This window comes from Spinacia oleracea, chromosome 1, assembly GCF_020520425.1.
Source record: "Spinacia oleracea cultivar Varoflay chromosome 1, BTI_SOV_V1, whole genome shotgun sequence".
NCBI lineage: Eukaryota > Viridiplantae > Streptophyta > Magnoliopsida > Caryophyllales > Amaranthaceae > Spinacia > Spinacia oleracea.
In genome coordinates, this window is record NC_079487.1 from 134,851,999 (window position 1) to 134,908,856 (window position 56,858).

General features: G+C 36.5%; 5 protein-coding genes across 9 annotated transcripts; 3 read left to right on the forward strand and 2 right to left on the reverse strand.

Annotated features, from left to right (window-relative positions):
- Nucleotides 1-329: 329 nt before the first annotated feature.
- On the forward strand, nucleotides 330-7,221 carry LOC110794192 (proteasome subunit beta type-5-like). The gene is made up of 8 exons (NM_001426434.1): nucleotides 330-448; nucleotides 1,363-1,485; nucleotides 1,594-1,723; nucleotides 2,833-2,939; nucleotides 3,973-4,107; nucleotides 4,189-4,292; nucleotides 6,273-6,373; nucleotides 6,843-7,221. Exons 2-8 carry the CDS (start codon nucleotides 1,372-1,374, stop codon nucleotides 6,968-6,970), a joined length of 819 nt encoding a protein of 272 aa, NP_001413363.1. The 5' UTR covers nucleotides 330-448; nucleotides 1,363-1,371; the 3' UTR covers nucleotides 6,971-7,221.
- Nucleotides 7,222-10,566: 3,345 nt separating this feature from the next.
- LOC110794182 (receptor protein kinase-like protein ZAR1) lies at nucleotides 10,567-17,703 on the forward strand. The gene is made up of 2 exons (XM_021999130.2): nucleotides 10,567-12,234; nucleotides 16,611-17,703. Exons 1-2 carry the CDS (start codon nucleotides 10,698-10,700, stop codon nucleotides 17,249-17,251), a joined length of 2,178 nt encoding a protein of 725 aa, XP_021854822.1. The 5' UTR covers nucleotides 10,567-10,697; the 3' UTR covers nucleotides 17,252-17,703.
- Nucleotides 17,704-18,670: 967 nt separating this feature from the next.
- Nucleotides 18,671-30,749, forward strand: LOC110794201 (pre-mRNA-splicing factor ATP-dependent RNA helicase DEAH7). Of its 2 annotated transcripts, none has more exons than XM_021999148.2 (19): nucleotides 18,671-18,888; nucleotides 19,289-19,474; nucleotides 19,596-19,632; nucleotides 20,076-20,193; nucleotides 21,766-21,984; nucleotides 22,329-22,643; nucleotides 23,044-23,205; nucleotides 23,323-23,465; nucleotides 23,624-23,721; nucleotides 23,937-24,045; nucleotides 24,491-24,668; nucleotides 24,787-25,016; nucleotides 25,104-25,280; nucleotides 25,768-25,839; nucleotides 26,137-26,313; nucleotides 26,565-26,626; nucleotides 26,753-26,905; nucleotides 28,834-29,857; nucleotides 29,951-30,749. In XM_021999148.2, exons 3-19 carry the CDS (start codon nucleotides 19,627-19,629, stop codon nucleotides 30,518-30,520), a joined length of 3,813 nt encoding a protein of 1,270 aa, XP_021854840.1. In that variant the 5' UTR covers nucleotides 18,671-18,888; nucleotides 19,289-19,474; nucleotides 19,596-19,626; the 3' UTR covers nucleotides 30,521-30,749. The 2 variants fall into 2 exon arrangements, with proteins under 2 accessions (XP_021854840.1, XP_021854844.1); XM_021999152.2 differs by having other exon boundaries at nucleotides 19,311-19,474.
- A 1,432-nt stretch (nucleotides 30,750-32,181) lies between these two features.
- LOC110794213 (uncharacterized) lies at nucleotides 32,182-37,471 on the reverse strand. Of its 4 annotated transcripts, XM_021999173.2 has the most exons (8): nucleotides 37,049-37,471; nucleotides 35,892-36,022; nucleotides 35,349-35,796; nucleotides 34,527-35,260; nucleotides 33,922-34,098; nucleotides 33,440-33,507; nucleotides 32,797-33,334; nucleotides 32,182-32,716 (listed from the first exon to the last, which is right to left on the reverse strand). In XM_021999173.2, the coding sequence occupies exons 5-8, from the start codon at nucleotides 34,055-34,057 to the stop codon at nucleotides 32,382-32,384; spliced, it is 1,077 nt and encodes a 358-aa protein (XP_021854865.1). In that variant the 5' UTR covers nucleotides 34,058-34,098; nucleotides 34,527-35,260; nucleotides 35,349-35,796; nucleotides 35,892-36,022; nucleotides 37,049-37,471; the 3' UTR covers nucleotides 32,182-32,381. The 4 variants fall into 4 exon arrangements, with proteins under 4 accessions (XP_021854865.1, XP_021854854.1, XP_056686452.1 ...); XM_021999162.2 differs by having other exon boundaries at nucleotides 34,527-35,796; XM_056830474.1 differs by having other exon boundaries at nucleotides 34,527-36,022; nucleotides 36,102-37,471.
- A 1,863-nt stretch (nucleotides 37,472-39,334) lies between these two features.
- On the reverse strand, nucleotides 39,335-55,966 carry LOC110794228 (mannosyl-oligosaccharide glucosidase GCS1). Its single transcript, XM_021999186.2, has 22 exons — nucleotides 55,544-55,966; nucleotides 55,386-55,459; nucleotides 54,347-54,598; nucleotides 53,448-53,622; nucleotides 52,737-52,823; nucleotides 52,235-52,303; nucleotides 52,005-52,101; nucleotides 49,564-49,646; nucleotides 48,679-48,786; nucleotides 46,880-46,998; nucleotides 46,651-46,758; nucleotides 46,494-46,567; nucleotides 44,663-44,788; nucleotides 43,586-43,653; nucleotides 42,404-42,553; nucleotides 42,268-42,318; nucleotides 42,061-42,117; nucleotides 40,601-40,747; nucleotides 40,218-40,309; nucleotides 39,953-40,062; nucleotides 39,770-39,833; nucleotides 39,335-39,643 (listed from the first exon to the last, which is right to left on the reverse strand). The coding sequence occupies exons 1-22, from the start codon at nucleotides 55,835-55,837 to the stop codon at nucleotides 39,481-39,483; spliced, it is 2,568 nt and encodes an 855-aa protein (XP_021854878.1). The 5' UTR covers nucleotides 55,838-55,966; the 3' UTR covers nucleotides 39,335-39,480.
- Between the last annotated feature and the right edge of the window lie 892 nt (nucleotides 55,967-56,858).

The window sequence follows — 56,858 nt, forward strand, 5'->3', positions numbered from 1 at the left end:
AGATATATCTTCAAAAAAGTGGGTCCGAATCTTACTAGACACGATTAAAGTCCGAAAAAGTGAATCCGAATCTTACTAGACACAATTAAAATCGACCGAATATCATCCCTACTCTCAATTTTTAAATCACAAGCTCAACATCACAACATCAAGCATTCAAGATAATTTTACCTTACCACAAAAATAAAATCAAGATAAATTTCAAAAATAATCACAACCAAAGTAGTACCAAACAAGATCAAGATACAGATCAGAAGCAGAAGGCCCAAAGTGAGTTAACCCATATCTTAATGAAGAAGAAAGCCCAAAAAAAGCCCAACTTCAAAAGGTAGTCTCTCGCGCAAGAAACCTTCGTTAACAAGAAATATTTCTTCACCTTTTCGAAAAACCTCCCCAATTTCTTTCACTTTCTCTCTCCTCACACTATCTCGCGGATCTGCTACTGAAGGTATGTTCACTCGATTTTATTCAATCCGTCACAAAGTTTCTCAATCTTATTGATTTAAACTGAAGTTATCTTCTTCATCAATCATCAATCATTCAACATTGTTTGATTTGCGAAAAATTTCTAGGTTTTTCATTTTAGGATCTTATTTCATTTTCGTAATTTTTGATTGTAATTTGAGTGTTAGGTTTTGTTGCTGACGATGCTTAGTTTCCGATTAATTTCAATTTTCAGTCTGAAATGTGTAATCACTGTTTGAGTTGCTATTCACTTGATTAATTTGTTGATGGAGTAATTTTTAGTTCTTTTGGTTTTATTTTGATCTTTATGCCATGGATGAGCACATTTCTTGCTGTTTTTGTATTTTTTGTGTTGTATTATCAGTGTTAATAAATTTGTACACTCGTGAAAGCTCGGGATGATTGATCAATTCACCAGCTATAGGTTGAGAGTCTAAGGGTATTAAGGCTTTAGATTAGCACATTTCTTGCTGTTTTGTGTGTTAATAAATTTGTACACTGGCGAAAGCTCGGGATGATTGATCACTTTACAAGCTATAGGTTGAGAGTGTGAGGGTATTGAGGCTTTAGATGTGCACATTTCTTGCTGTTTTTGTATTTTGTATGTTGTATTATCAGTGTTAATAAATTTGTATACTGGTGAAAGCTCGTGATGATTAATCAACTTACCAGCTATAGTTTGAGAGTGTGAGGATATTAAGGCTTCAGATTTATCGTAAATTGCTAAAAAATGTACTGAATTTGATTCTAGTTTATTGAGGAGTTAGAATGGCTTGGATTTAATGAGCAGTTATCTGCCTGTATAATTCTTGGTGGGTGACTGAGTTTAATGCCGTTATTCGCTAGTATGGACTTTATGGATTCACTTACTTTCCCGTTGTTTACCTGGAATTGCAGGATAACAAAATGAAGCTTGACACAAGTGGTCTTGAATCAACTGCTCCGATTTTCCGGAGAAGTGATTTTGTATTTGATGGCTTGCAAATGACACCTTCCTTCGACCTCCCTAATCCTACTGACGTAAGTTACTGTTGTGGTTTAGTAGTTGTTACATATTGTTTGTTTGTGTTACACCAAACATAATTGCAATTTTTGCTGTTTGACGAAGTTATTTCATTTTTCTTGCAGTTTGATGGATTTCAGAAAGAGGCTGTACAGATGGTGAAGCCTGCAAAGGGGACTACAACTCTTGCTTTTATTTTCAAACATGGTGTCATGGTTGCTGCTGATTCCCGAGCTAGCATGGGAGGATATATATGTATGTTTTACTTGACCTTTTCTAATTGCCTCCCTACCTTTACACTAAGTAGGATTACTCTTTAAGGTTGTTCAAAATGGCTTCATTCTTTATGTTATTCAATAGTGAAGGTAAGGTGAAAAAGACAGACACCGTTACGTTCTATTCAATCCAATTGTCTAAAAGCTTCTTTGAACTTTGCTGTTCTTGTGTTCAGAACTTGCATCTTATTGAATCCAGAGCTTATAAAAATTTGATGAATTGAGGCCCTTACCTGTTTTACAACCTTTGGTTTCTTTGTTTACATTTTATTATACTTCGAGAACCATGTGCATTAAATGAAATCTTTCTTTCTTGGCCTTGTCGTTGTGGACATGTTAGTTATCACTTTGTCAGCGTGAATTCACTGTTTATTTAGAGAGCTTTAATTCCCCCTGTTTTGCTGGGGTTTTCATATTTCTTAAATATGTACTGTAGTGGATGTCTGAGGTTCTAACAGCATGAACTACTAGTACATCAAACTGCGAAGAGGCACGTCTAGCGCTCACTCTAAAGCTAGTTAAGAATCCACTCTCTGTTCTGCTAGTATGATTTTAGAGGCTTCAGTGTACACATTCTATCCATCACTACTATAAGTTTGTGCAGTGGCTTTCCCATAGAGACCTATAGAAGAAATGCTTGCGAAAATTGAATGGTTTAGCGAACGTCTTCACAGAAACAATGATCAAGATGAAGGGGTATGATGGGGTTGTGTGGGATGGGGAGGGGTTGGAAGAAGATAAGGAAGGTAAAACTATACTAGTAATGACAACAGAGATCCCCGGAGAGCTCATAAGTAGACTTGTGTAATTATGGTATCTGGGGCGGGGATGGGGCTGTGGGGGGGGGGGGGGGGGGGGGGAGGCTGGGGCTGGGGCTGGGGCTGGGTGAAGATAAGATAGGTCAAAACTATACTAGAACTGATATCTCACCCTTTCTATAGCAGGCGCTGATAAGTAGACTTGTCCAGTTATGATATTAGGATTGTGCTGTTCTCTACAGAGCTCATAAGTATTTGTGCTTTGATTAGATCTTCCTACACAATTCTCTGTTACTGCCTGCTTTACTAATGATGTTTTTAACTTTTGCAGCGTCTCAATCTGTGAAGAAAATTATTGAAATCAATCCTTATATGCTTGGTACCATGGCTGGTGGGGCTGCTGACTGTCAGTTTTGGCATCGAAACTTGGGCATCAAGGTAATAATTGGTCGATTCCACTCTGAAATCGTGCTCTGAGGAAATAACATGCCTGGATAGTTAATCTGATATCGAGGACATGATTGCTTTTCTTTCAAATCAAATATTTTCCGCTTCAACTTTGCTTTGCCTACGGGTAATGAAGATAAATGCACTGCAACTGTATTAAAGGAATACTATTTACAACTATTTTGTCTTATGTGAACAACGTTTAGTTTTCTACTTTACTTTATCAACATTTCTTTACTAGAAAGAAACTCTTTTGATGGTGGTACTTTTCATTTTACAAGAGTTCCTTCTCAATATACAAGGGAAATTAACCGTTGATTTTCTTGTGGCGGAGAACATAATTGGTTGCTTGTTTAATTTGTGTTTGTGAGGGGTGGGGGTGGGATTCACATAGCCCTTCTTTACGCAGATGATTGAAACAAGCTGTCCAAGACCAGTCATAACCGATGTCTTTGCATCTCGAACTTCATGTTGTGGGCAGTTGTGGGGGGGGATACTGCTAGATATCCCACTATTTGGAGTTTTTACCTTACTATTGTCAATCACAGTAAAGAGAGCCTAATGATTTAGCTGCTTTAGCCACACAGCATACAAATGAGAAGGGGAAGTGAGTTCTTGTGGGTCCGTGGTGAGGGATAACAGGCTATACCAGCCGATTATGTGCAGCATTGCGTTGCGTCTGGCCATGCTCCTAGGTGGATGGTTCAATGATGATGATATTGTTATTGGGGTCAATCATGAGAAAGTAAATAGAATCGGATTATTTAGCTGCTTTTGACAGTTTGCCAGAATTGCCACACAGCATACAATGAGAAGGGGCAGTGAGCTCTTGTTAGAGTTGTGGGTCCTGGTGACGGGATTATTACCAGGCTATACCAGCTAATTACTTGAGCATTGCGTTGATTATGTCTATGCTCCTAGGTGGACACTTAAATTGTGATTCTATTGTTACTAGGATGCCATTTTAGTGATTAGGAACCATGTGTACCCATGAAATAATGACGGGGTCTGAATGATTTTGCAGTGCCGGTTGCATGAACTTGCAAACAAGCGAAGAATTTCTGTCACAGGAGCTTCAAAATTGCTAGCAAACATTTTGTATAACTACCGGGGTATGGGCCTCTCTGTTGGTACGATGATTGCTGGGTGGGATGAAACGGTAAAAGCACGATTCTTTTTTTCTTTTGCCTGTTATCTGTGTTAGTTTACCGTTATAAGTGTGTTTCTGTGTGGTTTATAGGGGCCTGGACTATATTATGTGGACAGTGAAGGAGGAAGGCTCAAAGGAATGCGGTTCTCAGTTGGATCTGGTTCACCATATGCTTATGGTGTGCTTGACAATGGGTTGGTCCTTTTATCTTTGACTTTAGGGCTACTATAACATTATTCTTTCTTTGTAAATTCTACTTGGTATCCCTATACTATCGCAATTTCTACTTGGTGACCAATTTTGTATTTTGAATTTCGCGATATGACCTTGAAATTTTGTTTTAAGATTTCTGTAGCCTCAGTGTTATAAAGTCACAGTTACTCTTAAGTTGTTTTTCTCCAGAGAAAAGCTTGTTTGTTTTTATAATAATTTTTTCAACCCCTTCTCCTTTAACCACCCCCGGCAACCATGGCACCACCCCAATTTTTTTCTGACCACCAGCCACCTCTCTCACCTCCACCACTGCTACCCCTTCTTCTGACTCCCTGACTTTTAGCCACACCCTGCCATTATAGACATCAGAGAACAACAAAGTTCACATTCAAGTAAAGAATTAGGGATTGAGCTGAGAAATCAATGAACTCTGGCAACATTTTTTATGAAGAAAAAATGCTTTTCTATATTTCCAATCTCTTCAACAATTTTTAACTTATTTTACATTGCAAGGCTACGAAATGTTAAATGAATAGTTTTAAGGTTGTCTTGTGATTTTTTTCGCACGTAACAGAAATTCTAAAAGTATCGGATTGCCATTCAGAAGATCCCATCTTTCTTTGATTGCTTAGTTATAAAGTTGAGTTAAATCTTTGCTCATTTTTAATTGGGACTTTGCATCCATATGTTTCCTGTGATTTCCTGCTGACTACGTTACAAAGTCAGCAAAAGGCCCATTTCATGTGGAGGATTAAGATAGTAGCGAGCGGTTGAAAATCATAGTAGAGGCCCTGTGACCTTCCCTCCATCAATAATTCAATAATATGGTATAATATTAGAATTTGGGAGGTTGCTTCCTTTGGTCACATTCCTTTTCGTCCCCAATCCTTCTTTTGTATAAACTATTTCTGAGAACTTGATTGGTGTATTACATCATGTAAATATGTCGTCAGATACTCTGACTACACTTGTCAGTTACTCAGTTCTACAAGTGTGATCAAAGCCCTCATAAGTCATAACTGGAGAGCCTGCTTAGACTCTGCCGCCTGTTGTGGTTATTCAATTTGCTTACTTACTGGAGAACTTAACCGCTCTTAGAATTCCCGTTCAGTTTATTTCTTTGATGGGCTATCTGAGTATCAAGGACTCTAGGTTTCTTACATATTTCTTGTTGCTGCAATTAGAAGATTTCTGGCCGAGGAATTGTTCAGCTGGTTTGCAGCTGCAGTTTATATACAATTTAGAGAACCTCCTGCATGATAATGCGCAGATTAGTGATTAAAAAATGGAAAAAAGGTTTTTAATTCCCACCAGTGCTACTGCCTACGCTGACTATTTTTAGGGTTCAACTTCATGATCCCTTCTTTCTTTCTATCTTTTTCATGCTTTTTTGGTGTTTTGTTTTTGGATTGATCTGTTGCGTTTTGGATCAGTTTTTTTAGGGGTTCTTCTTTAGTCTGATGACTTGCGTATATGGTTTTGCATGTGGAGTGTTTTCTTTTGTCTTTTAATGTGATATTTCTGGTGGAGATGTATGACTACATTTAGGACCTTATATAAGTGACCTTTATTTATTTGGGAAGACTGTTCTATCTTTCTTGTTAACCCAAAAAAGTCTGAACTCAGAAATGCTGTATGGTCTTTTTCTCTTTTCTGCTTTACTATAAATTGCTCTTTGAAATAAAACATTGGGCTTTAAAGTAGTTCTATCCTAAAAAATTGTGAATGCATCAGGAAGTATCCACATTTTTTTTTCTATCCGAGACCTGAATTTGTGGCTGTATTGCATACATATACAACTTTTTGTTTGGATATTCTACAGTCTACATTCTCGTATAAGACTTGTTTCCATGTCTTAAACTCTGACACATGTTTGTTATATTAACATTCAAGAGTTTCAGTTAACTAGCACAAGTGACATTAGTCTCTGACATTATGAATTTTTTGCAATTTGTTTCCAGGTACAAATATGATATGACTGTTGAAGAAGCATCAGAGCTAGCTAGAAGAGCTATTTACCATGCTACATACCGTGACGGAGCTAGTGGTGGTGTTGTCAGTGGTATGTACTCTTAACACTGATATGCATCTGGGCTAGGCCTGGTTATTGTGCGGGTCGGGTCAGGGTTGGTGCGGGTCAGAAGCGGAATGGGTAATGAAAGGGTCAATTTTAGTGGGTCACGGGTCAATAGCGGGCCAGTAGTGGGCTGGTCAATAAACGAACAAGGAAAAATGAAAAAAAAAGAGTCGCATGCGAATACAAGTGAATACGAAGCTATCCCTATAATTTTTTACATCATAACTTTTTTAGTTTTCAAAATAATGGGTTATAAGTTTGGCCCTGTCCAGTAAAGGCCCTGTCCAATAAGAGTCCATCAAGTAACAGCCCCTATTAACGTGACCCAAACGCTGTACCCATTGGACTACTCTGTCCAATAACCAGGTCTAATCTGCGCATTTTATGAAAGAACTGTTGTATTCTGTTTTCTTAATTTTATTCCCACTTCAATCCCTGTCTTCGCTCTCTGCAGTTTATCACGTCGGACCTGATGGATGGAAGAAGGTAACTGGAGATGATGTTGGGGACCTCCATTTCCAATATTACCCAGTTGTGCCTGCCACAGTAGAGCAGGAAATGGTTGAAGTAGTTGGAGCTTAAGACTTAGGACCGAAGAATTCATATTTTCAAGTTACAACTGAAGTGCAGAATGTTATAATGCTGGTTAGTTGGCTGAATTGTCCCTAATGTTTCCTGTGTTCATATGAACAGAACCCGTTGTATGTTATTGTACTACTAAACTAATGATTTCAAGCCCCTTTGTAGCCTTAGATTCAATGAATTGCTCTTTTGTGGTTCTGCAGATAATTCTTAGTGAAAGTTGGTGTTACTTCCAACACCAGTGTTCTTTCTTTTCTGTTTTGTTCTGTTTTGTTTCGAGTTCGTAAGTTTCTAGTTTCTTTGAAGTTGCTGCATATGCTAAATATTAGAGGCAGTTTTGTCTACCTAGTTGGCCTTGGATTAGGACTTTGGGGTTGGGTGTTTTGTCTACCTAGTTGGCCTTGGATTAGTTACTTCCTCTGTTCTTTTTTACTTGACTTGTATTTGAGTTCGGGATGTTTTTTGTTACTTGACTTAACTTATTAGGCTAATTTTATTTTTACACTTCTCCATAATCCATATCTAACCTTACTTTTTTCGACAAACGAAAATAACCCTCACCACAAGTTCCACAACCTTCCCCTTTCCATGGACAACGAAAATAAAGTTTCACCACAACAACCCAAAATTGAGGCCGTGATGGTCGGATTTGGCCGGAGATTCCTGAATTAGAACCACCATAGCCAAATCCGATCTCCATAACCTCGTAAAATATGCTCGTGTTCAACGAACGGTCGATAGTGGGACTTTCCCTTCTAATTCGATCTTCTTGCCCTCTGTTTCCTTTGTTGCTGAATATATTACCACCGTGGTAGGATTACTATACCCTCATTTGTTAGCCTTAGTTGTGTATTATCATTGTTTTTTTGGTGGATTAAGAGTACAATACTTGGTGCCCATCAAATCATTGGTTGTTTTGATTGCCATTTACAATTGGATGATATTCCTTAAGTAGTAAGTTAGGAAGTAAGGAAGGGAAAATTTAAAAAGTGACTTTCACAATGCTATTTGTTTCTTGTTCTATGGAGGCATATGTTCTTCACTCCTTGTCATATTCAATTGGTAGATGATATTGCATTTATTACATCTTCCTCTCCAATCTTCACATACTCATTAGGGGTTGCATAAACTTGACCTATGTAACCAGACTTTTATTTTTCCCGAACATACTTTATACTCCGTAAGATTTTTTATGTAACCAAACTTTTATTTTTCCTGAACATACTTCATAAGATTTTTTATATAATAGTTACACCATGTCAACAACGGAACTTATATAATTCTCTTGCAGCATGATGTCACACAACATGCAATGCTATATACATATTCAATTGGTAGATGATATTGCATTTATTACATCTTCCTCTCCAATCTTCACATACTCATTAGGGGTTGCATAAACTTGACCTATGTAACCAGACTTTTATTTATCCCGAACATACTTTATACTCCGTAAGATTTTTTAAGTAACCAAACTTTTATTTTTCCTGAACATACTTCATAAGATTTTTTATATAATAGTTACACCATGTCAACAACGAAACTTATACGAAGTATAATTCTCTTGCAGCATGATGTCACACAACATGCAATGCTATATACGAAGTAATACGGAGTACGGAGTATCATGTTTAATTCCTTGTTTTCCAACAACTATTAATCTATAATGTATAACTTGAAACATTGTCCCCCATCTTTTTTAAAAAATTAGCTTCTAAGCATGATTTCATGATTGAGAATGAAAATATAATCATACTACTATAATCTAGCTACGTAATGAGTACTCCTTATTGACAAATTAATAATACGTACTAGTTGTCTTATAATAAATATAAAATTAATCATTATTTGAACGTAACAATATCTTTGCTCTTATAGGCTCAAAATGATACGGGTAATAGAAATCAAGCTCTTTTTTTGCTAAAAGTGTAGATTGGTAGCTACACGAAAGCGATTGGACTAATTACTTGTAATTTTGTTCAAACTTCTTCTATATCCTATTGTATATACGTAATATACCTAGTTCGTCGACAAGAACTATACGTAACAACTAACAAGTACGGAGTATAAGAGCATCTATAATCAGCCAATTAGGGGCCGATGCAATGTAGAAATAGAGGGGTCAATTGACCACACTTAAATTGTGAAACTTTGATAATTTTGTTTATATTTTTAGGATTTTTTTTCAAATTTTGTTATAAAAACTTGACCCCAATAAAATCTATACTTTTTTATTTTGCACTCACTAAACATTTTTCCTATATCCGCTACTGTCTACAATGAAGGATAAGCAAGGTGATTGAGGGGAGAGAAAGTCTGAAATTTGATATTCATACTAGAGTCTCACCATCGGACATTTTAATTTTAAAATCTTTATGAAAAATATGTTTCAAGTCTCACTTGTAGATCTTAGAAACTAGTTACAATATCAAATTGCACTTACTACGTCCATTTGCAAAAAATTATGATTAGATTTAATTGTCAAAGTTGATATGTTGTGTAATTTGATTACAAAAATTGAAAGTGGCCAATTTTCTTTTAGGTGCAATGAGCCACATACCACATGTGTAACACAAATTACAAATAAGGGATGTGTAATTATATAAAGCTCCCAATTTGAATTATTAGGCCGAAACTTCATTGGTAAATTGACTAATTCGTTCGTCACCGTGATATATATTCAATTTATGCAAAATATTAGAAGATAATTTGTACTATATATGTTCATTTTCTACTCCATTGATTATTTGATCGAGCTATATTTGCCTATATTTGAGAAAGATAACCACTTCGTGGTCCTTAGAACCACATTAAATAGATTGTATAGACTCTCGTATCAACATCGCAATTAGTCGATTTTTGCTAAGGCCAACATTTGCGGTCCTTCTTGTGAAACATTTAAACACATAAAAGTTTCTCATTATCAATTTTATGTTGATAGTTGATTGCTAAAAGTTTCAGTACAATAAAACCTTCATTTAGTTAAGTACGTCTTCAATTAGAATAACATATATCGAGACTGTAAGAACAAATATATATAGGAACGAAAGTAGTATTAACACAAGTTGGTAAGTAAGCCCTATTATTTTTGTTGATTTTACTCTTTTACGTGTTCTTTTCATTTGATGTGATCAAATCTTCCATAAGAGCGAGATTACAACCTTCATCAAACACAACATCATCTACTACTCCGTATTCGACGGTCTCTAAACACACAAAACTTATCACAAATCAAATTAAGATAACGTTTATACATACGCGTGTATCAAAAAAATTTATCAATTTTATTATCATTATACATCCAACAAACCCATATGATTACAAAAAATACCAATAATCAACCAAAACATACATAATCAAACTTTTTACTATATTCAACTCATCAAATGCACTAAAATTCTACCATATCATTCTCCGTTTAAATGAAACACAACCTACCTAGCTTTCCATTGCTTTCCTTCTACTCTCTTCTTCCTTCCCATTTACTTATGAATTATGATTATTAACACTAATCATTTTTAACTCCATTTTCATTTCTTGGCCCCACTTTTGCATCTTATCAAATCCTCACATTAATACCCCTAACCACCTATTGTCAACCGTCTCCCTCCTTCACATTATTTTCTCTCTCCTCCAACAAAACTCAACACCAATTTTTTTTAACTCCATACACTTCCATAACCATTTATGTAACAACCTCAAAAAATTTCACAAAAAATTAACAAAAATGAAGCTTCTTCTCTTCTTTATGGTGACTATGATCACCTCTAGAGTACATTCGCTCTCGCCCGACGGCCTTGCTCTTCTTTCACTGAAGTCGGCCGTCGATAATTCATCTTCGTCCGCAGTCTTTTCCGACTGGGACGAAGATGACCCCGATCCATGTGGATGGACCGGGGTTTCCTGCGACGGAAATTCCACCTCTAGTCCAAACCCCCGGGTTGTTGGAATTTCCGTAGCAGGAAAGAATCTCCGAGGGTACATTCCCTCGGAGCTCGGCTCCCTTACCTACCTCCGACGTCTGAATTTACATGGCAACAGATTCTACGGCTCGATTCCTGACCAAATATTCAATGCCACGTCACTCCACAGCATTTTCCTGTATTCGAATAATCTCACTGGTCCACTGCCTTCCTCCATGTGCTCACTTCCAAGGATTCAAAATGTAGACGTTTCAGGAAATTCCCTCTCCGGCGAGATTCCGACGGGGTTGAAGGAATGTAAGCAGCTTCAGAGACTGATTCTGGCGAGAAATAACTTTTCCGGCGAGATTCCGGGAGGAATTTGGCATGAATTGGTTAATCTAGTCCAACTTGATCTGTCTTCCAACCAGTTAACGGGAAAGATACCGGAGGAGCTCGGCGAGTTAAAGTCACTTTCCGGGACGTTAAACTTCTCTTTCAACCATCTCTCCGGGAAGATCCCAAAGTCTCTCGGGGATCTTCCCATGACAGTAAGTTTCGACCTAAAGGCGAATAACCTGTCCGGGGAAATTCCCCAGACAGGCTCATTCGCCAACCAGGGTCCCACCGCCTTTTTAGGTAACCCGCTTTTATGCGGGTTCCCGTTACAAAAGGACTGTACTAAAAAACTTACTAACCAAAACTCAACCCCACACGGGGGCACTAGGGGGACCAGCCCCGATCGGAAGGGGCTAAGTCCGGGGCTGATCCTCCTAATATCTGCAGCCGATGCTGCATTCGTTGCCCTGGTGGGGCTAGTCCTAATCTACTTCTACTGGAAGAAAAAAGATCACTCAACGGGTTGTAGCTGCACGGGTACAATCAAACTAGGAAGACATATGAACAATAAAGATAAAAAGTCCCGACTCTGCGGGTGCTTTCAAGGGTCCCCGAACAATGACATTGAGAGCGAGTCCGATAAGGGTAGTTCCGAAGGCGGCGATGGTGGTGGAGGAGGCGGCGGAGGAGGAGGAGACGGGGAGGGAGAGTTGGTTGCAATAGACAAAGGGTTTACATTTGAGTTAGATGAGTTGTTAAGGGCTTCAGCTTATGTGTTAGGGAAAAGTGGGTTAGGGATAGTTTATAAAGTTGTGCTTGGAAATGGTGTGCCTGTTGCTGTAAGAAGATTAGGAGAAGGTGGTGATCAACAAAGGTATAAAGAGTTTGTTGCTGAAATTCAAGCAATTGGGAAAATTAAACATCCAAATGTGGTTAAATTGAGGGCTTATTATTGGGCTCCTGATGAGAAATTGCTCATTTCTGACTTCATTTCTAATGGCAATCTTGGTAATGCACTTCGAGGTTAGTCCACATTTCTTTCTGTTTTTCTTGTCAACGTTTTGATTTTTACACTAATCTTATATTATGGTAAATGGTAATCTTGGTAATGCACTTTCGTGATCAGGTCCGTTTCTTTTTAGTCGCAATATCATTCCCATAGTATTGTTGCTTCGTAACGATTAAATTAAATTATAAAGAATGTTAATAGGGTTGAGATGGGTTATAGTCTTATAGAGTTGATTTTCGTACAAGTATATGCTTCACCCTGACTCAAAATACGTACTAGTTTCAGAATTTCTGATAGTAAGAAGTATGACATTGCATTAAAGTACAAAATCTAATTTGACAAAAAAAAATTGTTGGGATGCATGAAGAGCAATTATTAATTTTTAGACTATTTTATATCTTTATTTTTGTTCTTGAATAGTACTTCCTCCGTCTTTTAATACTCGCAACGTTTGGACTTTTGCCACTACTCATATAATCTACTTTGACTATTCTTAGTGCTTTTTATATAAGATAAAACATAGTCATGTGAAATCTTGTTAGATTCGTCTCAATGTGTATTTTCAAAATATCAACTTTTTATAATTTTTGCATAAAGAGAATTTAAGATATAAATTATCAAAGTTGTGCATTGGCATGCGTGAAACTAACAAACATTGCGAGTATTAAAAGACGGAGGAAGTATGAGACTATTTTATAATCTAGTACGGCGGATATAATGACACAATCATATACTACTCGTACATGAACTATGAAGCATATATCTATCTATCTATCTATCTATCTATTCGATCGTGATTAATTAGAGTAGTACGTACGTTTAACTCGTTACTAATGTAACAACTAGTTTCAAACAGAGGTTTGAGTATATATAATTTACATTGCATGAAATTAAGTTGAGTAAAGTAAAGGGTAAATTTTTAGACTTGAGAGTTTTTCAGCCTTATGTTTGTCAAAAAAAATAAAAATCAACATGAAGATTATAAAATGAGCCTTAAGTTTGGCGTCTAGTAATCTAACTTCAAGTGTTGCCAAATTAAAGGTCGTGATTACATGAATTGTAGTACTGTACTATAGTATAGTTGCACTTTATTGGTAATTAAAATGGTCCACACTTTTTCTTTACAAATCTTTCATTTTACTGAGTTATTCAGTACTGATTGGTCTAAGTTCATGCTGAGATTGAGTGGGCAAAACTTGTTTGGCAAATATTAGATATTTAGATGAATCTCATCTTAGATGAGGTATTACCCTAATGACAGATCTTAAACAATTTAACTGGGCTAGTTAATATAGTAAAGACTAAAAGAGTTTGACATAATCGTGTATGATTTGTACAATTGCACTCAAATTTTATGTTTAGAGGTCTGGCCCCTTTAAGCCACACTTTGATCCGATGATACGAATGATGTGTTAAATTATTGTTTAACATTAAAAAAAAGTCAATATCGCTGTTAACCAACTCTGTAACTAGTAATTGAGGGAGTTATAACTCATAAAAGTAGAAATTATATACGGAGTATGATAACTTCTCTCAATATAGGATAACTAGTTACTATTTATTTCGTGACAAAAAAGAAAACCTAACATGTTATCGTGGCTCGAATGACTTGAGTCGCGACACGCTTTTTAAGAGGAAAATAGTTAAGTAGTATGAACACATCTTAGCTTACTACACATTTACAAGTTTCTCACATACTACGTACAAAAAATGGAATATGTTGCACATTTTATTTGGAATAGAGTTGAAGAGTATGATACAAATTACAGTCCCTAGACTTGACCTAGCGACGGGGACAATACCTTTGACTTATCATGTGCACGACAGCATGAGGTTGAGAGGAGTGTGATTCGTGTACTGTATGCTTGTGCATCTTGGTGAATAGAACTCTCCACTATAACTAGGAGTTAACTTCCTAAAATGATTTTGGTACACTAAATGTTGATTTTGGCACACCTCTATGTAAGTAGAGCATCGAAACATCTTGGTGAATAGAACTCCCCACTTTAACTAGTTACCTTCCGAAAAAGATTTTGGCACACATATTATATATGCTCAGATTACAGTTTTTCGTGCTCTACTGTTCTATTTATATATAGGTGTGCCAAAATCGGCTAAGTGATGTGTCAAATCAGTTTCCGTTACCTCAATATGCAAGAATTTTCAACTCTGTTTGTTTCGACAAAAATATTTTCAAGGAAAAATGATTTTCATGTCTTCTCTTGTTGAACCATTTCTTCAAAGCCGAAGAATAATTATTTAAGGGTGAAAAATACACTAGCTTTTTCTCGATCTCCTACCATCTATCATCTCCTTTTCACTTCCGTTTTTCTTTTTCATTGTAACATCTTTTTACAAAGATAATATTTATAATTGTGTTTTCTCTTGAAATTTGGTAACTATCCCGTTAAACTATACGTAGCTTAAATGACCATGAATATGTTTCGAGAATCTAAAATAATTATAACACCAATATATGGACCCATAACATAATAATAACATGGTATGTAGTTATGTACCTACAGTTAATGTTGGTCCTCATCTTTTGATCCCCTTTTTTTCTTCTTGTCCTTGAATTAGAGAGTTTAATTTTGTGGGGGTGGTGATATTTATGACCAACTAATACAATGCTACCATAAAATTACATTTCTACCCTCTTTTCTCTATCTTTTTCGAAACTTAAGGACCAACATTGTTTGTATAAATAGTAATTTTGCAAGTACAGTTGAGACTTGGAAGGTTACATAAATAAATATGCAAATTGCAATGAGTAGTTTTTCTTGGTGGGTTTGAGTAATAAGTGAAGTATCCAATGATGAAAATGTTTGAGTGGTGCCTTTGAAGCCATTTTCGTGCTACCATACTACATTGTGGAAGTTTCTGAGTTAAGGCTGTCCCCTAACAACATGGAAACTCTTTTTACTCCGTTTATCGCGAAAATTAGTACTCCCTCCGTCTCTTTTTGTTTTTTACGTATTTTATTTTGGGTGTCTCATTTTGTTCTTTACATTTCTTTTTATATTATCACATAATGCATTAATATTCTATCAGAATTTGTGCCCAAATATTATTTTAACCAATTAAATCAATTGGACATTAAATATTTCTCATTTTCCCAATGTCAGATTTTTGATAAAAGTGAAAACATTATAAATTAACGTAATTTTTCTTGTTTAAATAAAAAAACTAGAGTAATTTCAATGCAAATTAATTAGTCATTAAAACGCGTGTGAAAAAATAAACGTAAAAAAAAAAAAAGAGACGGAGGGAGTATAAGACAACCTCATCGCTATGTCTCTTGATCATATATGTATATTCAGTGACAAAAATTATCATCTGTAGTGAACAGGATAAGTCGTAAATGAAATATACACTTTATGTTATGTAAGAGAAATGAGTTATGGCTTATAAAATAACTTTGTTCTTCTAATCTTTTACCCCCGTAACAAAAACATTAAGATGACAGCAAATCTTTTATATATAAGACCATCATAAAATTCCGAGTATAATTATATAAATCTCATACTATATTAGTAGATATTTCCACAGGCTCCACTAGTTAAATTATATATCTATGATCTATCCATGTTTAGTTGAAATACTTTTGTGTTATTAACATGTCAACCTATATTGACCATTTAACTCATGCCACTAATATTGGTGGTTGACCTAAAATGGTATTTTGTCAAACCACCTAGAAATAATGTTTAGTTGGTTACACATTTAGCAGCCGTACTACTTTTTTACATTGGATACTTTTCACTACATTTTGCTTGAAATTTCTACTAATAATAGATAATTAGTCAAACACAAAAAATTAAACAATGTAGCACAAGTAGCACTCTCAGATGTAGATCTATCCGCAATTATCACCATATTTTAAATTGTTTGTGTAGGTAAGAAATTCAAAGCTGCGTTTTCTTTGTCTTTGTATGCTTTGTACGCCTAAGATTCCTCTTCCTAGTTCCTAGTATTACGGAGTACTCCGTATTCAACTAGTGTTTTTGTACGTGTTGTGTGCGTGACATTTTATGTGAAAAACTGGAAAGATGAGTGATTGCATATATAAATTAAACATTTTTTTTTGTTTGCTTTTTTTTTTTTGTAATTTTAAAAACAAACTGATACATTAGAAAGGGTATAATAGGAATTTCAGAAGGGGACACCTAATCCTCAAGTATTAGCTTATACTAGTAGAGATTCTTTTACTCGTGTAACGCTCCAAGGACCATACTAGGAGGTTGGGGGTTCGACTCTTATTTGATATTTGCACTTCCTTTTAAACCAACAAAGATTATTGTAGTGTGGATATTGATAATGTAGAAGAATGTGGCTAATTAAAATTAAGATGTTTTTATATGTGACAAGTTTATTGTTGTTGTTGTAACAGGAAGAACTGGGCAACCATCAACAAGTCTAACATGGTCAACAAGGTTAAAAATTGCCAAAGGAACGGCTAAGGGTTTAGCTTACCTCCATGAATGTAGCCCTAGGAAATTTGTACATGGAGATATTAAGCCATCAAACATCCTCCTCGACAACGAGTTCCAGCCACACGTGTCCGATTTTGGCCTAAACCGGTTGATTAGCATCGCCGGTAATAACCCTTCCACCTCTGGTGGTTTCATGGGAGGGGCACTCCCTTACATAAAGCCCACTAACCAAGAAAAAACAAACAACTATCGCGCCCCAGAGGCACGGATTCCTGGGGGTCGACCAACCCAAAAATGGGACGTGTACTCGTATGGAGTGGTTTTGCTAGAATTGCTAACGGGGAAATCTCCGGAACACTCTTCCCCGACAACGTCAACTTCCACGGAAATTCACGACTTGGTGAAGTGGGTAAAGAAGGGTTTCGAAGAGGAAAGTCCTCTTTCGGAAATGGTAGACCCTATGTTGTTACAAGAGGTCCATGCCAAAAAGGAAGTGTTGGCTGCTTTTCACGTGGCTCTTTCTTGCACTGAAGGTGATCTTGAGATTCGGCCTAGGATGAAAAATGTGTCTGAAAATCTCGATAAGATTGGGAGTTGAAAAACATAAAATGTTGGTCATTATTTGTGGTGATTATTTAGGTTAAAATTTTACAATCAAACAAAAATATTTTTGTTGGTGCGAGTAATGCAAATAATCAAAACAAGAATATGAGCACCCACCAACGTTTTTGCAGATTCAAGTTAAAAATGTGTGCTCCACAATTTGGTATTTCCTTACAGAACTAGTTAGACTAGATTGGGTGGAGTTTCAAGCTTTTGACATCAAACAAATTATTTTTGGATATTTTTTATTTTTAAAGTATTGACTAGATGGTAAGGCATATACATTTTACGGGTTTCAGTTGTAATTTAAATTAACGAACCAAATATATTGGACGGAGTACTACAGTATATCCAATATCAATAGAAAAAAGGTATTTGTCTTGGCATATGTAACCTTTGTAAAATAGAGGATCGCAATTGAAATAGAATATGAATATTTTTTGTGCTTGTGGTTATGGGAGATGAAATCCCATCTACGTTATTGCTCTTGTAGCTATAACGATATAGGGATCCAAGTTTGGCGCATTATGCTCTATATCTGTAAATCATGACTTTTGCATAAGTTATATATATTTTTGTTAAATAAGGCAAAATGAATATCCTAACATGCCGGAACTCCGCACGAGTCAACCCAATCCGAGTAGCGGGATAGACACTTTGAGAGTGAGGAAAATAGGGGTGTTCAATTTCGGATTTCGGATCCGATCCGAAATTTACTGGTCAAGAATATGTGATCCGAATCTGATCCGAAAGTTTCTGATATCTGAAATTTTCGAATCGGATATAAGGTCTCCAATCAATTTGTCTTTTTGGCCAAATAAACATCTTATTCACAGACTAGACCTGGTCAATTATAGCTAGACTCGCTGACCCATTTCGTAAAAGTGCAGATTTTGGCAGCCTCAGATACCCATTTTTAGACCAAAATTCAAACCTAGCCTAAAACAAAAAGTCTTGTGCGCACAAGGTGTACAATAAATTTATTGTACACCAAGATAACTTAAACCCTTTTTTTTTTTGTAACTTTAACCTAGTTTTGATTAACTTTTATATTAGTAAAAAAAAAATTAATAGATAAATATTTTAAAGGGTTAAATGATTAATTTTATACATTATTAGGTAGTTTGAAGAAATAAGTTTTACTAAAATGAAAAAAATTTATCACTTAAAAAAGTTAGATAACTTTTACATATATATGCTTAACTTTTAAGCATTTTGAGTTAACTTTTACTCCGGTATACAATATTTATTGTACACCCATTGTAAATAAGAATTTAGCCTGTACGTATCCGTTTTGACTCAAAAAGCCCGTACCAAGTTTATAGATTTAGGGCCTTTAAACGTTAGTTTTTGTATTAAAACTTGACCCGATCCGAATTTTTATCACTTCTACGAGTTCTACCTTCTACACTAGACCAAAGTCACCAAACAATATTTCGGTTTAGCTTACCGTTTAAGTACTCCATAATATTATTGGCGGTTTGGAGAACACCCAAAATGCAGAGGATTCAATTGTAGAGTGTAGACTATTTTCCCCCAATTTGAAGAACACCTAAAACAAGATTCTGAGCAAAATTATTGGGCGAATTCAGCGTTTTTCCAGTTGTCGAGCTCTGAATCTATAACGATTAGGTAATTTCTTAACACTCTTTCTTAGGGTTCATAAAATTCATAATTTTGCTCGCACATTCCAGAGTTTTGGTACCTTGTTCATAAAATTGATGGCAAATTTTACAAAAGGGAATCAAAAGTTAAAGATTAGGTGTTTTGATGAATGTTTCTGTTTAAATTTCTATTATAATTTGGACATTTTCTCGACAATTTAATTGGTTTTAGCAGGATTTTTGGTCATTATTATGGAAATTATAAAGACAAAGGTTAGAGTTATGGTATATCTAAGGTTCTAGTATGTTTAAGAAACTAAAGTTGTGTTAGTTTAGGAATTTAATAGAGTTCTAAACATAATAGAGTTATGTTATAGTTAGTTATATTATCGTCAATTAATATTATTCCCTTTAATTTGTCAACAAAGAGTTGATACAGTTGAAGTTCAGGAGAGGTGAGGATAGAACGCTTTGAAGTCTCGATCTCCCAGCCGTGAATACGCAATCCTCACCGCCCGTCGGCCAAGGCTTCTCCTCCGGCGGATTTGAGCTCCTTCTCGTCACTCGCCACCTCCATTGCCGCCACTGCTATTTCTGTTTCCGGTGTGATTTGGGTACTTTACTCACTGCTTACTTTAATATTTCATCAGCCTATGATTCATTTATTGACTGGTACTTGGTTGCTTGAGTACGATTCGAAGTGATCTGATAATTTATTTTTGCTTGTTTTTGTAGGGATAGTTCCTGGATACAAGGTTCTGCAATAATGGAGGTTAGTGTATATGCTATCCTTGCTGTTAAATATTAGTTTCTTCCCCAATTCCTGCAAACCTAAACAATTCGTGGATTGCCCCGAAGCTAGTATTGTTTTCAACTTCACAGGTTGGGTGGTTGGATGGTTGGAAGGGTTGCTTTCTTTTGTTTGTTTTGCATTCTATTCCCTTCATTTCACTGTAACTATAAATTTCCAACTAGAATTCGATTGAGAAGTCAGAAGTGATAGAGAAGGAAGCATGTAGAAGCAAAAAAAACAAACAAAAAAACTAATGATGTTGTAAGGGGTTGGGTGAGCCTGCTGGATTATCGGCATTCAACAGTGAAAAAAATTTGATTGGAAGTTTTATTTTAAATATTTTTGAAATGGTATACCGTTTACCCCTCTTCTCCCCGTCTCTAAGGCAGTGAGGATGGTTGACTGTTAATATTTTTTTGCAGAAAGCTGATATTGATAGCACACTTGTTACCATGGCTGGAGAGAAATCGGACGCTGGAGGATTGCAAGTGCGAGGGCAAGAGCGTGTTGTTTTTAAACGGCCTGAGAAGTCTCGCCTAGGTACTATTTTATTTATGTTAATGTTTCCGTGATATGCTGTTGCACTATTAGCTGTTCTGATTGTATTAGATTTTTTTTGGAAGTCTTTTCATTACATCAAAATTTGTTGTACTATTTGCATCTTTTGATTGTATTATACTTCTCCCTGAAAACGTAGTCAAATATATTATCTTGTAATGTTGTAAAAAAGTTCACTTTTTAGAATGGGTTTTACGTACATTGATTGAGTGATGGGGGAGGGTGTGTCATTGTTCCAATTATTATGAAGGATCCTTTACTAAAAGCATGTCATGTATAAACTTGTTAAATTGAGTCATTCAAAATAATCGAAACATTACTGTTGGAAACGTGTGGTGTCATGGATCACATTATTGCAGTAAGACCTACTTCCTCCGTTCATCAATGATTGCTCCGTAGAGGATCTTATTCTTCCCAACGCACGCTTTGACCATTAATATCTTTAATTCTTGATAAGTAAAAATAAACGGAGTAAAAAATTGATACCCTGAAAGTATATATCGAGACTAATCTAGCAAGATCACACATGAGTTTATTTTTCCTTACATATAAATCACAAAACATAGGTAAATGAGACCGGGTGAATAATATAAAACAAAAATGGAGCAATTGTTTGACGATGGAGGAAGTATTTGACTTGGAGCAGTTCATCATATTAGAGTTAGAGTCAGAGCAGACTGATGATTTTAATTATGGATCAACTTTCTGAAAAGGTTACTTGGATGTTTGGAATATTGGGATTAACTATTAAGGGTCTTACCGTCTTAGTACTTCCCTATGTCACGTTTGGTAGCCGGTAATTAATGGTGGGAATGAGAATAAATCTAAGTGTTATTTGGCAAAAAAATAACATCATAATGTCCATGGTAATGAAAATTTATCTCATACTTGGTGTTTTTCTTCATAAATTTGCATTCCTACCCAATACCACTCCCCAAATGGTAATGGGTGGTAATGGAAATTTATGAAGGAAAATAGATAATTTTGAGTGAACTAGCATTACCATGGGAATGGACATTGTTTTTCCTTACAAACTTGCATACAAATTCCTTCCCATTGACACCATTTATGGTCGGCTACCAAACGAGCCAATATGCTCATTTAGCTAGCTTAAGCATTGTTTGGTGTTAAGTTTGTGTTTTCCTGTCATTTGTGACACCTGTATCAATTTTTTTACTCCCTTCTTCTTTAAGTAGTTGCCACAACTTCGATTTTGGTCTGTCCTATGTAGTCCCCAGTCCAACATTTCATTATTTGGTTAGTACAGCCCATTAACAATATAAAGTCCTTAATAAATTACCTCTTGTACTTCTTCCTACCTATCTAAAAAATGGTGCCCTACTCATTTGAAATAACAATTTTGGGAGTGGGGGGTAATTTTTACAGTTAGTAAGCTGTGATGTCTCCTCTTGGCTACAGTTGTAAGAGTTGTTTAATATAGGAAATGAGGGAGAGGAGACAAGAAAAGGAACAATTTTTTTTGGTTTGGTTCGTGTAGGTAATGGAAATTCTATTCTTCTAATAGAGATGTGTGTTTCTGATTTCTGTTATCAGGGTTAGATGTCCTTGCTCTTGCAAAACGAAGTGAATCACAGGATAAGGATTTTAAGGTACCTAGAGAAAGAGTCATTTCGGTTGCAGCATCTCTTGACGAAGAGGAGAAATCGACTGTAACCAACGTTGATGGAGATGAGGTTTTAGAACATGAAGGCAACAAGCGACGTCCCAACAGGAGATATCGTGATGCTGCTTTCAGTGATGGTTTTCAATCAGGTAATTGACCATGAGATAGAGAGTAAAATTGCTATAACCCACAATTTCTTGGTGGAGCTAATTAATAACAATTAGTTGGGTTGACTATTAAGTTGGGCTGGGAACCCTTTTTAAATTGTAAAAGGGGCTTGCATTTAGAAATCCCGGAAGTTTTTGATGATTTCAAAAAATAGAAGAAATGTTTATTCTATTATGTTCTAAAATTTACCCCACTTTCAGAGACTCTTTTGTAGCGCTCAATGAGTAAAGCACATGCGGTGATGCCTCATTGTGTACTTGCGAGGCTTGCTTTTCAGTTTTCAGTCTCCTTAACGTTCTTCACTTCCTTGATATCTGTTTTGCAGAGAGTACTGTAACTCAAGATGATGAAGTCCACAACAGGTTTGACATGCATCACTCCAAAAAAAGTGTCCGCTCTGAAGTCCATTCCAGAGATAGGGATAGCTCTGAAGATATACCTAGAAGTGAAAGGAATAGAGAGACACATAGACGTGGTGCAGAGCATGAACGGGACAGAGGCTCTAGTGGTGGACGATATGACAGGGATTATAGTGGTGGACGATATGACAGGGATTCTAGTGGTAGACACACGGACAGAGATAATAGCGGTGGATATGAAAGGAAAAGGAGCAGATACGAGGGATCTAGGAGAACGCCTGGTATGTATAGACTTTTTCTATTGAATCTTTCTTGTTATACCCATATAAATGAACTACCTCATATGATTGATTCAGGAAGTGCATGTGATGGATACCTGTTTCTGCTCCTCAAGAAAGAAATGTACTAAAAAAAAATGCAAGAAACCAAATTAAATTTTTAAACTGTTATTCTTTAGTTCATTTCATTTCCATTTTGTGAATTTCCAAGTATCAAATTTTTAACTAGCATTCTGATCCCATTCAGACTTCTACTGCAACTATTTTCTTTATTTGTTTTTTAAATGTGTAGTGTATTATAGAATGCTAGAATGGTAGTAGTCATTGAACTTTCTTTTTCAATTCCCCCCCCAAAATTTCCAGATCTATTGTTCTCAGTCTTCTCCTATGCATATTTTGGCAGGCAGATCAGACTGGGATGATGGGAGATGGGAATGGGATGAGTCTCCACGTCACGAGGGTCGCTATACTCCTAGCAAGCGTTATGAGCCTTCACCATCCCCTATGTTGATTGGGGTATCCCCTGATGCAAGATTGGTTTCCCCTTGGCAAACGCCACGTTCTGGTATGTTCTCGCCTCTCATTTGTGGACAAAGGGTTGTGTATGGCTAAGGGCTATAGAATAAATTTTCTTTAACATAATTTTTTTTTTTGTAATTGACGTTGGCTTATATTGATGAAGGATCTTATTCTTCCCCTTGGGATCTGGCGGCCCCGTCGCCCGTCCCTATCCGGGCTTCTGGCTCCTCTGTGCGATCTTCCAGCTCACGGTACGAGGGGAGATATAAAGATAGACGTACTGCTGGTGATTCACATAGATCAGAGGTATGCCGTTTGGAAACATGCACCATTATGGGAGTTTGAAAGTCAGCCTGCATCCTTTGGGACTGCTTTAGATGAATTGATTTTTTTCAGTATCCTATCTTTCTTTCTTCCTCATTGCAGATTGGAATTTTATAATTATTTTTTTTCTTACAAATTAGGATGTGGATGCTGATAGAAATGCTGTTGCTATAGACCAGAATCCTGAAATCACAGAAGATATGCGGTTGCAGATGGAATACAATTCAGATCGTGCGTGGTGAGTAAAGATTATACTCCTTAGCTGTTTACTTTAGTACGCATCTGCTTTGAATGTGTATTATTTTCTTTAATATATTGTTAGGACTTGGGCTTTCTTCAGTCTATGTTCTTCTGTTTGATCTTTTCAGTGCCCTTTGCTTGTAGTTCTTTTTTCTTATTTTCATGTCTAGCGGTGATACTGTTCTGACTTTATTTTTTGTTAATCGAATACAGGTATGATAGAGAGGAAGGCAGCACTGTATATGATGTCGATAGCTCATCTTTTTATCTAGGTGATGATACCACAAACCAGAAGAAAGAAGTGGAATTAGCGAAAAGGCTGGTATGTTAGAGAGATATCTGCAAGTGTCCTATTATCTTGGTGATTGCCTTTAGAGTAACTGCACAAAATTGAATAAATTGAGTGACTGACTACAATTTTCTGTACAACATATTTGCCGAACAGGCTGACTGATGTATGTTATAAAGTGTCTTTAAGATCTATGCATGCAACTGCCTAAACAATGCATTCCCCTCTCCCCTGAAAAAAAGACAAACAAAAGCATTTATCTTCTGTTGTGATATTTTCTACTCACCGTAAGCGGAAAGTATTTTCATGGCCATTATTGTCCATAATTTCCATCTTAAAATTTGTCAACCAAGTCTTAATAAGAGACCTACCTGGGTTTCTTTTATACGAAGTATATATATTTTTTACTGTAAAGTAGTGATTTTTGGTTCAATATTGTTTTTTTTATCAATCTCTTTACTCATGGCCCTGTCTGTAGATGAGAAGCGATGGAAGTATGATGTCACGTGCTCAGAGCAAGAGACATTCACAGCTTAGTGCAGACAAGCAACAGTGGGAGGACCGGCAACTGATGAGATCAGGTGCAGTTCGAGGTACTGAGGTTCAAACTGAATTTGACAATGAAGAGGAGAACAAGGTGATGCTTTTAGTTCACGGTAAGTCAAAAGTAGGAATGACATTCCCCCTCCACCCAAATGAATGCAAAAAATAATGGATGAATAAATTTATTTGAACATTTAAGTTGCTAAAACTTCTTCCATGTGCTTAACACAGATACAAAACCTCCATTCTTGGATGGTAGAGTCGTTTTTACTAAGCAGGCAGATCCTGTAATGCCTTTGAAAGATCCAACATCAGATATGGCTATCATATCCCGTAAAGGATCTGGTTTAGTGCGGGAGATTCGTGAAAAACAAAGCATGAACAAGTCACGCCAACGGTTTTGGGAACTTGCTGGTTCTAAACTTGGTGATATCCTTGGTGTTGAGAAGACAGCAGAACAGGTAAATATCTGGAAATATTTAACAATATTTTCTCTTGTACATGTCATTTTGTCGAAATACATTATTTCATCATGCGTCCAATTTCAGGTTGATGCTGATAAAGCTGAGGTTGGTGAAGATGGGGAAATTGATTTCAAAGAAGACGCAAAATTTGCTCAGCATTTGAAAAAGGATGAAGCAGTGAGTGAGTTTGCGAAGACGAAAACCCTTTCTCAGCAGAGACAATATCTTCCAATATTCTCTATTAGGGATGATCTATTACAGGTAACTTTTTTTTGTCATACTTAGAATTTCTGTTTTGAGGCCAAGTTATGTGAAGTTCTTTCCTTTTGTCAAACAATTAATTTATGCAGTGTGGCGGTGCTCACTTCTGAATCCTGATCTCCTTAACCATCCTTCTCCACTGCTTTTATTGTACTTAACATGCCAGAGTAGTATGAAGTCCTTAACCATCCTTGTACTCAAGTCCTTTCAAACCTTCAGTCTTCCGGTCTGCTAGTGTTAGAGTAGTATTGGTTGAATGAATGAAAGTCCTAAATCTTAGATGTAGGTTCTGATCACACATTTGGTCTTCACTCTTCAGTCTTCCGGTCACATGTTCTGCTTGGAATTAGTTGTTGTTTCATGCGCTTTTATTAGTATATAAAAACCTATCTCCGTGATGGAGTTCTCAAGTACTTCCGCGGTGGTGTAACTTTTGGTTTGCCATTGGGCATATTAAACTTGGACTTAAGTCTTGAATTGGTCACAGGTTATTCGTGAGAATCAGGTTGTTATCGTTGTTGGAGAGACTGGTTCAGGAAAGACAACTCAACTAACACAGGTTTGTGTTCCTCAATCCTCACTAATTTTTATTTTCTTACCATCTTGTTTTGAGAAGGAAAATTATTTCTTGTTATCATGTCTCACTAGGACATTGAATTTGGACAACCAGCTTATGTAGATGGGTTTTTAGATATGTACAAAGTATGTATGTTGGAAGCATATTGGCTCTTGCAAATGTGAACTTAAAAACTAGTATGAGCAGGCTCTTTCGTTTTTTGGAATGGGGATAGTCAGGGACTCAGGAGGATAAGTTACCTTTGCAATGTGTATCTTATGATTTGAAATTGCTTTACAGTACTTGCATGAGGATGGTTACACTTCGAATGGCATTGTTGGATGCACTCAACCAAGGCGTGTTGCAGCAATGAGTGTTGCAAAAAGAGTCAGTGAAGAGATGGAAACGGATCTGGGAGATAAAGTTGGTTATGCTATCCGCTTTGAAGATGTTACAGGACCCAACACCGTGATTAAGGTTTGTCTCTTATTTGCTTATTTGATGTGAATAAATCTGGGAGTCACCCCTGTCTAATATCAAATTCTAGGTTTCTTTGTATGAATATGCTGAGAACCATTTTCAGACATATTTTTCCTTCATGATCTTGAATGCATTTGTGCACATGGTTATGTGTACTTCTTTCATGGCTTTAACTAAATATGCTGCTTTGATTTTTGAATTCAAGTTTTTACAATTCCTCAATAAGTCCTTCTCTCTTTAATTTGCAGTACATGACAGATGGTGTACTTTTACGTGAAACACTAAAAGATGCTGAACTTGAGAAATACCGGTAAGATATCAAAATTTTATGCCGGCATGGTAGCATATTATATATTCCGTGGTTAATACTGACTGAGAAGAAACAAATAAAGAAAAGTTAAGGTTCTAATGTTAAGGCTGTACCTTTTTTTTCCAGTGTCGTTGTGATGGATGAGGCGCACGAGAGATCCCTCAACACGGACGTGTTGTTTGGCATATTAAGGAAGGTGGTTGCTCAACGGCGAGATTTTAAGCTGATTGTAACTTCGGCGACTCTCAACGCGGAGAAGTTCTCTCAATTTTTCGGAAGGTAACGTGTGACTATTTATAGCTTGCTTTATTTTGACTTGGAGAAAAAATGAAGCATTGAGGAAAGAAGGTTGGTAGAGAAATGTAATCTCACTAGCTGTTGGTCATATCAAGCAGATTTAGAACCAAGAGAATGCTACAACTGTTTGTCATGTCACGTAATATTTTTTATATTCTGCAAGGAAAACACTCAGCCTTTAGCTTCCAGATATAGACGAGTCTCGTTATGGTATGTGGTAGAGAAATTTTTAAAAATATAACGTATTTAGTGCAAGAAAGTCTTCCAATCTGCGTGGATCAGTCTTGGAATATCTCGGGAGATCTGTGTTAAAAAGACCCCACTGGAACCATCCCAATAACTGAGAGTGCAAAGCTTCAGAAAATTTTGCTGTCCTGTGCCATTCAAATGTTCCCAAAGACCAAAATCTCATTGTGACTACAAAAAACTGTTACGAAGCATCTTTGACAAGACCTCGAAGCCTCAACTAAAGGGGTAATAAAGAGAAAAAGTGCCCATTTGTCTGGTCTCTTCACTATAAAAACTTAAAACCCAGCACTTGGACATCCTTGATAACCTTGTCGGGCCTCTATTCCTGCAATGTGGTATAGATATTAATCTTGTTTAGGGGTAGCAGGTCCAAGAGAAACCCTTAGGAGGCTGTCTGGTTCACAAAAGGGAAGGAGGGAGGATTGATAAAATAAGGGAACAAGAAAGATGCAACTTCAAATCTGGTTTAAGGAGTGAAATGCAATTCCTTTCCGATATCTGTTACGGTTATTTATTTTTTATTGGAGAGTGTTTTTCGATTAGTAAAAAAGGAGATTGTTCACATAGGTGGCCAATTCAAATCTTTGATTGCTGCATCCCGGCCACCCTCTGTGGTAGTTGTGTAAATCCTTCGTTTTTTAAAGAGTGGAATATCTAGGTCCTGCCACTGCAGCTGGCTTGGTTTGCCATCAGGTTTCCTACAAAAGCATCGGTTTGTGAAACACAATTCTTACCGGAGCCTCGTTGACCACCTTGAATGTGGCAAGAGGCCCAAAAGTGTGCATGTGGTTGGTGATTAATGGTGGCTGTAGGAAGCTCTGATTGTAAAAGTTCTTCAATCCGAGACATAATATGTTCTACCTCCATTTTCTTCAACTTTAGGGATTTTGACATTCTAAATGAACCTAGAAATTTTGGAAATTTGTAGAGTCGCTAGAGTGAGTGTGTGCTGTAAAGTAGATCGCTGAAAGGATAAAGCAGATCAAAAGCAACTCTTTTATGACCCTCACATTAATATGCCTCACAAATTAGAAATTTGAGAAGACATCAAAGGCAGGTAGAGCATTTAAGCTGGGCAATAGTAGGATTGTGGCATGTTGAAAGGTTGATAATGTGAATGAATCAGAATCGATCATCAGGTGTTCTTCCGAACATTTACTGCCACTACTACCAAGTGCCAATTTTAGGTTCCACCCATGCAAGAAAAGGGCTATTTTATTTTCTTTTCTCTCTCCTCTCCTTTCAATCTTAGATTCTCAGAAGCAACAAGTAAAGTTGTACCATGTGCATCCTCATTTGTACCATGAACATCCTCGTTGTTTCCTATTATATTACTACTTCCGCAACCAAGTGATTAGCAATTCAGCATATGTAAATTTACTCCCTTTCAACCAAAGCTCTGGTAGGAGAGTACCTTTGTCACTGTAATTCTGTAATCTTATGAACCTCAGTCGGTCAAGTATCAACTTTGATTTGCTAAGGCTATTATTCTGTTAACAGCCAAATGGCTAGATGTTGGTCCTGTCTATATTTTTATTTTCTGTGTCGATATTAAACTATAACATCTTTAACTTTGGTAAGCTTGTTACATTAGTTTTTCAATTAAATTGCTGACGTGCCTTGACATTTTAAACCTAACTCTTACTTTTCTGCCTCTTCAGTGTCCCAATATTCCATATTCCTGGGAGAACATTTCCTGTCAATACCTTGTACAGTAAAACCCCTTGTGAAGACTATGTTGAAGGTGCTGTAAAGCAAGCAATGACTATACACATAACCTCCCCACCCGGCGACATCCTGATTTTTATGACAGGACAGGATGAGATTGAGGCAGCATGCTACGCTCTTGCGGAGCGCATGGAACAGCTAATCTCCTCGACTCAGAAGGCAGTTGCGAAGCTCCTTATTCTTCCCATTTACTCGCAGCTTCCCGCTGATTTACAGGCAAAAATATTCCAAAAAGCTGAAGACGGAGCACGAAAATGCATTGTAGCAACCAACATTGCTGAGACATCTCTGACTGTAGATGGTATTTTCTATGTTATCGACACGGGTTACGGTAAAATGAAGGTCTACAATCCAAGAATGGGTATGGATGCTCTTCAAGTCTTCCCTGTGAGCCGTGCTGCTGCTGACCAGCGTGCTGGACGTGCTGGTAGAACTGGGCCCGGCACTTGCTACCGTCTATATACAGAGAGTGCATATCTGAATGAGATGCTTCATAGTCCTGTTCCTGAAATTCAGAGGACAAATCTTGGTAATGTTGTTTTGCTTCTGAAATCTCTCAAAATTGAGAACTTACTAGACTTTGATTTCATGGACCCACCTCCACAAGAAAACATCCTAAATTCCATGTACCAGTTGTGGGTACTGGGTGCCCTTAACAATGTCGGTGGCCTAACAGACCTCGGTTGGAAAATGGTGGAATTTCCGTTGGACCCGCCACTAGCAAAGATGCTACTGATGGGTGCAAAGCTGCATTGCCTCGATGAGGTGTTGACTATAGTGTCAATGCTTTCAGTTCCAACAGTATTCTTCCGTCCCAAAGACAGGGAAGAAGAGAGTGACTCTGCTAGGGAAAAGTTCTTTGTCCCTGAATCGGATCACTTAACCCTTCTCAATGTTTACCAACAATGGAAAAGCAATGACTATCGAGGAGACTGGTGCAATGATCATTTTCTACAGGTTAAACCTTTACCGAAGCAAATTACCTTTTAAAAAATGGTGGAATTTGCATATGAGGCTAACTTAAGTTTGCCATATTTTCGTTTTCTGCAGGTTAAAGCTTTACGGAAGGCTAGGGAAGTAAGATCACAGCTTATGGATATACTGAAACAACTTAAGATTACACTTACTTCATCTGCTGATTGGGATATGGTTAGACAAGCTATATGTTCTGCATATTTCCACAATTCTGCTAAACAGAAGGGGATTGGTGAGTATGTTAACACAAGGAATGGAATTCCATGCCATTTGCACCCTAGCAGTGCTCTTTATGGATTAGGGTACACACCAGAGTACGTGGTTTACCACGAATTGCTGTTAACTACAAAAGAGTATATGCAGTGTGTTACTGCTGTAGAGCCGCATTGGTTAGCCGAATTAGGGCCTATGTTTTTCTCGGTGAAAGAGTCGGATACGTCGTTGTTGGAGCATAAGAAGAAACAGAAGGAAGAGAAGACAGCTATGGAAGAAGAGATGGAGAATCTAAGGAAAGAACAAGCAGAAACTGAGATAAAAAGAAAGGAGAAAGAAAGGCAGAAACGAGCTAAAGAGAATGAAAAGATTGCGATGCCTGGGACTCGCCGTGGTTCCACATACCTTAGACCTAAAAGGTTGGGTTTGTAAATGTTGTAACTGGTTAGTTGGTTGGTTTGTAAAATCTATAGTGATTTAGCCATTTTAGGAAATGCCATTCTGTTTTGTTAGGAATGGCACTTTGAGTATTATTTTCACTGATTTCACCCCCAACCCCTCCTCTCTTTTCTTCTAGGAGTAGAAACTTAGATTAAGATTTATTAACCTAAACAAATATGGCAAGTGATATTGTACTATTTTTACTTCTATTTGTAAACAATAGTCTGTCCATTTGTACAATTGAGGATATCTTACTTATTAGAGCAAACAAATGATAATCATCCCAACTCCCATGTTAAAAACTCCCTATTCAAGGTGGAGAATAGTTGTCATTAGGTGAATTAAATCCTAATTTAAAGGATTAGTATTAATTGGGTTTGGAATTATGGTGCAAAGAAGAACAAAGAAAAGGGAGTTGTCGGCTATTCTGTTTTGGGCCCGCACGACTTTGGCGTGCACCCGCACGTCTCTGCAGCTCAATTTTAAACCTCTTGTTTGAGCGTGTGGACTTGTGCTCGTGCGCCCGCACAAGTTGGACTTGTGCTCGTGCGCCCGCACGATCGTACTTTTCCTGTACGGGTTTTCCCTTTGTTTGGGTTACATGGCCTATTTTGTTCCCTATCTTTGGCTTATTCCTTTGTACTATATAAACCCAATTATACGTAGTTTCTGTTTTTTTTGTAGTGAGAACACAAAACAAAAAAACCACAAAAGAGTTAGAGAGAGGAAGTAGATCTAAACTCATTCTCACACCATTTCTACTTGTAATACCTCCACATAGATTGAAGTGATTTATACAAGAATTTATCTCGCTTCTCAAAAGTGGATGTAGCTCATGTTGGTTGAGTGAACCACTATAAATCTCGGTGTTCTTTAATGTTCTTCATTTTTGCCCAAAAAAATCACAAATCAAAATTTTTCGACCTCAACATAAGATACACAACTTATTATCTCTTTTAAACCAGCAGTACGTTAGTGAGATTTCCGAATGTCTTTTTGAACCAGACATAATTGTTGTCAGGATAACTTAATATAAATCAAGTCTAGATGACTTAATAGACTAAAGCAGATGCAAATCAAAGGCAAAGAAGTGCAAGCTCTGAATGTTTAATATAATGTTTGTTTAGTGATCTCTCAGGTTATTTTACTGTTTCTTAACTGATGATTGATTGAGTTCTGAACCAAAAGTAGATGCCATAGTTATAAGTGAACAAGGGCAACCGAAATGCCAAACATTGCTTCAGATGGAAATGGGGGAATTATAGAGTACAAAAATAAAAAATAAAACAGGCCTCATATGCTGCTTTAAATCATACAAATATGTTCAGCATCTTTGTAGGACTACAGTTCATGCAGGTGATACCTAGACACAGGTTTGAGCAAAGGAATAACACTAGATAAAAACATAAAAACCCTTCCAAACAATGATTGATTTTAAGACTGAAACTATCCTTAATTCTGACTACAGTTTCTATAATAAATTACAAATTTGAAACTAGTTCTGGAAATTTGCTGGCTTGGTAACAGAAATTTCTTGTGCAACATAGATAATGATATTCACAGGGTTAATGAGAAAAGAATAACACAGACATACAGGCTAGTTCTGTGACATTCAGTCAGTATTATCTGTGTTTAAAGTCTGTGTGGTCTAATTTTAGGAAACAAGAAAAACTCCATTTTATTCAACAAATTGTACACATTGAATTTCATACTTGGAATTAGAAAGCATTCACATATGTATAGATTCTAATATGTCTTCCCAGACTGAAAAAACAAAAACAAAAACAAAGTATTTTATTTGCAAGTATTAGAGCTCAGTTCACAAGATTAAGTTCCTTGTTTGTAGATGTTGTCAGTTGCCATGTTGCGCGTTCTCAAACAAATGGAGGCAATTGATTACCCCTCTTACAGATTCCCATGGATTATAAGGCCAGATTAAAAACACCAATTGCCCAAATACATGAATTCCAAAGCAAGTCATACTCCCAGGCCAACATAAGTCGGGATTCATTTGTGCTATCTCTGGTTCTGGTTCATTCACATTCAGGTTCCTCTGCTTCCATATTTGAAATATATCTCGAGCTAAGTCATTCCAACTACCATATCCATTCGCAATTATTTCGCTGTTGAAGGTTTCGATATGCTCAATATTTGCATTATACCTATGTATAATAATTGGAATGTTCCCTGGACAATAAATAAAGGATTTACATTCTGTAAATTATCAACATTTACTAACCAAAAACATACATTAATTAATTACTTACCAGGTTGGTCAAGCTCAACTAGCCTGAGGTAATTGATTAGCTCTCTTACATCTCCCCATTCCTCAAGATTTAGCACATCGAAATCGACAGAATGCAGATCATCATTAGGTTGACGACGCCCAAAGACAGAAATACTCCCAGGCCAACAGAATAAAGGAAGTATCTCAGTGGGGACTGGATCGTCGTTCAACTCATGCCAAAGATGACAGATAGCTCCGGCAAATGCATTCCAACTACCATAATTATTTGCAATTATCTGCGTTTGAATGGTTTCGATATACTCATTATGAGCATTGTACCTATTTATCGTAATTGGCTCCCCACCATTGCCTTCATTACCAGCACCAGCACCGTTACCATTCCCATTCCCATTCCCTCCATGATTACCACCAATTCCATTCATAACAGGTCCCCCATTCCCATGATTGTGATGAATATTAGCACCCCTTCCATTACCTGCATCATTAGGATTCACATTGTGTACACCATTTTGATTGGGCAAATAACCATTTGGCTGTCTATCAGCTACTTTTCGACCCTGAAAGTTGAAACCCAATAACCATATCGAAAATCAATTGATAAACTACTCCAATTAAGATACTACTATATGGAAATATCAGACCGCGAATTTTAAGGAACTTACAGGAGAATCTATGATGAATCTTGAGGGACTACTTGAGGCTCCAGGAAATGAACCATCAGATATTGCACCTAACATAATCACACTTCCCCATTAATTTTTTCTTACTACTAATTTCATATTGAAATGCAGAAGATTAAGCATAGCACTCAGTATTTATATTTCCATTAGTCTTGCAAAAAGTTCAAAGAATATCTTACGTTATACAAATTCTTAAAGAAACCCAAGGACAAGCATGCAAACATTGAACTAATATTTACATAATCATATATTTTCGTTAAACTTGGAATGATATTATCTAATACTAATCACATCTTTTAAGGTTTTTAATTATCACATCAGTAAATTTGCAATTGTCTTTTAAAGAATATATATATCAGTATTGACCAAGTATCATACAAATTCATCAACTTGTAAAAATCATACAGAAACCCAAAAGGCATGCAACATACATTGAATTAAGCTAATTGAAATTGAAGACTTACAATTGTGAGATTGCTCATTCTGCCAAATCTTTCTGCTGATATTATGTGAAACAGAATTGATGATCCAAGAAACCAGAATTTGGTTGCACCTCTCAACAGCGTTGTTTGAAGCAGCAGCAGTAATTCGAGTTCCCATTAAAATGAACCCAAGTTCAGACGCATGGGTTGAATTGGTTGCTGAATGAAGAGAATCCATCAGAAATTTGGGTAGAAAAAACTGGGGTTCTTGAAATTAAGAAACTAGTATTCTGGGGAAATTGAAGATTTCAAGAGAGCTACTATTTACTACAGTAAGCTACTAGGAAGAAACTACTAGAAAGAGAGGACGGCAGGAAATTCTGTTTGGAAAGTTTGTTGAAATACTGTATTCCAGTTAGTTATACTTATAGTAGTTAGTTAGATGGATTTTTTTTTTTTTTCCTCATTTAACTGCCTTTACACACCTAATGAGAAAAAATATTATTATTATTATTATCATATATTAAAAAATTATTGGATATCATTATTATTGTGCTCGATCAAGCGTAAAAGCATTTTAAATAAGACTTAAAACGGTAAAATAAGACTTAAAACGGTAAAATAAGACTTCCCTACACTACTCTTACCTGGTTAAGTCTTGTAACGATTGATATCCTGCTTACACAGTCTCATTGCAATGGAAGAATTCATGATAGAGTATCCTTTTGGTAACAACTTGCGACCAATAAATCTCGACATTGATTTTGGTTGTCATCCTTTTGCAGTTGGAGCCTTGATAGATTATGAGGATACCTTGTAATGATGGGGATTTTCTTCTTCAGGTTATGGCAAAACTACCATACTTTTTGAAAGGAGGCTAAGATGTGAAAAATATATCACTAAGTAAACAACAGCACCAAGGATTGAGTTTCTGATGCCATACAAGGGGCACTACCAAATATCTGTTCTAATTGTCAAGTAATACAAGACTCAGAATGACTAAGCTCATTTTCTTGTCAACTGAATCATACCAGCCTGTCCAAACCCACCCATTTTACTATTTCTGCTCTGCTATAAGTTTTGAAGTTCAGTCGTAACATCCACCATTGTTGGTCGACTATCTTCTTCAATTCTTGTGTTGTACACTTTAGTGCAAGCTGTATTGAAATTCTTAATTGCTGTTGGAGATGCTCACTAGTCATCATTTTGTTTCCAATACAATCTGACTGATACACTTGTCTCTAATACCCTCTGTTACCCAGTTAACTAACAGAATTCTGGTTTGCGCTTCAACAGTTGGAGAGAATAGAGAAGGATTTCCGGTCAACACCAAAAGCATACACATCTGCACTCTATGCTACCCTGCCTTGTAGGCGATATTCTGGTGCAAGAAAAGAGAAGCAGCCTATTAGTTTATCAGGTAGCATATATTCCGATATTCTGGACAGTGGGCCTGAGAAAGGAAGAACCTTTAGCCTTGCCTTCCATTCTAGTGGTGGTCTGTTTTGACTCTTGACACCGAGTATGCGATCTGCAAGAGTTTCAGTTCCAACCCACTCATAAACCAGAACAGGAAGCTCCGTCTCAAGGCAGCATCCGAGGAGCTTCTGGACATTATTATGACTACCCATCTGCGTGGAAACGACAATTTCACGTATAATGCACTCTATGCCACAACCATAAGATTTGATACGATCCATGTGACCTAACCATTACAGATCTTCCCTCCCAAATACCTTTATACCACTTGGAGAATCCATCGACAAACACATAGCAGTCACAATCCAAAACCATGGCATTCAGTTCATCAACTGAAAAACAACGGATAGGGTTGGTTTTACCATGAAATAAAGAAATGCTTTCCTCTAGCAACAATCTCCCACTGTTGCCACCAAAACTTAAGCATTTACCCCTTTGCTGCATCAACCAACAACAACCAACAAGCACGGATTATTTGACTTGAAAAATGGAAGAAGAGAGACTTTGTATGGTATTGGATTGCCATTACATACCATTCCCTCCTCTTGTTTCACACTATTCTTTTCGTTCATCGCTGAGCTCAGAATTTTCTTTATTATGCTGTTAGACATGATTGATTATTTCATTAGTGTTCTTTTCTGGAACTTGCCTTTAGTTGAAGCACCTGCAATCACCAATTCATTGAATAAAACCTGAGACACGGTGTTTTATAGTACAATATTAAACATAAAATCAAGACATACTAGGATCATTATTGACTTTCTCTCTCCTCTACCATTTTGTTGAGGTGTACAGACAATGCTCCTCTGATGAATAATTCCCTTTGCAGCAAACATATCACTACATTCTGCTCTAATTATCTCTGTCCCATTGTCTGACCTTATGGACTTCACATTTCTTCCAAATTGATTTCCAACCAAATTTAGGAAATCAGAAAAGAATGTCCAAGTTGTCCTACTGTGATCATCTAAAACGGTCAAGAAATAAGAAGCTCCATTTGTAGCAGGAACTCTAAATGGCCCCTATAGATCTATATGGACTAAATCAAACAGTTGAACAGCTCTGCTATCACTTCTAGGAAAAGGCAATTTGTGAAATTTTGATTGTGAGGAAATATCACATCCAAAAACATCCATTCCAGTGCAATCACAGTCATCTATATGTTTCATTCTAGACAACGAGGCATGCCCTATTCTAGCATGAACAACATTCACATCAACATGTTTCTTAGCTACCACATTAGCAGATTTTTTCACCAAAACATGATCAACAATAACTATATTTGTTGACCTTGGATACTCATTTGTTTCAATATTTGCTTCAGTATTACCTGACATCTTCAAACAACACAAATGACCAACATTTTCTTAGAAGAGAGGCACCGGAAAATACACTCGTTATCACTGAAAGTAACCCGTAACTGATTATGAACAATGAACTTTCTAACTGATAGTAAGCTGTGCTTAAAATCCTCACTAAGCATGACATCTCTTAATTCTAAACCAGAATCCAGAACAATATTCCCAAGTTGTTTAACATACTTGTATGTTCCATCAGGTAAACAAACAGGTATAGGCTTTTTGAGAGTTTTTTACTGTTAAACAATGCAGAGCATTATATGTCATATGATCAGTAGCCCCTGAGTCTATAATCCAACTATCATTGTATATCAAATTGCAGAAAGAACTACCTCCATTGAAATTTGTAGGATCCGGATTCGCCCAAATATTCCCACCAGAATTTGCTGTAAACGCCATTTGAATGTTGTCAAAAATTCTCAAAACAGATCTTCAGAAATCCAAGTAATCTGAGCAACAACTTCGAAAATTGATATTTGAACCCAAAAAAAAAATTCAAAAACCCTCGAAATTGATCAAAGCATATTGATAGAGATATCGCAACCCACAAACGATTGAATATCAACAGAATTTTCCAGAAATTCGATTGAGTTTTCCAAAAAATAAAAATAAAATCCCAAGATATGAGTATGAGATTGTGTTTGAATGCAATAAGTCAGAGAAATTTGAGCGAATTGATCGATAAACACTGCTCCGATACCATGAGAACAATCAGAGAAGCAATTTCTATGAAAGAGCAATTTCTATGAGAGAAAGTCAATTTCTGTTTTATTTAGCTTTCATTTTTCTAGGATCTCCCACTGGTAGAGTTTCTAAACCTCAAGTGACTTGTTTCCACCAATATAAGTCATATGTGTTATTATTGGTATTCACATAATTTGTATTGGTATTCACATAATTTGTATTGGTACTAACATATTCTGTATTGGTACTCCAAATTCTGTATTGGTACTCACTTGTGTCCAATATGGACACGGATCTCCCACTAGTAGGGGTTTCTAAACCTCAAGTGACTTGTGTCCACCAATATAAGTCATATGTGTTATTATTGGTATTCACATAATATGGACACAAGTCACTTGTGACAAAGACTTCCTCCCCACTAGTGCATTACTGCATTTGATGTTTCTCGGATACATAATTCGATAGATGAATATAAATGGACCTATCATGATCATCACCTAATGGACTCAAATACATGGACTTAATAGGAATACATGGACTAGAACTTAATGCAATTGGGTAAGATATGCAAAGACAATGCACTTTAGTGAGACATAAGACTTATATGGACTCAAAAAATGCAATGGAGTTGGACTAAGGAAATGCAACTGGACTCTTACATGATGCAAGTGGCCTAAATACAAGTTAATTTCGACAAAATAAGCTCTATTAAATTGACTGAAACTCCTATATTTCGGACTGGATTTGGATTTGAGCCTTTTTTACAAAAAGATGAAAAATTGATTTGCAGTCGTTTTGACAAATAACAATTAGCAAATTACTTTAACAATCCTCAATTTTTTTGTAGAATTAACAATTAATTCAGCTGGTATAATCATTGCTCTTCATAAAAACACAAACAAAATCATAAAACCATAATTAAACTGAGAAAATTTGAAAAATAAAATAAAATAATATTGCCTGTTTATGAAGTAGGAGAAGCGTTAGATTCCTTTGTGAGTTATGGCAGGGATTCTCTACAATTTATACTGACGAGGAATTCTTTGAAAAGCAAAGAGATTATGGGCCGCAATTTTGCTTTTTTTTTTTTTTGGATAATGCCGCAATTTTGCTTGTGTATCCGGGTACACAAAACAACTGTGTTTTACTTATAATCTAGCTTCAGATTTATTTATTTATTTAAAAAAAACAAAATAATATGTTACGGTCCATTGTAAGGTATGGGATTTAAGTCCCACATCGGTCATATGGGTGGCTGATGTGGGGTTTATATAGGATCATGGGCTCTCCTCCCCTTGAGCTAGCTTTTGGGGATGGTTCTCCTGTGGTCCTGTATCAATGGTATCAGAGCCGACCACCGCTCCTAGCACCACATGTGACCGATGGAGGTGACGCCGGTGCTCGTCCGGGGCTAGGAACCTTCTCTCTTTGCCTAGCGCAAAGCCTGCCACATGAGGGCATGTGGCTGCGAAGAGGGGTGGTATGTTACGGTCCATTGTAAGGTATGGGACTTAAGTCCCACATCGGTCATATGGGTGGCTGATGTGGGGTTTATATAGGATCATGGGCTCTCCTCCCCTTGAACTAGCTTTTGGGGATGGTTCTCCTGTGGTCCTGTATCATAATATCAAATTCTGAATGAGAGAAAATCTATTTTTGATAGAAAGAGAAAAATCTTCATTACGAATAGTTGTTGACTTCGTAATTCTTATGAATTCACCATGGTGATTGTTTTGATGAACATAAATTTGACCTGGCCCAACAATGGGCCGAAAAGCCCGCTATTTTAGTTTGTCCAGACCCAGCCTGATATAATGGGCATAATTTTTAAGTCGTGGCCCGGCCCACCCGGCCCACAATTTGATCAGGTCTAATTTCACATGTTTCCCGGTGATCTATCACATGATCCTCAACTGCAGAGCATTTGAACATAATGATGGTGAAAGTTATGTATTGACAAACTATCTAATCAAACTATTACAACTATTTTTCAAAAATGGCTTTTTATTGTGTAGCTCGTTTGCATTTGAAAGAGACATTCCCATTCACTCCAAATTATACTGTTTTTACATAATAGCAATTAAGAATTTGATATTCCCCAATTACTGCTATAGCTTTCTGACATAATTAGCACGACGAGTGATGACCAACCAGTAAATTGTCGAACACCTTTACCCTTTCCTGTCTTCTGATCATACTGCTCCCAAATATAGCCAGTCTTGTAATAGTTCTGAATGATATTTCTGCAATGTTGAAGACAAATGATTATGATTATGATTATGATTATGATTACATACAACTGCAAATTTAGGTTATTAACCCAAAGTGAGCATGTTGGCATTATTATATGGTTAAAAAGTTGCTAGTACCTAATTAAATTGCTTCTCAACTCATCATAGATGGTTCTGGCTCTCAATTTATAGGGACCATCAACTGCGAGAAGTTAAAGCACGATTGTCAAACCCTAAAAACAATGCTTTATACAAGTACAAATTCAAGCAAGCAATTTAGGCTATCTGAAAAGTACAATTTCTATTTCTATTGATCAGTACCTTCAGAGTAGTGGTGAAGAGCAGAGAGGATCATGTAATTCATGTTTATCCAAACTGTTCCTCTCCAGTATGGCGCATCATGCTCTGTATTGTATTTCATGTATATGGAACTGGAGAAAATCAAATAAGTTGCAAAATCAGAATTTTTCTTGGTTCAAAGAAAATAACTCATAAATAGTATAAAGGAGAGGGAGCATAAATTAGACAGAAACAGATCAAAAGCAAGTCAACATGAGTTGAAAATTATATGCACAGAGAGTAGCACCTTGTTTTGGAAAGGGAGCGAATCCCATAATTGGTCCATAATACACTTCTATTTGAAATAAGATCAAGCTGTTTTCCTAAAATCCATGACTCCTGTAACATAATTGTCACTCTTGTCAATAGAATAAGAGATACTAACGTAGAAATGCAGTATGAGAAAGTAAATTATAACGGTGAATATCTCGAGCCATTAAATATTGAGGGTAACTAAGTGAGTTTCTGGAATCTTCAAATTATCACGTTCGGTATGAACTCTCATTCAACCATAAATATCATTTCAACGATGACCACTTGACCAGATGTTAATTTGTGTCACATTTTTGTCACAACAGATGAATAATTCCCATCTCAAAATGATATCAATCAAGGAAATCTGAAACTTACAGGAGGTATAAGTTTTCCCATTAACGGAAAGAGGCTGACATAGCCAAAATGAGGTACAAATTGAAGTTTTGGTTCCTCGAGGACTTCTCGGACCATCTCTTTACTGGCATGATTTCCATTCATCTTCATTTGTGAGCGTAAACGAACCTAGAAAAGAAACATATCACAGGCAGAGATCACTTGCTGTTAGAGAAGTTGCAGCTACAAGCCCATCAGAACCAAATGCAATAGATGTGACATGGTAATTGACGGATTTAGGGGGGGCTACTTGAGCTGTAGCTCTTTTTTATCTTTAAAATGCTTCAAGAAAGATAATGAAATGGTAAGGTTTAGTTGGTTGTTGAGTGCTGCTGAATGTTGAGCGGTAGGCTTGGTCACGAGTTCGATACTTGAAAGACTGTATTTAAAATTGTTTTTTGTGACAACTCAAACTTTTTCTTTTCCCACTGTTCTCCTTTCCCATATTCACTGCTTAGCTAAATGTTCTTACTGGTTTAAATCTTCTATTAGACATTCTATCACGACCCTGGCCTCCTTGCAACTCATGAGCACTCTCAGTATTTGTATTATCAAATTTTCCATGTCAACTACTCCGCATTTTATTAGATCTCTTGAATCCCAGTCACGGCCCTTTGAGTTCTCTGATTAAGGATAATTTTGGGAAGATTTCATGTCATTTAATTCTCACATAATGACATACAGATGTTCTGCCTTCTTCTCCATCCCGTTTTTAGCTTTTTACCCTCTCCCATGGTCACACGTGGGTTTAGTCCCCTTTTTGCTATTACATGTCCTGAATCTTACACAGCTATAGCCACAAACCTCCGTAAGAAAGGATCTCCAGGGAAGTTCCATTATTCTATTTACTGAGATTTTGGTTTCATGCAGCTACATTAAACACCTTTAAACTTGACTATTACTGTTGAGGTCCTTTAGGGCTCCATTTGGTATGACGAAAAAAAGTTTTCCACATTGATCAAACAACGCCCAATGCCTCGTTTTTTCTAGTAGCAGATATTGAAAACCTAGTCCTGCACTGACTTGCCAAAGCATATAAAACTTAGGACTACTATCCTCGAATCATGGAGGAATGGCTTTAAGAAAGTCATCAAAATAGCTACGGGTCTTAGTTGATCAAATACATACATTCAAATTTGCAGAGTGACACAATGGTTAGCAAGTTTAGGTCATCTACGAATGAACATCTTAACAGATCACAAGCTATTGGAGTTTGTTCTGGCATCTCCTAGTCTCTTGTAAATCAACAACACTGACGGAGAACAAAAGATGCTCCCCATCTCTCACAAGGCCACAACCAAACAAAAGAGAGTTTTTCATTACAAAAAAGTGAAAAACTTGAAGGGAATACAGAAAAATATCGTGTAGGGTTGAAATACAATAAGATAAGTTGCAAGCTGCCAAACAAACAGCTTAAAGGACAATTGAAATAGAAGGCGTACCTTTTCAGTGTGGTTACCAAAATCAAAATATGCCCCAACAGCCTCATCAAAATGCATCTGGACAGAACACGTGTAGAAAATTTAAGATGCATACAGAATAACAAAGAAATGTAATGCTAAATATTCATGGACCCACAAGAAATGACAACAGATGAATTGCTACGTTAAAATAAATAATTTCAGAATAAACTCTCAAAATTCACAAACCTTGTTGAGTATTTCAAAATTTGACAGCTGTTTGACAGTGTAGCCATACTCCTGCGATAATCCATTCATAACATCACAAGGCTTACTAATATAACAGACATATTCAATACTTCAAAAAAAATTCACCTCGTTGTACCTTCCCTAATTCATTATCAATATCAGTAACTTTGACAATGGTCTGTAAGCAATCTGCTGCCAGAAGCATCCAGCATCTGAGATCCACGTGGCGTTCGTCGCCGTTAGGATGAGAAGCACGTGGGTAGTCATCCAATCCGGATGACAGTGTCTGGAAAGTTCCCAAAAGTAATTGCATTACAACACCAAATATTCACAAACAAACTTAAAGAAAACATCAAATCTGCAAGCAGGTTTCCATCCTGCCTATGCCTATTTCATCTGTGTAAGCAGGTTGGAATTCAAATACACGAGCAAAGAAGCAACACATGAGTACTACAGAAAGCATAATATGGTCTTGTCTAACCACCGGAAATGAACACCCAACTAAAGACAGACCGTTACCCAAAATATTATTCAAACAAATACAAAATGGTATACTTGATATAAAGTAAAAAGTCATAGGTATTCACACTACAAAGGGGAAAAATATATAACATACATGATGCAACCATGATCCTATTACAAAGATTTGTTATGCTTCATGCAAATGGTAACCAATAAAAAGAGGAAGAATTCACAGGCACTGTAAAAATGAAAGACTAAAGTTAATACTAATAATTTATCCCTATCAGAACCTCAGCCAGTAGAACAGGCCCCAAAAAGGTGCAATTAGCTAAGTACTTAACCTCAGCCAGTAGAACAGATTCAAAAAAGCACTTCAATGGGCATGCAACAAAAAGAATTGATAGTAAACCCAGAGTCTAGGGAGATTAACATGTAGTCATGTACACACGCTTAACTCTACTACTCCCGTTTCTTTGGGTTGGTTACGGATACTATTTGCACTATTGCACGTATAGTATGGAAAGTGGAGACAGGATAGCAAGTGGTCATGTGTGAGAAAAAAATATGAGATGTAGTATACAAGTGGAGTTTATGTAATAAAAAATAGGAAAGAGATGTTGCAAACTTGCAAATGAGGTTGCGTAAGAAAAAGTAGGAAAGTGAGTGTCGCATGTGGGGCAAGGACGGGTAACATAGTAAAAATATTTACCAAAAATGGATGAGAGAGGAAGTATAACCAACTCAAAGGAGCGGAGGTAGTAGTTAAAAACCCCAAAAGAAGCAGCTTAAGTAAAAGTGTAATATCTGACTTCAGGATATTAGGCAAATTGTGCGGAAAAAAGACTACATGTCATACTTTTGGATTCAATTCACGGTTAGTAACATTGTTTCTACCATGCCAAAAGTAGCTATCTGGGTCTTTTCCTGCAAATGAAGACAACAATAATGATCAAATATGTTACAGTACACAGAAGTGCTTATGTTAGATTACATGTGAATGTATAAAAGACATGCTGCCAACAGTGAACATCCATAAGAACGGGACCAAAAAACTAAGTACGCGAAAGAATGCAGAAGGAACTTCAAGTTGATTCATCAAAGCTTAACCCACAATAAGACGTTAAATCATGTCGTGCATCTGTGGTGAAGTTTATTTTTTAATACTCCATCTTGGAAGTTCTCAAGTGATTCTCTATGAGGAGTCTTTTCAAATGTTCCTGTCTTACACTAACTTACATGATATATTTTCCTAATGTTTAATTAATTGATTAATGTATATTTTAAAAACATGTTCCTAAATGATACCATTCTTTAGTGAATCTGCACTATGCAGATCCGATACTCGCGTTGAGGATGAATTACTTCCAAAAAACTACTATCAATTACCAGCTACTAACAGAATCAAATTTAAAATTTCAGCCCCAGTCAACCAGTATAAAGTGTTGTAGATTACTAGAATATGAAAGATAACATACAAGCATCTAGTAGATTCATAAGATTCCACCCGGATACTTAGAAGACAAACATCTTTGATGACTCCTAAAGTCCTAAGACAATGAAATGCAAACCCACATACAAAATTACCCCTTTGTAAATGCGAAGTACTCCGTAACAATTAGCATATTTCAGTGAAGATAACTAGCATGAACCATTTGATCATCGACTTTCTGATCACTTTGAGAGCTTTCGCTTATACACACCATACATACATCTGACCTAATACGCAATAAGAAAGAATGTAACGCATAGTCGCATACACACATGAATAATCATTGTCATCTAGTTTTCTTTTTCTAAAGAAGAAACATCCAAGTATAAGTTGCCAACCAGTAGGAAGAATCACTACTACAGAAAAAGAAAAGAATAACCCCCCCCCCCCCCCCCTCAAAAAAAGACAAAAAAAACAGGGGGTAAAAGAAAAGAAAAAGTGTACCTGATTGTGAAGTATTGAACCATTTAAACCATGCATCAAGACGAATATATGCATGCTCCAAGAAGGAAGAGATCTCACTGCTTTCAGCTGCACTGAATTTACCCATCTTAATGCCAAATACCAGATCTGCAAAAACAATATATAGATTCAGAAAGTGGTGGGCACGACAACGTTACATAATATCTACAACCCCCCCCCCCCCCCCCCCCCCCCAACCCCCGATTTGTGTGTATAGATTCGATGGAACACTTTGGGCTAATTTGACATAATTAGATAGGGAATTGTGTTCCGGGTATTAATGTGCACCACGTATTCAGTAACACTGGCATGAACAGGACACTTAAGTCAAATACTTTGATGAATGGCTGCAATCCGTGAAGTATTATCACGTTCTTTGACCTTCTTAATCACATATAAAATCTCTTTTAGAATATGAAAGACAATTAACACACTTAATCTATGACATCAGATGGAAGAATACATAGCCCAGAAACCAATACTCCAAAAACCTCAGCCGACGGACTCGACTCTAGTAAAACACAACTAGTGAACTCCAACAACCTGGTTTGTACAGTCTTAAATTCATCCTGATAATAGCAGCTCTAAACTTACACTTTGTTTGGTTAGAATTTGCAGAGTGAAAGGGAGGTGACTCGGTGAGTGGAAGGAAAGAGTGAGCTTCCATTTTCCTTCCAAATCTTTCCAACAAAGAAGGAATTTGATTTATTAAAAGGGGAAGGAAAATGGATCCTCCAATTATCTTCCCTTCCCCTGTGTCTTATCCAAATAAGGGGAGATGTATCTTTCACTTTGTCTCCAAACTTTTCCATCCAACCATAGTACGTTGGATTAGTTTTTCTTCAGAAGGAATGGAGTGAATTTGAAAATTGCAGAAACACACTTGCAAGAGGAAAACTTTAGCAGGATGTAATGGATCAGACCAAACATCCCAGGCCTCACATCCACTTTACCTATGCTAGACACAAGGGAAAGGGAAAGATGGGGAATACCCTTCAAATTAGCTGAGAATCTGGTATATGTTGCCTTGAGCAGGAAGCAGAGGGTATGAAAGGAATTTAGCAAGTTAGTTACAGAGAGATGATAAAAAAGCATTTAAAAAGTGTCTTGTTTAAGGAGTAACCCAGTCACTTGAAGATCTGGGAGTAGTAATGGTGATTTTCTTGCAGCAACATTACAACCTACTATCAGATACTTTATTTTCTCTTCTTCTAATTTGCATTTCTCTTCTTTTACGACACAGGTATTCGTATTACACAAGCTTGGAAGGCACTCCAGTAAAAGAGCATCAGCCAACGAGATAAAAGGATCACAAATACTCCCAAGATTCAGTAAGCTTATTGCTGGCAATGCGTAACTCATACGCCTCATGACTAACTAAAGCATCATGACCACCTTGATTTATCCAAAGTTAGATTTGTACAAACTATACCAAAAATCTTTTAGTTCTGTACTTGTGAGCTGTGGAATTAGACTATTACTGTACTCAGGACTGTGACTACTGTCTTTACCATCTGTAACATAAACTTCAGTTTATTAGTTATATTGTCACTGTAGCATTACTAGCATCTTTATAGCATACAAATCTTCAATTTTCATAGTAGCAGCAATACCTAGTACTTCATAACTCAGAAAACAACAACTACAATGTCAAAGCCTTAATCCCAAAAGGATGGGGTCAGCTACATGAACTAAAGATTTGACCTCCAGATTAACTCAGCAAATCGAGTCACTACTCACTACATTAACTGTCAGTGGCAGGCAGAAACCCACAGTAGTTAAAAATACAAGCTGAGTCAAAAGAGAAAAGTACCATGTAAAACCAGAAACAATGTAGGGGGATTGCCATTTGTTGGGTGTTGGGGAACCCATTCCTCGGGGACTTTGCTGCAGAAAAAACCGCCTAGGTGAATTATAAAATTCAAATGAAAACAATAAAGACAGTAGCTAAACAAAAATGTTTCAGTCACCTTAAAGCTTCAGCGCCCAAAATCTGTTCTCGGGGAATCCAACCATCAATATTCAATAGATCTAACCAGTGGCCAATGATGTCCAAGCTAATACGGACATCCCAACGCCTATTGATACATAGATCAAAATGACAAATGCAGTACTACCGTCACATAATTCGCAGCTGAGGACAAAATTAGAGAAGATCTTGAACTTGGGTAGAGTAACAAAAGGAATCATGGGTATTACCAGATCAGCAACTGATGAAAACCTTCATCCCACAAAAATCCCCGCGGGAAGACTCCACGACTAGGAACAGCTGTGTAAAGTTCTGCTGGAAAGTATAATAGATAATCATCACCCTTTATCTGCAGGAACAAAGGGAAATTACATGACTTGTCAGAAAACATTGGTGTCACCCAACTACCCAAGATGAGGTGACTGACACTGATAGCACTTTTGCCAGCCAGCACTGAATGAAAAGCATGCAGCAACCACAGATTTGAGACAGAGGAGACCGACCATAATGATAAGCATATTCAACTGTAAGAAATACACAAAGTTTAAAAGAAGGTAGCTAAAATATATTGAGAACTTAAATATGTCATGTGAAACACTTTAGTCAAATGAAAATGGAAGGGAATCAATACGGACTCCTAAAGTTGAAGGTGGTGAGACACTTATATATTTTCTTCTTTGTGATACACAGACTTACGTATGATTACAGCTTAATAAAAAAAATACTAGATATGTTTAAACTAGCTTATTAAAGCTAAAGTTGCTGGATATGTTATTGACCTGAAATCTCGCTAGATCCTTGTAATGTAAATAGGTTATGCTTGTTTGATAACAAAGGCCTTAATATGGTTCCTTGTTGACTTCTCTGCTGAATCATGATTCCAACAGACTTCAATGTCGTGGATGAGTTGATAAGGAGATTTTACTCCCACATATATCTTTTAGAAACAATCTTTTTTTAATAACCTTTGACTGCTTGGAAAAGGTTGCTAGCATATAAACCTCCACAGCCTCAGAACTGTTGCCACTCTGTCTCATAATACAAGGAAACCAAATACTTTTGTCGTTGAATTTATTGTAAGAGAATTGCTTCACTGTGGTACTGGTCGAAGAGTCCTATACTGCTATACATGCCTCTGTTGCCAAGATAATTTAGTCTTTTATTCATGAGAAAATGTTGCTTGCAGCTGACAATTAGCTTTTTACTATATCTGATCTCTACAATTTCTATTTCCGCTGTCATGATCACTTATTCCGTTGATATTATGAACTCGCTCAAAGAAGATTTACAGTTTCTGGTTATTTCACGTTTACAGAAAGATAACACTAATATCAAGGTGAAACCTGTTGCGTTTATAATGCGTAGTTAGTGGTTGAACTGAGATACTGCATGCCTCAGTAACGCATTTCATCTGTCAAGGAGGAAATGGGATTTGGAGAGCATTCTTTACAGTTGATCTGTTGTGTCTTTCTAAAGTTCTGGTATACTGTATACCTAGCTAAGTACCAACCACGTAATTACGTAAATAAGCCTCCACCCCACCAAAAATGATCCACCATGTCATTTGTGACTCCCAATATCGTGAGTTGTATATTTCAGGTAAACATTTTTGGTAGGCCAGCAGAAGTATCATTTTATCTTCTTAACCCAAAAGACATGAACAGGTAAATATAAGAAATAAGCACAGCCACATAAAATAATCCAACAGAGAAATGTTTCCCCTACATGCACACAGGTTCTTTATTCTCGCTAAGTACATGGAAACTTACAAAGCTTAACAATGCTTCTAGGTGTTCTAAGAAGAGTCGAAGTATATCCTTACATTTGTATTTTCCTAAACCTGACCATTTATACATAAGTGGAATTAAAACTACAAATACACTGTCCCAACTGGTGACACATTTTAGTATACCAACCCCAACTGCCACTTAACATGATCTCTATACCAAGACATTGACTTTGCATAATCTGGAACATTTAAAGAACAAATTAATCATAAGCAGAGGTACAGTGTTGACAGATAACTTACATCAGCTTTCTGAGGCACGGAAATTTTTGATTGGCCATAGAAGTAGCCAATGCCACCGATCAAATTGGCAATTGTGGCTTCACCAACAGTAGTAGCTTCTGAATCTACCTGAAAATAGAAAAGGCTTCAGAATTTATCACGATACTAACAAGAGAAGGCAAAACAAAGAAACGTATAATTGCATATCACCACTTTTTGGACTCTTTCTGCTTATTCATAGAGCTTCAAAAAATTATCATTTAATAATTTTCATCAAGTTCGGTCTTTCAAAACAAGTAGTTACTGTCGCTACGTATCAAGTCTTCTTCCAATGTTATCTAGACCAAGAAATATTCTAGTGCTCCTAGATACTTTGTTATAAACCCCTGATGACCGTGTTTGGAGACAAGATTATTCCCATTAACATGATAGATAGGCTTATAGCTTTCTTCTCAACATCCCTAATTCTGTTATCTATTATAAAAACAATCTGGTTTTATATTCCTGTGTATCGTAACCAGAAATACTGTATCAGATCTGCACAAACTCTGAAGACAACATGAGTGGACATCCCTAGATTAATTAACAAAGGGGGCAACACTAAATTGAACAGCTTCTGTCCCAATTGTCCACCATCGAGCTGTATACAAGGCTCCATCAAGATCAAAGCTCATTTCTTCAGGTTTATAATTTTAGAAACGGATATGTGTATCTCTTTATAAACCTATAAGGATAGCTGTGGCTAACAAGAGAAATATAATGAAAAACATAATTTTAGCATGATAAGCTTGAAATCCCTTTATACGCAAAAGCCATTAGTTCCAGGAACATTGCAGACAAGTATAATTGGAAAAACTTCATATACAATAATGTGAACAAGTGGAAGCAGAAATTTCTGAATTGAACCTTGTCAGTCAAATTGAAGCATCTTTGAAATCTATCTTCAAATTCATTCTTCTTCCTCACTAGTTCCTTACTCAAGTTTTCTCCTGCATATTTATATCCTATATGCTCAGTGCTTGAACAAAATATACAAGGAACTTGGTAAGAAAAATATTATAAGTAGAGTAAAAACATCTCACAGTTGTTAATCCAACATTCATCCAATTTCCTAAATCCTCATTCATTTGCAAACACATCAAGTTGCTACAATTTAAGTTGCTATATTTGAACGTTTTAAAGTCATGAAATATAGACAATGATTTTCCACAAAACCATCTCTTGCAAAACGGCAATACCCAGCAGTATATGAATTATAACGTTAAAAGAAACAATTGCACCTTGTATTACAAACATCTACTTTAGCTCTTAAAAGTACATCTTAGTTGATTATCTTACAAAACACATGTTGTTGAATCGGTCATTCGGAGCCTTTAAGTGACCAACTAGTGGGGTTTTAAGGTTCAGAACTGCCTTATATGATCGGATTCGTTCCCAAAATCTTGGGAGTTTCCGAGACCGGGTCACGTAATTTCCAAATTTGGTAAAAAACAATGTAGTTAGCCTTCAATTTTTGGATATTTTGGCATTTTTCGGACCCCGGAAGTTTAGTGACCCGGATACTTCCCATATACCCAATGAGGCCCCGGGAGACGTATTGGGTGGTCAGAACCATCTATCTTGTCTCTTAAATGTACATTTTAGCCGATGTTCATACAAACCTCATGTTGTTGAGTCAAAGTCATTCCGAGCTTTTATTGACCACCTAGTATGTTTTTAAGGTTCCTAACAGACTTATACGACCACTTGATACATTTCCCTTGGGAGTTTCTGAAACCTGGTCCAGTAATCTCCTAATTAGGTAAAAAACAATGTATAGTTTCGACATTTTGGACTTTTTCGAACCCTAAAAAGTGGGCTGGATAGTTCCCATGCACCCCATGGGACCCTCGGAGGCGTATTGAGTTGTTAGAACCATCTATTGCGGCTCTTAAATGTACACTTTATCGATTTACTTATAAAACCAATGTTGTTGAATCAAGGTCATTTTGAGTCTTCAAGTGACCAATTACCGGGCTTTTAAGGTTTGAAGATGTCTTATATGAATGTTGGATACATAAGCCAAATTTTGAGAGGTTCGGGTACCGAGTCCCAAAAATCGCCAAATTTGGTCAAACACAGTGTATACTCCATGGCTTTTGGATATTTTGGACTTTTTCGGACCCCCAAAACATTACTGGTCCGGATGTTTTGCATATACCTTTGGGACCTCGTGAGGTTTATTGGGTGGTTAGAACATGGGACCTAAGTCTGAAATTAATAAATTAATACTCTCTTCATCCCAATTTCCTCAACACACTTTGACCATCCCAGGTTTTTAGGCAAAATAATTAGGCAAAATAACTGACTTCTTGTGTGATAATTAGTAGCGGGGTATTATTTTATTATAGTTAATGGGTTCTGAGGCAGTTTCTTTTTGAGAGAAATAATATAAAAATTGTGGGTCCATGCCATTTAAGGAAAGAAATAAAAGTGTGTCGAGTAATTTGGGACAAAGGAATGCGGAAAGCGTGTAAAGTAAATCCTGACGGAGGGAGTATAACATTCACACATTTCGATATAATAGAAACGATTTTATATTCGTTTGCAAATTTCACCGTATATTTTATCAATATTCATTGGTATAAAAGACAGTGAAAACACAACTAATTAAAAGCATCTATTAACATAAACTCAACAAGAATCTTTTGTTTCAAAATACTACCACTGTAACACAAAGGTATTCCTAGTTAATGTTACCGCACGGGCCAAGGAATATTAATAAACAAGTGTCAGTAGGTCTTTCTTTTTACTTTTCGTGTAGGAAAGAGAAAATGGTTTAAAGAGATGGGTATTATTAAATAAATTAAGCGGTCCCATCGGGTGGGGTAAGAGAGGGTATATTAGAGATTTTTGCATTTTCTTTGCCCCATAAAAGGAATGAAGTGAAAGTAGAAGTGTTCCAGTCCTTTATAGATATTGTTTAGAAACTAATTTTAACAAAATATAAGTGATTTTCTACCATTCCCAGATTTCGAATATAATATTGCTAGCTCAACATAAAACTATAACAAGTGTTCCTTTCTGCAGTCCTTAAATGCATTAATTCTTATTTCTAAAAAAAACATCCAAAGTGACATTATGCTTCCGTGGTTTAGTATTTTCTTTTTTACTCTTTGATTTAATACAAAGCAATCCGACAAGCATAATTTCTTCCATGATACTATATTAAATTATTAACAGATATCACAACTCACAAATTCACAATATACTTTAGATAGAAATATATATGACCAGTAGCATTTTGACACATTGACAATTAGCATGTATGAGAAGCAAGAAGTTTATATATTACAACAAGAGGCTACCTGTAAGGCTACTAATGCGTTCTTCTATCAATGAACTCTTCATGTCAGTTCCTGACACAAAAGCAAAGTCTGCTTGGAAAGGAACCATCGCAGAAATCTGCAAATAAAATATACAAAAAAAAAAATCAAAACAGGCCAAGTTTCATGACAGAACCATTCTTCAGTAAATGATCAACATGTAGCTTTCCGCAGCATATTACGGAGTACATCAATAGATCCCAGGAAATTACCTGAAATACGAGAATATTAGGAGAGTGGCCGGGATTGTCTGGAAGCTCCAGACGGCTTAAACTCCTGATCTACAAGATAAAGACAAATGCAATAGTCATTTATCATAGTATAAGCAAGAGAGAACAATGACAGATCTTTGATTCTTCAAAAAATGACTGTTTCCTTCGGTCATCTGAGGGGCAGAAAGGATGACACTAAAGCAGTACCATCTAAGGGCTAAGGCCCAAGACAAGTCGATTCTCATAGTGGTCAGTAGGTGCTTAAAGTTGGCAAACTGCTAAAATAGGGTTCAAAGATCTATGTGCTAGATACTATCCGTTGGCAACAGAAGCAGAAAACTAATTTCCAAACAAATTATGTCATGGCTTAAGGCAGCATCTCACTAAATTAAGATCACATACAATATTCATATTATAGAAAAACATGAAATTCACTACAACACTACAAATAAGTAAATCTCATCACATTGACAATTTCGAAAAGAAGAAGCCTATCACATACCTGATGTGCAAGAGTAACTTGGACTAGATCAGACAAGTTGTGGATGTGTGGTGTCTTAAAACCAGCATAATGAATTTCCAAATTGTCCTGACATAAAGAAAAAAAGATGAGCGCTACTACAGAAACAGCTGCTTCAGTAGAGCATAAAACATCATTCAGAAAGCAACAGATTAAGAAAAATATCAGTAAATGTCTAAATAACCAGATAGTTTTCATAAGCATAGATCAACATTTTCAAGCAGAAAAGACCATTAACTTCCATATTCAAAGCTATTGCAAAAAAGCAGGATGTAAGGGTAATGAAACAACACAAGAATGTTGCTCCTCGTAATTAACAGCTGACAGGCTCAAGCTTGGAGATATCCTAACAACTGCCATATCTAGGACAGGGTTGGGAAATCCTTTGAAAAAAACCATTTGGAATGCTTGAAGAAGAATTTCAGGGCCGAAAAAGGTCCTGGTCCTGCTATTAGCTACAGATTAAAATTCAAGCTCCATGTAGTACCAGAAGATTGGACATGTGAAGCAAGGAACAAGTAAACTAATACAGCATGGGAACTATCACATGGGCGAAATAAAATCACACCAGGCTAAACCAAACAGAAAATAAAACATTACTCCGTATTAAATCAGCCTTATCAAAAAAGTTGGGGAACGAAAAAAGTGAAATAAAAGAAGTTCAAAAGTTAGTCTTTCCCATTAATAACATACAGCTGATTCCAAATGCAACTGCCAACCTCCAACGTCCTTTTGCGATCCTGATGCAAGTAATGAGCTTTCACGAATGTCCAACACATCTCTATTCAAGCTGATGGTATGTCCACCTTCATCAGCCATATAGAAGAAAAAATGACCAGTTCCCCAACTGTCCTCATTTGAGTCTGACCTGTAACCCAAAAACGAATGTAAATATGCAAGTCACCAATTTGATCTGGAGAAAGCCATATTCTGAAGCCATGCACAGTACGTACTCATGCAAAAGAAAAAGACAAATAAATATATGATTGGAAAAACACGCTTGCAAATAACAAAAATATTGAAACTGTAAACCTAAAAAAAGCCTATAAAGAATAAAGCTAAGCTTGACAAATATAAAGGGACCCAAACAATAACTATCTCAGGAAGTTTAGACAGTAAACTATTCCAAGCTAAAGGATGAAAACACTGAGTGTCTTTCTCGTAGACTTTTCCTAATCTCAAATGAAACGTTATGCAATATCATCATTCATCTCATCTCTTAGTGAATGGGTATGTAGCCAAAAAAATCCATGAGCTAAAGATTTTGCGGTAACATCTTTTTAATATATCACTAAGAAAAATAAGTGGCAGCTTTTCTGTTTTTGAAGCTTTTCTTAAACATCAGTTACAAATCAGATCAAGGTCTGTGAAATTGAAACAAAAACAACGGGTGTCAGATTTTTTCCTGTTTACTCACAATTATTTAATATATTGGCGTCATGTTGAGTAGATAAACAGCTATCTAAATGCACCTCTAATTGATTATCTATTGCAACTCAATTTTGCAAGTCACTTCAACAGGCTGCAAAGCAAAACAAAATCAGCATATTACTTGAACATTTAGCCATAACCATATAAAGAATAACATTTACTTCTGGCTCTGTAAACCAATGCGAACAGCCCAATCCCCTCCATAACCACTGCCTTTTCCCCTCAACTTTAAGAAACTGGTCTCCAAGGTCAGGCCTTGGTCAACTATCAGCTGCCTTCCATAATCTCGCCCATTGTGATGAGTCCAACCATATGTTCTAAGGTCATCAGAATCTTGGCAGACATGCCGCATGACATATTGTCCATCCTTCACACCAATCCACATTATTCCTGCAATCAGTGACTGCGGAGTCCTGCCAGTTATAACCAGATATAATCATTCACAATTTCACAAACAAAATCATACGGAGTAATTTAGATTCATTAAATATAGTTTTCATTTCAAATAAGATAAGAATTTCACTAATACTCTGCATATAGAAAGAGCTTTCCTACAAAAAGGATAAGTAGTCCTCCATCTAAGTAATTAATTGTGTTTACAAAAAGGCCAGTCACGCTGCAAAGTAGCATATCCGTATAAGCTAGGCTAAAAACTTAAGGTTATACGGAGTACGTCCTTATGAACAAAGAGTTTAAAATAACTGAATTGCTCATCAACCAGCATTTTATCATTTTTCCTATAGTTATTCAACTGAGTCAAGTATGTCACACACACACATAACATTGATGTCATTATCATAAGGAGAATGCTCTACTCTATTATGTTAAAGTGCCAATTCAATGAATGATCTACAATTCTTTCATGGAACCACTACACTACACTTGTAGGTAATCTACGAATGACGCGTTCTCATTTAGCGCGCTACACTACACTTCAATTTCAAAATATAAGGCAATTTAACCATTTGTATACCTTAGTTAAAACAGCAGTGGTAATGTAAATTGACCTAGTACTTCATATTATAAGGTCAAATTCGATATCAATATGCTATAATCCTTACATTCTGGACAAGAATATAATAAGGCTAACAAAGTAACAAGTTTAACATCGGCTCTGTATGACACTTAACGGATAGCTGATAGCTGAAAGCTGATATACGAGTATATGAAAGTGAAACGGTGATTAGAAAACAAACTGACCTTGCACGAATTCCAAGATAAACATGAGGCCGGTAAGTTCCCCAATACAGACTTTCCTTATGGTCGCCTTGAAACTACAATCATCAAATGTCAAACCTCAAACAAAATCACAAAATTTGAAAATTAAAATTAAAAAAATCAATCAAATTCAAACTAACCTGAGGAAGATCCATGAGTTTGGGAGCAGGAAATGGAGTGATAACCCTAGGTTTCCGAGTTCCATAATTAATGGATTTCATGCCAAAAGTATAAGCAAAATACGTCGAAAATGCGAAGACGGAAATGGCGAATCCCAGCAATAATTTGAATTTGGAAGAACTGCGATTCTTGTTCTTCTCTCTCTTAAGATTGAGCTTTGATTTCTTGTCGGTGTTGATCGGACGATGATCTTCGTCACCGTCAATTGAAGGTTTAGGTCGATTTCGCGCATTTTTTCTGCTATTTCCGTTCATGTTTCTCCCCGGAAAATTCTACGGGGATTAATTTAATTTTGAGACTTGAAGTTCTATTGTTTTTTCAGTTTATTTGGAGATTTTCTACTCCATTAGTGAAGCGCAAAGGTTGAAGAAGCCTTTCCAATCTCATTGATTTTCCAATCAAATGGCATTTTCGTAAATAATTGATGATTTTATTACGAAAATGTCATGCCATTAAATGTGGGTTAAAGTACAGTGACATGTCATCAAATGTAGACCACATGTACGGTCGTTATTGTATTTTCATAACACATCAACAACTATATAATATACAGTCAACAGCTCATAATATACAATAAGCTTCTACTAATAAACAATCTACAACTATAAATATACAATCAATCACTTACCAATAAACAATATTGCATTTTAGTAATCATCAACAATCATAAAATATACAGTCAACAACAAGTGGTATACAATCAACACCGAGTAATATGTAGTGAATAACTACAACTATACAAACCAACATAAGTTGGTGGAGTTGGTTGGGAACTCACCTTCCAAGTCACAAGTTCGAGCCCCATCAACTGCGCCGCAGGGCTTTGACGTATTGATATAGAGTAGCACAAAAGTTTAAGTAAGTTTAACCACGACATGCAATAAAAAGAGTTTCAAAAAATATCCGTTTTACAATAGACAATTTTCTTTGTCCATATTTACCCTTTTACCCTTAACAACACTGAAGAAAAAAGATGTATAAAATTAACTTTGTAATTTTCATATTTATAAATGTAACACCCCGGCCTCTAATTACATTATTAAAGCATAATTAGCAGCGGAATTAACCTAATCGGTCGGGGCATTACCTGCCGTAACTCCCTCTTGGAAATTACAAGGCAACCATCAATCATAAGATATTAAATCCCAAAAATTAATATAATAATCTTTAATATTACCAAAATAAAGGTGCATAAATTACTAAAAGTCTTTAATTAAACTATTAAAACTTAAGGCATAAACTAGGTGGGAATTATTAAAGTGAAATCCTCGCCAC

Coding starts and splice junctions, on each gene's coding strand:
- LOC110794192 (NM_001426434.1), top strand. CDS start 1,372: ATGAAGCTTGACACAAGTGGTCTTGAATCAACTGCTCCGATTTTCCGG. Junction 1,724..2,832: donor TAGCATGGGAGGATATATAT/GTATGTTTTACT, acceptor TAACTTTTGCAG/CGTCTCAATCTGTGAAGAAA. Junction 6,374..6,842: donor TAGTGGTGGTGTTGTCAGTG/GTATGTACTCTT, acceptor CGCTCTCTGCAG/TTTATCACGTCGGACCTGAT.
- LOC110794213 (XM_056830471.1), bottom strand. CDS start 34,117: ATGGATTCTCTTCATTCAGCAACCAATTCAACCCATGCGTCTGAACTT. Junction 33,335..33,439: donor GATTCATCATAGATTCTCCT/GTAAGTTCCTTA, acceptor TTCAACTTTCAG/GGTCGAAAAGTAGCTGATAG. Junction 32,717..32,796: donor AGTTGAGCTTGACCAACCTG/GTAAGTAATTAA, acceptor TTTATTGTCCAG/GGAACATTCCAATTATTATA.
- LOC110794182 (XM_021999130.2), top strand. CDS start 10,698: ATGAAGCTTCTTCTCTTCTTTATGGTGACTATGATCACCTCTAGAGTA. Junction 12,235..16,610: donor TCTTGGTAATGCACTTCGAG/GTTAGTCCACAT, acceptor TTGTTGTAACAG/GAAGAACTGGGCAACCATCA.
- LOC110794201 (XM_021999148.2), top strand. Junction 24,046..24,490: donor TGGAATTAGCGAAAAGGCTG/GTATGTTAGAGA, acceptor CCCTGTCTGTAG/ATGAGAAGCGATGGAAGTAT. Junction 25,017..25,103: donor TTGAGAAGACAGCAGAACAG/GTAAATATCTGG, acceptor GTCCAATTTCAG/GTTGATGCTGATAAAGCTGA.
- LOC110794228 (XM_021999186.2), bottom strand. CDS start 55,837: ATGAACGGAAATAGCAGAAAAAATGCGCGAAATCGACCTAAACCTTCA. Junction 49,647..52,004: donor ACGCATTAGTAGCCTTACAG/GTAGCCTCTTGT, acceptor ATAAATATGCAG/GAGAAAACTTGAGTAAGGAA. Junction 46,568..46,650: donor TTGGGCGCTGAAGCTTTAAG/GTGACTGAAACA, acceptor TTTTTTCTGCAG/CAAAGTCCCCGAGGAATGGG.